This window comes from Papaver somniferum, chromosome 8 (assembly GCF_003573695.1).
Source record: "Papaver somniferum cultivar HN1 chromosome 8, ASM357369v1, whole genome shotgun sequence".
Classification (NCBI taxonomy): domain Eukaryota; kingdom Viridiplantae; phylum Streptophyta; class Magnoliopsida; order Ranunculales; family Papaveraceae; genus Papaver; species Papaver somniferum.
In genome coordinates this window covers 101,797,570-101,869,658 of record NC_039365.1, presented here as the reverse complement: position 1 = coordinate 101,869,658, position 72,089 = coordinate 101,797,570, and the positions used below count along the sequence as shown (strand labels likewise).

The 72,089-nt window shown below is 36.3% G+C and overlaps 4 protein-coding genes, 1 long non-coding RNA gene and 1 other non-coding gene across 7 annotated transcripts; 3 read left to right on the top strand and 3 right to left on the bottom strand.

Annotated features, from left to right (window-relative positions):
* The first annotated feature begins 16,992 nt into the window (after positions 1 to 16,992).
* On the top strand, positions 16,993 to 19,928 carry LOC113302339 (protein POLLEN DEFECTIVE IN GUIDANCE 1-like). Its single transcript, XM_026551245.1, has one exon. The coding sequence runs from the start codon at positions 17,424 to 17,426 to the stop codon at positions 19,203 to 19,205; it is 1,782 nt and encodes a 593-aa protein (XP_026407030.1). The 5' UTR covers positions 16,993 to 17,423; the 3' UTR covers positions 19,206 to 19,928.
* On the bottom strand, positions 19,900 to 25,347 carry LOC113302338 (DEAD-box ATP-dependent RNA helicase 50-like). Its single transcript, XM_026551244.1, has 8 exons — positions 24,816 to 25,347; positions 24,018 to 24,700; positions 23,254 to 23,448; positions 22,096 to 22,283; positions 21,763 to 21,976; positions 21,118 to 21,249; positions 20,835 to 21,010; positions 19,900 to 20,483 (listed from the first exon to the last, which is right to left on the bottom strand). Exons 1-8 carry the CDS (start codon positions 25,195 to 25,197, stop codon positions 20,240 to 20,242), a joined length of 2,214 nt encoding a protein of 737 aa, XP_026407029.1. The 5' UTR covers positions 25,198 to 25,347; the 3' UTR covers positions 19,900 to 20,239.
* Positions 25,348 to 25,429: 82 nt separating this feature from the next.
* TRNAL-UAG lies at positions 25,430 to 25,509 on the top strand. Its single transcript has one exon. It is a non-coding gene; the product is annotated as a tRNA-Leu (tRNA).
* Positions 25,510 to 26,459: 950 nt separating this feature from the next.
* Positions 26,460 to 28,555, bottom strand: LOC113302336 (zinc finger BED domain-containing protein RICESLEEPER 2-like). The gene is made up of 4 exons (XM_026551243.1): positions 28,422 to 28,555; positions 27,430 to 28,321; positions 26,884 to 27,330; positions 26,460 to 26,765 (listed from the first exon to the last, which is right to left on the bottom strand). The coding sequence occupies exons 1-4, from the start codon at positions 28,425 to 28,427 to the stop codon at positions 26,740 to 26,742; spliced, it is 1,371 nt and encodes a 456-aa protein (XP_026407028.1). The 5' UTR covers positions 28,428 to 28,555; the 3' UTR covers positions 26,460 to 26,739.
* Positions 28,556 to 31,576: 3,021 nt separating this feature from the next.
* On the bottom strand, positions 31,577 to 34,185 carry LOC113302337. Of its 2 annotated transcripts, XR_003336790.1 has the most exons (5): positions 33,763 to 34,185; positions 32,571 to 33,565; positions 32,263 to 32,411; positions 31,930 to 32,061; positions 31,577 to 31,728 (listed from the first exon to the last, which is right to left on the bottom strand). It is a non-coding gene; the product is annotated as an uncharacterized LOC113302337 (long non-coding RNA). The 2 variants fall into 2 exon arrangements; XR_003336789.1 differs by having other exon boundaries at positions 31,577 to 32,061.
* A 30,514-nt stretch (positions 34,186 to 64,699) lies between these two features.
* Positions 64,700 to 69,962, top strand: LOC113302331 (probable methyltransferase PMT13). Its single transcript, XM_026551240.1, has 7 exons — positions 64,700 to 65,331; positions 66,197 to 66,400; positions 66,871 to 67,081; positions 67,333 to 67,594; positions 68,381 to 68,752; positions 68,967 to 69,044; positions 69,551 to 69,962. Exons 1-7 carry the CDS (start codon positions 64,909 to 64,911, stop codon positions 69,762 to 69,764), a joined length of 1,764 nt encoding a protein of 587 aa, XP_026407025.1. The 5' UTR covers positions 64,700 to 64,908; the 3' UTR covers positions 69,765 to 69,962.
* The last annotated feature ends 2,127 nt before the right edge of the window (positions 69,963 to 72,089 follow it).

The following is a 72,089-nucleotide window of genomic DNA, read 5'->3' as shown; positions in this document are numbered from 1 at the left end:
CTTGAGAAGGTTATATATCTGAAGATGATTTATGAACTTAAACTTAAAAAGACTAAGGAATGCAGTTTGCAAACCGTGGCTATAAAAGTTCATGAACCGATTTGAGTGAATCAAATCATCTTTGCTTCAATTGTGTCTTGTGTAGTACATGAGATTTCTTTGTAATTGAACAACTCTCTAACTAGTTCATTTGAAGTCATTTGAACTAGTTATGGTGAAGAAGAACATGGTTGATGTGGAATGCTCATATGGCTAACCATTTAGTTAAATACTGTTGACCCAACAAGTGCATACGTTCGGGTTCGGTTAACAAACCTAGAAGCGTGCATTGTCAAGTGTGTATAACAAGCTAAGTTTTCGATCTAACAGTTGAGAAATATTAGCTTGAATCTAAATCGGGTTTTCATCTAACGGTGGATATTGACTGCTTTATTACCAAGGTAACTTAATTGCAAACCCTGATTTGAAAGACTATATAAGGGGAACTCTAGAATCTGTGCAAAACTAATCCCTACACCTCACGTGTGATACAAGTTTGCATACTAGAGTCGGTTCTCCTTTAACCTTTGGTTTTCTTCTTCTAAAACCAGGTTAACGACTTAAAGACTTCATTGGGATTGTGAAGCCATACCGATACTACTTTTATCGTAGTTGTGTGATTTGATCTTGCATCTTCTATCGTACGAGTACAATCAGATTGATTGGCTTGATATTGATATCTCCGATAGGAAAGATATAAAAAGTAATCACAAACATCTTCGTTTCATTGTTTGTGATTCCGAAACATCTTGTTTCCCTACCATACGATTAAGATTGTTGTGAGGTGATTGATAACTCTAGGCTGTTCTTCGGGAATATAAGACCGGATTATCAATTGGTTCCTATTCACCTTGATTATTATCAAAAGACGGAAAAAAAAATTTAGGGTTTATTTGTGGGAGACAGATTGACCCTTTGATAGACTTTTCTGTGTGAGACAGATTTGTTTATTGTCAAAGCCTGCGATTTTGGGTCGTAGCAACTCTTAGTTGTGGGTGAGATCAGATAAGGGAATCAAGTGCGCAGTATCCTGCTGGGATCAGAGCCGTAGGGAGTACAACTGTACCTTGGATCAGTGGGAGACTGATCGGGGTTCAACTACAGTCCAGTCCGAAGTTAGCTTGGAGTAGGCTAGTGTCTGTAGCGGCTTAATACAGTGTGTGTTCAGTCTGGAATAGGTCCCGGGGTTTTTCTGCGTTTGCGGTTTCCTCGTTAACAAAATTTCTGGTATCTGTGTTATTTCTATTTCCGCATTATATTTGTTTATATAATTTAAATAATGCAGGTTGTGCGTTTAGATCATCAATTAGAGTAATCCAACCTTTGGTTGTTGATTGTCATTGATTGATCCTTGGATATTGGTCTTTTGTACCATCCAAGTTATTACTTGCATTTGATTAGAACTTGCAGTTCCTGCTTGAGTAAATCAAATCAAGAGAGAGATATAAACTCGTTGATATACTTTTAATTGATTGAGTCTTGTTGATTCTCTTAAAAGTGTATTCGAGTTTGTCCATACAGATTGCTAAGCGAAATATTGGGTGGTGTTGTTAAACCCCCGCTTTTTCACAAACCTTACACTCCCAAGGGCAATTTTCTTTATAGCATTTTGCATAGAACCTGCTAGGTTCATTCTTAGTATATAGAAGAACATACCCAGACTTTACCTCGTATTTCTTCACTGCAATACGTACCTCTGCTACACCTCCAAAAAATACTTTACCAACTTCACCAAGTAATTTATCCCAACCTTCAGTCCTAAGAACCTTGTTAACAGGCACAGAATAATCTTCAAGGAAATTCACCATAGCTTCTTCGGTTTCTGATTCTATTACACGACTACTTGAAGCTCTACTACGACTTCTGGAAGAATTGCATCCAACTTCGACAAGTAAATCAAAGCTGTTCTGACCTTTACAATAGCAACGAGATACAAAACACTGAAGCAGAACACCAGAATCAACTCGCACAAACTTGCTTCCATCATTAAAGGAAAATCTGACATGATGAGGTAATAAACGAGTCCACTTCTAGCAAACGACTGTCTTCAAAGACTCCAGAGTTGTGTTGACATCAACAGGATGTGCTAAGAATTCACTGAAGTAGTGAATTACAGCTAGTGCACTAACAACATGCATTTCACCCTGCAAAACACAAAGAGAAAAATCAAACATATCTATCCTGCATATTGCTTCACAAAAATTCTTACTCAAAATTAAAAGATCAAATCAACAACAACAAATACAATCTACATTAAGCATAATCAGATCGGAAATCAACTAGATATCAAAATCAATAACATCTACATTAACGTAACAGAAAACAAATCAAAAATAGGTGTGGAAAAACAAATCAAACAAAAAATCGAATGGAACAGAAGCAAAACCTAGAAAATTGGTATATCAACATCCGAACATGAAATCGAAACAAAAAAATTGAATCGAAAAGATCTATATTGATCGTAACAATTTCAAAACCTAGAAAATAAACAATGATTCAAAAACAAGCTTAAAAGATCTAAAAAAATATTCGAAAACCTAAAATAATAGATCCTAATCTTACAGAAACTAAAACCTAGAATCGAATCAAAATTAAACAAAAATAAGAATCAAGATTGGAATGAAAACGAACGAACCTGAAGCTTGAATTTCAGATTATCTTTGCTGAGTAAATTCAATCTCTCAATCAGCTCCTTCTCAGCTCTCGCTCCTATTCTATCTCCTTCTCAATCTCTCAGCTACCAATCTCTCGAAACTGAATCTCAGAAAAAGTGAGGCTAAAGCTTGAATTATCTTTGCTGATTAAATTCAATCTCTCAATCATCTCCTTCTCAGCTCTCGAGAATTCAATCTCCCAGCTCTCGCTCCTTCTCAATCTTTCAAGCTATCAATCTCTCAGAAACGTCATTTTGAAAGAATCTCTCGAAACTGAAACTGAAAGTTAGACTAAATTGGGAATAAAATAAAAAGAAACATAATTTTGAAAACTCTGGGTGACGGAATAATTTGCACGGTGATTTTGGGAGCGCGCGTGATTGTTTCCACATGTGGGTTTCACAGTAGGGAAAAGTGAAAAAATGGGGTGTGGCTGTAGTTTTCACTTTGTATAATTAGGTTTATTTAGCACTTGCAGGCCCGCTGCTTCAAAGAGGAAATCCTTGTGCGACTTAAAATTTGGAATCCAAACCTTTTTTTATTTTTATTTTCAATCTCCCACCGGCACCGACCATCACCCGCACCTCCTTCTTCCTCGTCGATGACCTCCATCAATAGCTACCACCACCGCTGGCCCGTCACTGGTCGGTCATCGTGGGCGATATTCTGGACCGATTCCTATGCAAAGAGTTTTATCTTGATTTTTTTTGCGGACGACTGTCCAGCAGTATTAGAAAAAGGATTGTAGTATGTGATTTAATCAAGCTTTTAGGGCAATCAAGCTAATTTTCCTCTTTGATCGTCGTCATATGTACTTCAATTGTGCATTATTATCGAGGCTATAAAAGCGTCTAATGAACTTTTCGTTTACCACGATATACAAGGTATTGTTTGTGGCTTTGCTCGCTCGATGGTGCATTCCTACTCATACATTTATATGTAAATGGGGAGAATTTACCATCACTTTCGAAGACATGGCAGTTCTGTCGCATTTTTCAGTTACAGGGAATCTTCCTGATAAGTTTTCTGTAGAAGAGATTAAGATGTCTTCAACCTTAATAGCTAAGATGAATGAAATCAATGAAGCATCGGGCAATTGTTACGCTCAGTGGATGAAATATTGGTGGTCGGTGAAGAAGGACCCTAATAGGGATGATGACAATACATTAACTATTGTCACTTTGTTATCCTTGTGGTTGTCCAGAGAGGTATTTGAAGACGATGACTCTTGGTTGAAGCCGTTTGTAGCTCCTCTTGCCATCAAAATGGCTAAAGGTGAGAAACTTCACATTAATTGACAGCTTGTTTATGGATTCGTTATACTATAACTTGGACTCCTTAGTTATTTATACCAGCATTTCTAATGGCTATATGAAAATCGAATCATATGTTAATTCAATGTTCCTATACAAGCGTGGTTGTGGGACCATTTTATTAGTAACGCGGCTGTTCCTCGTAATGCCTTGCAATGGAAAGGTGTTGATTCACGTCATGCTTCCAAAGTGCATCTTGTTCATTTGTTGGACAATGAATATGAAATTGATTTTCGGCCATGGGCACCAATTCTTCCTTATATTTCTCAATTGACTTTTTTTTTCTGTTGAAGCTGGCATTATTTTGAAACCTGGTACAAACCTAAATAATGGTGAAATAACTTTTATGCGAAGTTGTACACCTGGACACATAGTGTCTATGATACAAAAAACATATCTTGTAGAGGAGTATAACATTGAAACGACATCTCGACAAATGGGTCTTGACCAATGCCCTTTCCGTTTGAGTTGCTAAACTACCTATTCAATAACTCGGGACTTATTTGGATCGTACACATATGAGGGGAAATAACTTCTTCCTCATTCAGACCGAACGACATATGTAACTCCGGGTTATATAACTTTCCGGATTCAGCAGCACGAACGTCTCAAGAATTTCGTGTTAGCAGTTCCACCACCAGCATGAGGGGATCCCACCGCTGAGATGATAGTTAATCGACCGAGATTGAAGCCACTTCCTGGTAATAAGCGGAAAATACTTTCAGGATCCTCGCAAGTAAGTATTTTTCCTTATCATCTTTGAAAAAATATGATAGTTGTAGTCTCATCATTCCGTTGATCTTTATTGTAGGAAGAGCGCGTCATAAGGCCTCGAAATAATGGATAATTTATGGACGCTGAAGAAAGTTCATAGGGTGGTGGGAGAAGAAGCAAAAGTCATAGGATGCTATCAAACAACGTGGACTCTGCCTCTTTGGTTAGTCATGGATACTTGTCTCATGACAGTATCTCTTTCAACATGGTCAATATTGTAAAATAAATATTTTTGTTACCTTATCTTAGGGTTTTGCTCCGTCAAGCATTGACGGACTTCGATTCACCACAACTGGGCAACCAATCTCCATTGATGGACCGTATGATGATAATGAAGATGAGGATGTCGATGTAAGTATCCATTTGACGATTATTTGTGATGTTCTTGAAAAAAATACTTATGTTTCTTGTTGTTGTTTAATCAAGGTAATAACTATGCTCAGTCGTCTTCGTAGGAGGATGAATAAGGAAATTATCACGAAGGAAACCCATTATAATCCGTTTTCAGAAAATCTATTATATAAGTTTTTTATTAAAAATACTGTAAAATCTTTATTCGACATCCATTTTCAATGATCTACCCCAATTTCATACCCAGAACTTTTTTTATATGTTTAACCGAAGCTTTTTGAGTAATGAGCTCGTTTAGGGGACAAAATTAGCGAAACAAGAGATTTCCAGGAGAATTTCATGGATTTTTCAGCAGTGACGAAGTCCAGTATTTTGGAATACATCTATTAGATCGCTTGTCCGGTTGATGTGAAATTTTGATATGTTGTAGAGGACATAATACGAATAATATTGGTATATAACCTATCTTTATATTCTTCATCAATTGCTCCCAGATTGCTATTTTGCATAGAGCAGTGTAAAATTGTCTTAGACGAGCTTGTTGGAAAATCGCCTTTTTAGGTCTTTAGACTATTTGAATGTATTTTGAATAATTGATGAATGACCTTGATGCTATTGGATTAATTATACTCTTATTTTTATGGTTAATGCTCTAATATCATGCTTGGAGCACTCTAACTCATATATTTGTTATATTAGGTCCAAAACGGAGAAATAGAGGAGAACGGAGCTGATGATGATGATTTGAGACTTCTCGTGGACCAAGTTGGTGATTATACCATCTCTGCACCTCGGGGTTATGAAGATGTTTCTTTTGAGTCTGTAGTTGAGACTGAAATCAATACATACTACTACGAAGATAATACAAGTTGATGTTGCTCAAGAGACCAAAGAGAATGCTTCAATCACTGAAACGCGCATGGTATTATATGAATATCCTAATGGGGGCATCTCTTTAATTCTCCATTCAATGAACCGATTGAATATCATGAACTAGTTTGTGGGTTTAGCGTCCCCGTTGGATATGTTGGCTTGTATCGTGAAATATGACAGAAAAATGGCCATATTGTCATTATTAGGAAGTCTGAGCATGCTCACTTTATGGTGATGTGAGTAGAAGCAGTATTGCATGTCGTCCATGATATGCGTACCAAAGCCAGAGGCACCATCATTGAGGTATACTCTTTGATTGTTAGCATAATTTGAAGGTTTTTGAAGAATATGACTTCAACGTGAAGTGGCTTCGTCAAGGAATTGACGCCATCAAGAATATGCGAACAGAAAGTGTGTCTCCCTCCAATGATGCTATAGTGAAGGCGGAAGTGAAGATTGCCAGATTGACCGAAGAGCTGGAGTTGGAGAAGAATGCTCTGCAAAGCATGAAAATAGCACTCTCCAGTGATCAGAGATCGTATTTAGCAAATTTTCCTTAGTTTCGCCTATATCCTTATCGTGAACTCTGTTATTGAACCTTAGACATATGAGAGGTTTTTATTTGATTTTGACTTTCGATTGTTTTTGAATCAGTAGGCAATTGATAGTTTCAAAGATTTTCTTTTGGTTCGATAAAGATTTTGATTTGAATAAATCAACTGAGATTGATTGCTGAAAATGAATTCAGTTACTAAATGCAAGTATTACATAAGATTTAGAGGAATTAAAAATACAAACAAATTAAGAAAATCCTAAATGCTTTAAACTTCAGATGCTTTGAGAATCAGATGGTTTGAATACCAAATCCTTTGAGTGTAAAATCCTTCAGCGTCAAATGCCTTGAGTCACTTGTCTTGTATTTCTTGATCTATTGTCTTGTCGTCCGAAGCAACCAACTTGTATTATGAACCAATGGTAGCATTGGTAATCATAAATGGTCTCCCATTTGGAGCTCGTCATAGTGATGAGGTTGCGCCTAATTGTCCTGAGGACCAAATCTTTTATATGAAATTTGTTAGAGTTGATTATTTTGGCCCTGAATATATTTTGTCGGTTCAGACTTTCCTTCATATCTGCACCATTATTAGCGTTCCATGTGTGTGCACGTATTGGTGTCTTCTTGTAATATTTGTAGCACATGTGGACACTCCTATAGGTTTATGGGGAAATATCCAAGGTAATCATTTCCATACTTGAACATCATCTCAGTAATGAATGTTCCAGTGTAATGCTCTATTTGGAGAGGAACTGGATTTAACCACTTGGTAAAATATCATAGCGGCGAAGCTATCCATTCATAACGTCTTGCAAAAACAGAGGTGTTTTTCTAGCAAAATTGAGTCCCCATGCTAGGAAAGCACATGGGAAACTCAATGATAGAGATGTGAATGGATGATACTTACCTGAGTATGAAACCTCTTAATGTATAATGTCGCATCTTCTCCAGGTTCTTGCTTTAACTCTATCAGAATTCGAAACTCCTCCAAGTAGCATGATGATGGATCGTCCACCAAGTCTTCTGGATTAGGATTTTCTTCTTCATAGAGGTATGCTGATGGAGGTGCTTTGTCAGCGTGTAACCATGCTCATCCTAGGATAATATCATATCATGGATCTTTTGATTATGTAAAACTTGATTTCTTTCCATGTAGAACCCATATTCATCTTCAGAGTGATGTGGCCATAAGCATCCCTAGACCTTCCTTCACAGCTTCTGATCGATATATGAGCATGAATAGCTTTTTGTCGACTAATCCATGAAACTTTGAGGGTCTTGAGAGGGACAATATTGATGGTAGTGTCGGTATCGATCAACATTCTCCCAAATTCATTTCCTTTGAGACTGACTGTAGCAAGCAACTTTCATTCATATATCTCTTTGTATATGACTGGAAGTTCATGAGGTATTTCCTAGAAAGATGGACACTTCCCGGACACGATGTGATTAAGAGCAGTAAATATATTTTTTCTTTGTAACTTTGATAGGCAGAGAAACTCACATACATGCTCCATTAATGATACTTCAGACTATTGAAGTCGCTCGTGGATTGATTGACAATATCGATGAAAGTGGAATTATTTAGGATTATCCATTTCCTCTTCTGACATTTGGTAATTTGATTGCGCCTTCTTGAATACATTCCTCAAGTAACTCAATTACTTATTCCATGTGACGATGGAAGTTTGAGTCTCTATGATCATCCTTTGCTTGTTGTTGGCGTCGTTGAGCCGGAGCCGATGCATCTTGGGATTGATTTGACCTTCGTGGCATCCGTGCTTACGGTGCTAAATCTGGTATTGGTGCTGGAGCTACATGCTTGGGTTGTTGTACTTCTGGAGAGGTATCTTTCTTTTTGCTTCCTTCCGCAAAAGCGTTCATGGAGGGTTGAAGATTGTATTGTTTTTTGACGAGGCGCATGTTGTCTCGAGTATGATTATGAGACTCCTTGGTCTTTGTAGGCTTTTCCCTTTTCGGAAAATCAAGTGCAATGGTCGACGATCGCTTGGCTGCTTCATTAAACTACGAGGAGGTTTGAAAATGAAGATTTTATAATAATGCTCTGTATACGGGGATACATTGATACACAAGTCTATGATTTGTTGTTCAAAGACATTTGGATCATTGCAATCCAAGGCTTGAACTTTGAACCTCTTCACATAGTCGTCGGGATGCTCGTTGTTCTTCTGGAACATCCTCCGTAAATCAGATAAGGTGATTTGTTCTGACACGAAAAAGTATCCAGTAAAAGGCATTAACCATTTCACACAAACTGATAATGCTCCTTGGTGCAATGTTTTTTGTACCATGTAAACTATCTATCTGTCAAAGACTTCAAAAAATCTTTGAAACTGATGACATGATTGTATTCATGCTCCCAAATGGTTCCAGGAATCCTGAAATGAGCTCCCGAGCGTTTCCGGTTCTATCATAAAATATGAATGTTGTAAAAGTGTATCCATTGGAAATGGGGACCCTATGTATATCAAGAATGTATGAAGTCTGGTGACGCTGGATAGATGTTGATCCTTCTTTTCCACGACTTTCCAAGAAGCGCTCCAAATTTTCACGAGTGATGAAGCTTGATTAATCCTTTGCTGGTGGGTTGTATGTAACACTGCGGGCTTCGTCATTTTCTAGGACATGAATTGTGGAGGTTTCAGGGTCATCAGTTGTAGATGTTTTTTTTTTTCCTTTATGATGTTGTTGACGTTGGTCAAATGACAATTGCTTTGTCAAAGTCTTTAGATAACTGAGAAGTTCCTCCTGTGTTGCAGCCATGTCTCCTTAAGTTTTTGGCAAGGATTTCTTGTGTCTGCATAAGGTCATGCATGGTAGGTAGATCACTTCTGATTTCCACAAGTGGTCGAAGATAAGATTGTTGACAATATCGGTAGTGATACTGGTATTATTGGCTGAGGGGGTAGTATCAGTAGCACCATTGTTGGAAATTAATGAGTATGGGAGTACTACCATTATTGCTGGTGCTAACAGTATTTGGGTTAGGGTTAGGATTGATAATTGAGCCTGACCTAAGATCAACCATCTTTGACGAATTCAGTTTGAAACCACCCCCACTGTGGTTGCGAATCTGTTGATGGTAAAACCGATTTACTGGTTAAAGTTTAAAGTGGTGGAGTAGGCAGATGCTTGATTAAGCAAATCGTCTAAAACCTTTAAAAGATACACTGCACGGAAGTGCTTTGAGTTCGAGAGATCAATCTGTAAGATTCTGGCCTAAACTAATAAATGGTCGTTCCAGGTTCAATTCGATCACAAAAGAATGCGAAGGGTTGATCTGTAGGGAGATAAGCTGAGAATATGAGATCAAAGGTAATTAATAGATTGTGGATGTTGAACTGCTTTCAAGATGATTTCTTTGTGTTAAACCGAGAGAAAGATTTCATGTGTGATAGTCATAGAGTATCGTAAGTTGAAGTTAAGTTACATTTAGTTTGGTTATCAAATCATAGGTTTTGAACCTATTTGTAGCAGAGATAGTTAGCACATTGATTTCCAGTAAGTGATGACGGTTGAAGAGGAGTAGGGAATTGGGAAATTGTGGTTGAACCAGTTCTGCTTTGTTATGGAGACTTGGTTGATTTTCATACCATTGCTTCATTTACTCCTTCAACTGCCATCATGACTTACTCACTTTATCATCGTGGATGTACTGCTATATCGCACGTGTTTTAGGCATCTAGACCCAAACCCTAGTGAATATCCCCCATGTGACATGATTGATGTCTCACGTGAAGTCTGCTTTGCAGACAGGTATTTATTTGGACAATCGTTAACTCAGCTAGACTGTGAGTCTTAGCTTTATGAGTCGAGCATGATTCTCAATGATGAATGTAACATGCACTATGGCTCATTATTACAATGGATGAAGCATAAGGTGCCTGCTGAAAAAGAAACGATTATTTGCGGACTATAAACGTTGAGTTCGATGGATTATTGACGATTGTTACATATCGTTGTATCAATCGAGGAAACAATGATATTATAACAATTTGGATTGATGTACATAGGTCTGATGAGATTGCTGGATTGATCATGGACCAATATGTATTTTGGCGTCGAGCATTTGACAAAAAATCAGATGAAGATGAATAATGCTAAGTTACTATAGAATATTCATCATCGATCCACCATGTCATGAGTAGTTTTAGTTACAAAGCATAGATTATGATATTAAGATATTGGTAGACAAACCAATGAAACTTGAGCGACCAGTGAAATATTGAATGATCGACCAATGAAATATTGGATGATCGACCAGTGAAATATTGGATGATCGATGAAATGTTACTTCTCAGAGCAATTAAACATTGATAGTTGAATCAATAAAATATTTCTTTGTCGAGCACTTAAAATATTGATAACAAGACCGACTATTAAATATTTAATTAAAATATTAATAGCTGGATCAATATAAAAGTTATTGATGCTCAACCTAATTAGAATTATGCTCTACAGAGCATCAAGTATAAAACCCTAAGTTGGCAAGTGATGGACCAATGAGTAATTAATGGAAGACTGACCAATGGGTAGATGGATCGAGCGACCAATGGATATGAGGACCGACCAGTGGTGGTAGTGGGACCAACTAGGCGGTGTATGGATGATTGTCCAATTGGTGTAAAGAGGATAGACTGAAAAGACGATGGTACCCAAATATACCTCAATCTAAAACTTTTCCACCTATAAGTCCTTTCTCCGAAAGTGATTGTCTATGGACTGATTCGAGACAATACAACAATTCGGTATTCACACTTTGTGTGATCGTCTATGGATACGGGATCGAGACAATACAACAACCAAAGTGTGATTACTTGATAATAAGTTCGGACTTAACCAAATACTATATGATTGTTATCAAGTAATAAGGAATTGACGTTTGTGTATTTTACTTCTAATTATAATAAAACAATTATAATTGCGGAAATAGAAAAGTAAAAGACATGGCAAGATTTTGTTAACGAGGAAACCGAAAATGCATAAAAACCCCGGGACCTTGTCCAGAATTGAATACTCTCAGAATTAAGCCGTTATACAAAATATAAACCAAATTTGTATAGTTGAGACCAAGCAACTAAACCTATAGTTCACCTAGTTCCCTCGGTATCCCTGCGCCTCCAATTTGTAATAAGTCATGCACTTGGAACAATTCCTTTGGTTCTTATTCCAAACAGTAAAGGAACAAGAAATCTGTTCGGTAATAACTCTTCCATTTATCCCAATAAACTCCTTTGTCGGGTTCTTAGATCTATCTAATAATACAACTACCAAAGTAATTGGGTTTAGATTTTGCAATAAATACTCTTAGTCACAAAGACAATATATTAATGCTGATCTACTCAACTAATCAATCAAGGTTATCACAAAGATAAACCGATTATAGTTGGATTCCCAACCGATCAAGTTTTGTGCACACCAAAGATTATGAACTCAAATAAGAAATCTTCTTTGTCTTCAAATCTTCTTAGATCTTCAATAAACACCTGCATACAAATAACTTGAATCTCTTGTGATCAATTATGCACTGAACAGAGTCTGTTAACGATGGATTATCACAAGACGTCTTTAAATCCACATACAGTTCTAAAGATCCCTGTCAATACTTTGATCTATTTTGAGTGAATCTTATATCATAATAGAAGATTCTCAAGCATAAACAAACTAGGTGCAATCAAAGTTCAACAACCGTTAGTCAATCAAATCAATCGAAAACTAATAATAAACTGCAATTATCTAATTTCCCACCAATGGTACTCGTAGAGATTCTTAATCCCAAATAAGTCTTTAAAACGAGCGGTCGTAAGAGATTTCGCCTAATTAGGGTACTTTCCTCTACGAATAAACGGCTCCACCAGTAACAACACAACTAGGTTTTTTTGCTGGCTCTGAGGATTAGTTTCCTAAAAATTCAAACTTAAATATTTATAGACCAAGGAATTTTGGACACCAAGGAATTTCCAAAACCGAATATTCTCAAAGATATGCAATAAAGCCAAAATCGGTTTTCATAATTCCTGGAAATGCTTTGTCCAAATATTGACCGAAATATCAGTAGAAAATCTACAATTAGTAAATGCACATTACCAATTTTTTATTTTCCAAAGATATGCATTTAATTGCTGGAAATTAAAAGCATATAAAACTAAAAACCTTAATGAAAAGATTCTCAATTTATTTCGAACCGGGATTCTCCTTTAGTTATTAAGAAATATCTTTGAACAATAAAAGATAAGAGTTACTGCACATGTTCAAAGTATCTCGCCATCTTTACTTTGTAAATCCTTTTTCATATTTACAATCTTGGAACCGATTTGCCACACTTCCAAACGAGTTTAGAATTGGTTCATCTGACTTCCAAGAACTATGTGATTGATTATCCTATCAAATCACCATTAATGAGTTTCACGGTTCTACCAAAACACAAAGCTTCGGTTCTACCTCCATGTGGGTACTAGGATCGGTCACACTAGCTTTCCAAAAATTGGTTGACTAGGTACTAGGATCGGTTACCACATAATTATGGTATTTTACTTGTGATCGGTTGCACAAGTCATAGGATCGGTTACCAATTACTAAGACTTGTTGTACCTCTTACAATGATCGATTCCACATACTTGTGATCGGTTTCACCTCTTACTAGGATCGGTTCCCCAATATCTAGAGTTGGTCATACCAATTACAACATATCGATCATACCATCTCAGGTGATTAATTAAGATCGGTTTCACTAATAAAAGTCATACCAATATAAAAGTCAGGCATTGTGAATAGCTTTACCAAGATACATAAACAAGTTACGAGCGGTTATGCTAAACACACATATTGGTAATCCAAAGATTTGCAATGAATAACAACACGAATAAGCCTAGCGATTTCTCTTTCGATTCACAAAACAAGTTTATGAATTGTATTTCCTTTAAACGAATGTAAAACATTGTTTCCTAAGACGAAATCTTCACCCATACCCATACATAATCACAATAACATTCATATGATTATGTCGATGTCTTGTATACGAAGTTCAAAAGATAGACGTTATAATTCGTATTGTAATTCCTTAATACTATGTCTAACTAGAGTATAATCATTCACAACTTCACAGTTATATTTTCAATGTGCACGACTTGAAATATACGTTAGGAATGAAACAGTTTAAGTCAAATATTACTAACCTCAAGAGGAAGGATGATGTCGTCGATGTAGCTCTTTACTTCTTCACATTCTTCAAGTCTTCACGTAATACTTGTAAGTCTCATATACTGGTAACTTTCCAGATAACCTATACGAAGTTGACTCTAGTAAATAATCAAGCGACTCTTTAAATGAGTTTTGATTCACTAAAATATGACAACCAAACTTGACATACTAACGGTTAGTGGGTTCAACGAGCTATGCTCTAACATAGACCAAAATGGATTGCAGAGGATTAATTGGATGATTAATCAACATATGTGATATACCGTCCATGGTGACAAAAAGGGACCGACCAGGGTCGTGCATGGTGATGCACGGGCCACCATGTCGACGACTGACCATTCTTGAGAATTTTGGTATTTTTTGGTAGTCATTCAAGCATTATTTTGTATTTTCATAAGAGTTTGATCTTGACTGAAACACTCAATTTTCGCTTGGAATACGTAGGATTTTGCTCTAAAGACCAATATTCGAAAATACTTAAATATATCACATGGTGTGAAGACCTAATGGTTACGGGACCACTTGCTATGTAAACCATATGGTCAATGGAGCAATATTTGATAAGATATGAAAAATCAAGGAAGTTGATCTAATGAGGAAGTCTTTGATTAAGGAAACAAGATAAAAAAAAAAAAAAAGGGACCAGCCCGGTCCTGTGCATCTTTTTTTCTTCTTCTATTTTATGAATTTTCTCTTTCCTCCTTTCCTCATTTGATGAGTATTCCATATCCTCATTTGTCCATATTTCTTGTGCTTTTTGGAGCATTATTTCTAAATATACCCGCGCCATTTTTCGGGGCTTACTCGGTGGTGGTCACTATGCCCAAAAGGCGAATATTCGTCATTAATTCTTAGGATTCAACTTAGAAAAGGTATGAACTGAAGTTATGAAATATTTTCAAAAAATAAAATCTTTTCTAGGAATTCGGTAGATGAATGTAGCGCTAGAATTTATTTATAAGTCACTCTACACTAGTAGGCAATCTAGTGATGGCAGTAGTATGTACCGTATTGGTTCTGAATATTTATTTTATATAGTCAAAAAACACCTGGAGGGGAATAATATGACCAACGCCAATAATATTCTGGAGACATTATTGCTCTATACTAGTGGTCAATCTATCTAGGAGTTGTCCAGTCATTCTCGATTCTATAAGAAGTGGATATTGAATTGCACAACATAAATGATGAAATAATACCGTTGTTACTCATTTATGCTCTGGAGAGGTTACATGATCAATCAGAGATCACCGTATATCTAAATAATAATATATGAATTTCATATATTTGTCTGAAGCCGGGACAGAGATATACAAAACTATGATTTTAGAATTTTGTCCTTGTCAAAAATCCACCATCAACAAAGCTTTCATCTCATTTTGGCTTGTTGATTGATTGATTTATGTATTTTTTTTTTGCAGTTGAATAACTTGGAGGGTATTATGTCTAAACTGCATTCAATCTGAAATCTGTTAGGAGACTAGTGTTTGTAGCGGCGTAATACACTAAATGTTCAAACTAGATGAGGTTTGAGTGTTTTTTTTTTTGTTAGCTTGCAGTTTTCCTCGTTAACCAAAATATTGTGTAAGTATGTGTGTTTTACTTTTCTGCGTTGAAACTTTTAGTTCTTTTAATTTCTAAAAGTACAACACATGTTCATTCTCCTATCAAGAGAAAGTGAACCCTTTCAATTCTATCTAAGTCTCATTTACATGACACGGGACTTAGATGGAATTGAAATGTGATGTTGCGGTAGCTTGGAAACATAACAGTTACATGACATATTACGTGTCGGTGTATTCATGATATATTTGTACATTGGGCATACATCAGATGCAGACACGACTATTTTCAAAGAGTTATTTCTTGTCAGTTTCTTTTATTTCTATAATTTTATTTTTATGTTAGGTTTGATGTTCAGTTATAGTGGTTCGAAACCAATATAATGGTTTCTTAATTTGTTCACTTAATTGCATAACTTTTTTTTTAAAAGAAAGTGTTTGTTGTTGAGGGTATAAACAACTAACATCCTATTATTTTTCTGTCTTAGCTTTAGCTTGCCAAGAAAATTTATTTTTCTCCCCTCTTGTGTTTAATAAAGTTGTTGTAAATTGTTTCGCATCGGATGATTGGTATATATCCCTACCGCGTATATATCCCAACCGCGGCTCTCTAACTGCTTCATTTGTTGCAACCTCCATGCACGTTATCACTCGTTGTTGATATGCAACCCAAACATATACAGAGAAAGGATACACACACATACAATATTTAAATTGTGTTTGGATGCTACATAAAAAATAACTTTTTATCTTAAACTTAAATTGAAAATTCAAAAGTTTGTTTGAGATTTACTTTTAAAAGCGGGAAAAAAAGAACACATGCATTTGCTTCTACTTCTAGTTGTTAAACACGCCCTTGATTGTTAAATCTTAAATCTTTAACTTGGTTGTATAAGTCACAAACAGTGTATTTATAGAGAGTGCTTGGATACACTATCAAAAGTTGCTTTTCAACTTCTAAAAGCAAAATAACTCAGAAATTAAATTGACAACAAAATCTAATATTGAATTTCGGATCAGAAAGCTAACTTCTGGGATCAAAATTCTGGACATTGACCATCCAAAAACTGCACCGGCACAAACAACCACGAAAGCGACACCTCCTAGTTTCCACGAGGGCGCGGGACCCACCTATTATGTGTCTGTGCAGTTTAAATGGACGGTCTACTAAGAGCTAGCATTATGGTGCTGGTTATCCCTTCCCTATCCCTCAAATGTAGGGAAGGGATGGCACATGGAAGGCAAGCTTGCTATGGTGCCCTCTCATCCCTTCCCTACACAAAATGGATATTCAGTACGCGTATGAATAGTGCCAAACGGGTACTGAGTAGCCTTTTTTTTTTCGTTTTTTTCAATGGGAAAATATTTATCTAGGTGAAAAAGATTTTTTAGAGTAAAAAAAAGATACCAAATATATGAAAAAAAAAGTTTTAGTAAAAAAAGGGATTGAAAAAGGAAAGTTTTAAGATAAAAGTTTAAAAACCAGAAAAAAAATATGGATACTCAGTATCCGTAAAGTGCAAAAAAATACGGGTACTGAGTACACGTGTGATTTCCCTTCCCTATAAGGATGATCAGATCTGATCAGGCAAGTAGAGAAAGGGATTGATATCCCTATTCATATACGAATATGAGAGATCATAAAAGATAGAAATTTGGTGTTTTGAGGAATAGAGAGGGATAAGGAAAGGATACCCCTCTCCATACTGCTAGCTCGAAAAACCATAGCTTTTGAAGTAAATTCTTCGTTGCTTTTAACTTGCGAGACTGACTTCTAATTATTCCTGCTCATGTTTCTGGTGGACAAACAGACCGTGGATCCAAAAGGCATATCCTGCTTCCCAGCTTAAAATCGAGCGCACAAGGCGGAATTAGTGTCTTGAGGAAGCAATAGGGTTGGGTTGACTTAGTAAAATGTTGAGCTGAAATATCAATTTTCCTTTCTCATCTTTAGAATCGAATGGCATGAGTATCAATCTCATAGTTATTCTTCTCGGTAAAACCCTAGCAAATCTCTGATTCCTCGTTTCAAATTTTATTTTTATTTCTGTATTTTTTATTTTCTTCTTTTTCCTGATCTATGGCGTTGAAATCTGGTGGGAGAAAACTTTCGTTTGATATTCTTAGTGGAGATGTTTTTATGGAGGACGAGTTTGTACTGTACAGATCACTTTCAGATCCTGAAAATGGAGAAACTCGAAAAAAACATAAGAAGAAAAAGAAGAAGAAGAAAAAGAATGTTAATTTAACGGCAATTGATGAAGATCTAATTACTGATAAGATTGTCGATGACCATCGTCATAATGAATTGGAATCAGATGATCAGAGTTATAAAGTTGAAACAAGTCTAAGTACGGTACATCAAATTCCAGAGCAGGAATTTCAAAATTTCAATCAAGATCTTCAACCATTAGTTGAATTGAGGCAGAGAACTGTCAAGTTGAATGTGCCAAGTACTCATTTAGATGAGTTCTCAGCTAAGGAAGAAAATGATAATAATAATATCGTTGGAATTGGATTGATTTCATCATCTGCTCAAAAAACCCAACTCAATGGAGGCGTTGTTTCAAAATTAGGTACCGCGGAATCATTGGATTGGAAGCGTCTAATTGCTGAAGATCCAACTTATCTTGCTTCTTTGGAGAAGTCACCCGTGAACTTCTTTGTTGGAGAGATGCGGAGTGGAAATACGTTGCGGAGCACAACTATTCTAGGAAATGACAAAGAGAGGGAGAGAGTTTATGATACTATCTTTCGATTGCCATGGAGGTGCGAACTGCTCATCAACGTGGGCTTCTTTGTTTGCTTTGATTCGTTTTTGTCATTGCTAACTATTATGCCAGCCAGAATTCTGATGACCTTTTGGACCTCACTGAGAACAAGGCAGTTCCAAAGACCATCTGCAGCAGATTTATCAGACTGGAGCTGTTTAATGGTATTGATCAGTGGAGTTGCTCTTTTACAACAAATAGATATCAGCTTAATATATCACATGATTCGGGGTCAAGGAACCATCAAACTCTATGTGGTGTACAATGTGTTAGAGATATTTGACAAGCTCTGTCAAAATTTTGGGGGAGATATTTTCCAAACTCTATTCCGTTCAGCTCAAGGACTTGCAACTTCTTCATCAGAAGACATGTCATGTTGCATTTGGAGATTTGTTTCTGATCTAGCATTAGCTGCTGTTTCATCTATAGTTCATTCATTTGTCTTGTTAGCCCAGGCAATCACTTTGTCAACCTGTATTGTCGCTCACAACAATGCGCTGCTTGCTTTGCTGGTGTCAAACAACTTTGGGGAGATAAAAAGCAATGTGTTCAAACGGTTTAGCAAGGAAAACATTCACAGTCTAGTATACTATGATTCGGTGGAGAGGTTCCACATTTCATCTTTTCTCTTATTTGTGCTGGCTCAAAATATTTTAGAGGCGGAGGGTGCGTGGTTTGGGAATTTTGTGTTCAATGCACTCCTGGTTTATGTTTGTGAAATGGTTATTGATATCACCAAACATTCGTTCGTAGCAAAATTCAATGAAATAAAGCCCATCACATACTCCGAGTTTCTTGAAGACCTCTGCAAACAGACTCTGGACATTCAGCCGGAAGACGGAAGGAAAAAACTGACTTTTATTCCCTTGGCACCAGCATGTGTGGTTATCCGTGTACTTGCACCAGTATATGCAGCTCATCTTCCTTACGGGCCTCTGCCATGGCGACTATTTTGGATCCTGCTCTTGTTAGCAATGACCTACGTAATGCTGGCAAGTTTGAAGGTGATGGTTGGCATGGGTCTGCAGAAATATGCTACTTGGTATATTAATAGGTGCAGAAAGAGAAAACACCACCTTCACTCAGACTAACTTACTAAGCGAATTCAGGTAAAGAAAACGATGGCGTCCGTCGGTTTGGCTATTTTGCCTCACTTCGGTGAATCAATCTCTTATCATCTAGGGATATGACTCGGACTAGTTTTGTGATGTAAACTTCGGTCAAGTGGTGAAGTGAGAAGCAGATTCTGTTTTGTACCAGTTTCTGGATGAGCATGAGAGGCATTTGATTATGTGGATTTGGTCCTCAATGGTGCCTTACTCCCATGGGAAACAAGAGAAAGAAAACAAAATGCTTATATGGATGTCTCATACAGGAGGTTAGTTTATAAATTTATAAATTATAATGTGTCAGATAGTTGGTTGTCCCAGACATGCGCCAGGCTCTTTCAAGCCTAGTTCACTCCAGGATTCATTGTCATTACCTCGACAAAGAAGAAACTGAGAGAAAAAAACAGCTGGGATGTTGAAATGCAAAGGCTGATTTTTGGGGAGTCCAAGGAGCTCACTCTCCTAACAGCTTATCAAGGAAGAGTGAAACACAGGATAAGTGAAACACTTTGGTTTAATTGATTATCAAGAGTGAAACACTTTGGTTTAATTGGTTATCAAGAGTGAAACACTTTGGTTTGATTAGTGAAGGCACAACTTACCAGACCTGATTTTTTGCCAGCAAAAACTGTTTTCCCTCTTACAATTTTGAATTTATATCTTGAATACAACAGTCTAATACAAAAATATTCTATTTTAACTTCCATTTCACTGAATTTCAATCTTGCATGATATGATAAAACCTATGTTATTGTACAATGTTTGTTCTGTTGTGTAAGAACTGAATAAGCCCCAAAATCATTGCCTAATACGCTGGTTCCAGATTTTCATACTGATTGTCCCGCTACAAGAGAGCTTTTGCTGGCTTTTGGTGGCATGAGGCGAGATCACCCTAACACAAATCACACAGAAAGAGCACAATGGGCAGCAAAACGCAGAAAACGTTTTGGTATTCTTTTTCTTTTTCCGTATCACAGATGATACACCACAGCGCAAGATTTGGGAGGATTAGCTTCTCACCAGTCTGGACTATATGCATTAGGAACATCATGTAATGGATGCCCTTTCAAGTTTCTTTCAACTATTCTTTGTGCAAGAGAAACCTGTTTTCCAACAACGAAAACGAAAGCTTTTCCCCTGCCTCCTCCAGCACCCCTTGCAGTTCTCCCAACACGACGTACATATTCGCTAGGATCCCGTGGGAAGTCGAACAGTATAACGTGATCTACTCCTCCCATGAAATCAATACCCCGTGAAGCTCTGTTGCGAAAAGGTCATCAGCCCCAAGTTAAAACAAAAATGTAAAAAGTAATTGCAAACAAGCAAGCAGTCACTCATCTAACTACTTCTAGTCTTCGAGAAAACCCAGTAGCCAGTCCGTTAAAACTGTTCTGATTTTGTAGAGGGACTTGTAACATGAATCAACATATCCTCACTATGCGAGGAGTGGTGTCATCATTTACTGTCACTTAAATCAGATATAGTTTCACATGTAATAAGGCATTGGAAATTCAAACTGTTGCAACTCAAATTAGATGGAGCAACAACAGTTACTCAAATCAATACCGGGTTGTGAGACAAATGACGACAGTAGGTTGTTTAGCGTGGTACCTGTCTGTGCAAATCAGAAACAAAGAATCTTCAGGAGACTGAGGATTGAGAAATTCTTTCATATTAGCGAGACGTGCCTCTTGAGTTAAAGCAGAGTGGAATGGCAAACCCCTGATACGAACTCCTTTTCTATCATATCGATTTAAAATATTCTCAACTTTTCTGCACGTTTCAATCTGAAGAGGTTGATAAAAGGATTAAGAATAAAAAAATATAACAACAAAGAAAAATTAGCAAGAAAATATCAAGTGAAAAAATCATTTGGAATTTGAAACCAACTAACCTTGTTGCAAAAAATAATAGTCCTGAAAACCAGATTTCCCTCTAAAAGCCGCAAAAGAGCAGATTTCTTGTTCTCAAATGCTGTTTCTGGAGTTTTCTCCATTCGATCATCTCCACTGCAATCTAGAAGTACCTACATTTATGACTGTAAACAAATGAGTAAACAGTTCCAAATCACATCAAAGGTTCACTACCAAAGTGGTTAGTTTAGTAATTATGTATGATTTATTTCTTAATTTCCTCTATTACCTCAAATACATTTCCTTTCTAAAAGACTGAAAACATTTAGCATTTCCCAATCAGAAAACTATCGTACAGAACAGAAACTGGGATTTAGAAATGGGACCATTTTGGCTGAACACTTAAATCATCATAGTGAGGAGAATTCCTGCTTAACTTTCATGTGAAAGGACGATGATAAGTAATTGGATGATAACTTTATTTCAGCGGTGGTCCCTCTAACCCCAGCTGTCTGATAAAAAAAACTATATTCTAGCAACTTCAGCCTAGTTTTCTTCCCTATTTTTGATCTTTTCAAAAATATACAAATTTTACGGAACAGAGGTGAATGAAAAGTACGAAGTGATATATAGGATTTTTCATGTAGCTGGGCGGGAGGCCTTCAAGTTCAAGCACAAGTTCCTACCTCTTCAAGTCTAGAGCTTGTCCGGTGGATGCCAGGTCCCATGATCACTTCAGCATCAGGAAAACTTTCAACAAGTTTGTTGTATATTTCGACTGGTAAAGTTGCAGTGACAAAGAGATACTGCGTAGTAACGGGTGCAAAATTGAGAAAGCTATGCAACACTTGCTGAAAGTGTTCATCAGCGAATAGTATATCGACCTCATCTAATACAGCACTTGTAGCAGATCAGGCACAAATGAAACAATACAAATATATTAGAACACAATTTATTCTTCATTTGAGAAAATGTATGTATATGCAAGCACTAGCACTCAAGCAACTTGGAAGCTTTACCATTTAAGGTTTGTTAGCTGCAAGAAACCTTCTTTAAGCAGGTAAAGGAAACGACCAGGTGTTGCTATGAGAACATCCATATCTTGTTGAAGGCTTTCTAACTGTGTTTTCTGTCGAAAACCACCTGTTGCTACCATAGACCTGAAAGGAACCCCAAATTTCGACATGGATCGGCAAGCACTTAGTACCTGCAAAACTTAAGGGCATACAAAATCACCCACATGAATGTTGGTGCACACACCCAAATTCAATCAAAATACTAGCATGGTCAATTATGGAAGTTGGTGGTACATGGATGGAGCTGAGCAGCTCTCAATTTGGTTTTGCCTTCATGTTCTTTCCACTAATAGACAAACACTAGCAAGCTTGTGAACTAGCAGCAGTTTTCATTCAAGAACACAATGAATGTCAAATACAACACGAGAAATCTTTTGAATGCCAGTTTTAGAAGACAGAAATTACTCTCGAACATCTTATCAGAAAATAACTGCTTAACAATAACAAAAAAACTCAACTAATTGACAGCAATGGAACCCTGATCAATTTGACTATAGGATTACGGATATGACATTGAACCTATTAGCTTATAATGAACCAGCCATTTTTTTCTTTGCTACATGAGCTTACGGCAATCCAGTTGGTTTACTCCTTTAAGAAGCTTATTAAAATCGTGTACTATTGCTGAATATGCATCGGTCTCCATTCTCTCGGGAAACTAGATGTGATACGAAGTAATACACCAAGCAACTGAAACTTTTGTTTTACGTTTCAGCGACTTCTCTCAAATTAAATTAAGGGAACACAAAAAGAAACTTATTCAAACAATAAGATGCTTTGAAACACGAATACAATTCCCACTATCTAATAACTCAAAATATCCTTGTAAGAGAAGTGTAAAAACTGGCATAATAATGCACTTATTTTTGTAATTCTGGGAAGGACATATCCATCTAAGTTGCACTTGCAACGTTTCAGTACGAGTCTCTGTTGTCCAACACTATTTAACATGCTCATACAGCTATTATAAATTATTGTCCAACACTATTCAACAGGCTCATACAGCTATTATGTGATGCAATATCCATAAGAGGGGAGGATATCAATTATTTGCTACCAAGGAATGAAAACAAAGATGGAGAAAGTAAACTGAGGACTTACTTGAGAACCCAACTCAGCAGTTGGTACCAATATTACTACCCACGGACTTCCAGGAGAGGATTTACCAAGTCCTTGTAGCTCCTCTTGTCGGAGCTGCTGTAAGACTGGTGCCAGATACGCAAGCGTCTTTCCTGACCCACTTTGATCAGCTATGATGCAAGTTTTTCCCTCACTAACAGGCGCAAAAGCCATGGCCTGCAATTATGTGAAATACGTTGCAGGTGGTCAGAAGTCGGAACCATTAACAGGAACAAAATACTACGAAGTAGTTTCATTTAGACTGTAAAAGAGAAAAATCAGAAAGTATGAAATTATTCCATCAACCGTAAGACCTAACAACTGATTTTATAAAACCAATGGACACAAAGGAGAAACCAATTTAGATTTTAGACCACTATCATCGTGGTTCCAGGCAAATTTCAGTTAATCAAATAAGATAATCAAACTACTTTGGTGTGACAATAATGAGTACGAAAGTGAAAATCAGAAAATGTACAGAGGACGAGGTTGCTCAAGAGGACTGGGAAGACGTTTCTCTCAAATCATGATGACCTCTACGGACAATTTAAAGTAAGAAGTTTCAACCTGATGAAGCAGTAATGTTTTGAAGCTACCAGTAAATTCTAAAGTTAGACACTGTTATTCTTAAAAAAAAAGCAGACAGCATGGCATTTTTTGCAGCATTGTGTTTGGTCAGCTTAAAGGTTTACGCTGAGTATCAGTTTTTATGGCAGAAGTAGCAGAAAGAATATCGTATCGTGTACCTGAATATGTGAAGGGCGAGAGTAATTCTGACCCCTCAAAGATTCAATGACATCATCGCTGCACCCAAGATCTTGAAAAGTTTTACGGCTGAAAAAACCATGTCCAACGGAAATCTTCTTAGGATGCTTCAAATAGTGTCTCGTCGTATCATATGCAGCATCATAGACAGACACACTGCCACCCCATCCTCTTAAGGAGGCATCAGAAGCACGCCTCGGAACTGATACAGCTGATTCATCCACTTCATTGTAATCATCATCATGAGGTTCTGACATTGTACCTTTATCCCTCATAATATTTCTCATAATGCGTTTGGGATTAAATTCCTGCTCTCTCGCACTTACCGCAGTCTCAGCATCTGGCACTCTATCATCCATTTCCCTTTGCCGCGATACCCTTGATATGCTACTTCTTTGTTGAGTCGCACCAACACTCGTCTCTCTTTTTACAAATCGACGCTCAGAATCATCAAAACGCGACCCATCATAAGGCGTATCACGTCTTAGAACTTCTTTCCCATGACCAACTTTCGCATTTGTTTCCTTAGTAAGTGATGATTTTCTTATTAACGCACTTACTCTCTGTGCCTTCAACTTACCAAAGCTTCCTGCAATGTTCCTCCGAACTGCTGGCGAATCATCACTTTGGGTACTGATATCTCGAGCAGTAGCAGTCTTAACATCTGTTACATCAGCAAAACCCTAAGCAGTCTTAGTAAAATACTATAACTCAGTGCAGCACAATAACTAGTTATATTTAATAAATTAGATATAAATTAGGGTTTAAGAGAGACTCACACCCTCCATTTTCACCAGTAATATTTTTCATACTCTTCTTTTTGTTCTTGAAAACTTCTTCTTGATTGGAAGTAGGTTTGGCTCTAGTCTGATTAGGCTTCCATTTGAGAGTTTCTTTAGAAGGAACAGGAGAATCATCATCACCCCAAACAATAACTTTTTCTCCAGTTTCATCGTCAATTAATTGATAAGCACCTGGTGTGTCTAAATCCTTTCGAATATAACCAGATGACCTAACTATAACCCCTCTGGGTTTTTTATTATGAAATTGAAATCCAACATTTTCGAATTTACATGAACAGATAATGTTGAAATTGGGTGAAGATGTTGCGGTGCTTGTTTTGATAGAAAAAGGTAAGTTTAATGGAGCTGTAGCTAACATTGCATTAGGGTTTGTTGGATGGTATGAATTCTCTTTCTCTTCTTGTCTAGTTTGCCCTGATTACTAGGTCTCTCAGTTCTGTATGCAATTCAGGTAGGAGGAGTAAGAGGAGACTGAAGCGGGAAGAAATGCGGAAAACTGGAAAAATAAATGGGAACTAAAGTAGTAAGTGATAAGATTTTTTACAGTAGCTGAGGATAATTTTATTAAATGGTGATAAAACAATCAACAAGACAGTTTGGCCGAGTGGTCTAAGGCGCCAGATTTAGGCTCTGGTCAAAAAGGGCGTGTGTTCAAATCCCACAGCTGTCAAAAGTTTTTTTCTCTTTTTTGTGGCCTTTCTGCTGTTGTGCGTTTTTTTTTTTTTTTTCTTGTCCACAACTTTAGGAGTCTCCTCTGCATTGTTTAGTCAGACAATTATGTTAGAAACATGCTTCATTGTTTAGGGTAATCACTTTGTTTATCCTTCTTTCTTTATTTTTAAGATTTTGATTGACCGAGAAGTTAGATAAACCTACATACAATAAACCCAAGTACATGAAAATTCTTTGAAACAGTTGCCACACCTCTTTGATTCTTCCCCGATTTTAATTTTAGTATATTCCAGAATTGAATAAGGGTTGGGTTTGTAATTGTAAGTTTACTAGGTTATGACCCGTGTCGTAACGGCACGGGAATGTATTTGCTCCTATCAGTATATGTTATTTTCTCTTCGTTTTTTGACGTATGTGCTATTAATTAAGATCAATGTAAAGAGATTTTGGTGCTATTAAGATCAATCTAAAGAGATTTTGGTATAGCCCTTAGTTTGGAATTCGTATGAAATTGTATCCTTTGTGTTTGACCTTGTTATCTCCAAGCCATAACTGCTACTCGTATACATTTCATTTTTTTTCACATATGTAATATAATATTTGTTACCAAAAATATGGTAAATTTTTCTAACTTTTACCGACATAAAACTTTACTTTTGAAATTAAGGTGATTTGTTTCCTTGGTCTGTCACGTCGTATATGTTTTATTCGAGTCCTAAATAAGGTCAGGTGTAGGCCTGCACACGGTTCGGTTCGGTGCGGTTATAGCTAAAACCGTTCACCAAACTGTGTTCGGTGTGGTTATCACAATTAAAACCGCAGCCGAACTGTTTAGTATTCGGTTCGGTTTTTAACCGCACCGATACTATTCGGTTACGGTTCGGTTCGGTTCGGTTTTCACCTATACCCTGCACCTGTACATAAATACATTCTGAATTTCTGAATTTCTGACTTTCTAATAAACTGATACTACATTCCATACTTAAGTCTTGACAAGATAACCATAGTCTACAGATTAAAAACAGAGTTGAAGTTCACAAACAAGTTGACCAAAGATTAAGTCTAAAGATTAACCAAAAAGTCTGATGAAAGTGAAACCAAAGTTAAAAAAAAAGTAGCATAAAGAGTTGCCAGTAAAAGAAAAAGAGCCATCCATTTGATCTTTATTTCTCAAGTAGAAGACCAGTAAAAGATTGCAGTCCATCCATCTCTCAAGCCAATCATCCCCTTAATCTTCATCCTTTCCCAAAATGTCTGCAACAAGAATGCAAAGAAGAAATACTCAAATATATTCAATGAAGTCTGCATCTAACAGATAAAAGAAGATAACATTCATTCAAATTTCAAGTCAAAAGAGAAGAGATTCTATTACCATCTTCAATGTTGGAATTGTCATCTGGTACATAGTCACACAGAAAATCAAGAGAGATAGGTTTCTGCAACCAGCTTTGCGTACAGAGAAGTGCTTCAACTGTCCTGGCAGATAGCGAGCTTCTCCATGGGGTAAGAATGCGCTTTCCGGTACTGAATGCAGATTCTGATGCAACAGAAGACACTGGTATTGCCAAAATATCCTTCGCCATAAGTGATAGCACCTTGTACTTGGTACTATTAGCCTGCCACCATGCCAGAATATCAAACTCCCTGGTAGACGCTTCACAGTCATCAAGCAAATACCTTTCAAGTTCTGACTTTGGATGAGTACTATGAACATTCATTCTTCGCCTTTTCTTCCTTGATTCAAGCATATCCTCAATGTTCTCTTCTTGCACAGAAACAACCATGTCATCAACACCAGCAGCAGCTGTTGACCCAATACCTAAGACATCAGAAAAATCAATAGTAAGTAATGATAAAAAGCAGATAAGCAATATTAAGTAATGAACTAATGATGATCAATAGTAAGTAATGATTTCACCTTCCTCTGCATTGGCATTTGAATACATGCTGGTGTACTCATCATAAAGTCTTCCCATATCTTGTTTCACAGCCTTCAAAACAGTTGTAACCCTGAAATCATCTTGCTCATACAAACATTCCAGATCAAATTTCAAACCAGATTCTTTCTCCCGAGGATCAAGCAACTTAGCAAAATACATAACAGAGTTCATATCTTCATAATCCCCCCAATATGCGTTATACTTCCGAAACATTATTTCTGCCATCCTAGAAATATGAGGATCTCGGTTTCCTATAGCTCTAAGACGAACCAACTGTTCATGGATCAATGCCAACTGCCATAGAAATTCATGTGAAGTAACCTGAACTGAAGCCGAGAACTTAACAGTAACATCAAAGAATATTTTTAAACACTTAACAAGACACCTAGCATATGACCAGTCTGCAGCATAAGGAGCATGATGACGGGGCTTGTTCTTTTTCTTAATATTATTCTTTCTAGATACATCTACCTCACAATCAGATTCACTAGATGAACTAAGATAATAATCTTCATTATCAATTACAACAGTATCATCATCGGTATTAGGTAAAGCTTCACTTTCAGATTCTTTGAAAATATACTTAGAACGAAAGCTCTTGTCATCCCTTTCTAACCTCTTAAATACCTTTTCATATGGAATGGCAGCTTCAAGCATCAGATACGTAGCATTCCACCTGGTCTTCACATCAAGAAAAACCATCTTCTTACAATCAATCTTCTCGAGAGCAGCACATTCTTTGAATTTGGCCAACCTAGAGGGAGAACCGGTAACAAACTTGATAACTGATCTGATCCTTCCAACTGACTTGTGATACAACAACACAGCATCTTTGACAACAAGCGCAAGAACATGCGCAACACACCTTACCTGATAAGAATGGAACAAGGAAATATCATCAAAAAATCAGTAACAAGCACAAAGAAGTATAGAATAAGCATAGCAATAGAGCTAAGAAAAGTAATCATACCTGCATGTATTGAGCTCTCACTACTGCTCCTGTCCAATTGATGACACTGGTTTGAAGATACTCAATTGCGACAGTATTTGCACTGACATTGTCCAAAGTCACACCAAAAAGATCTTCTAGACCCCAATCCAGCAAACATTCTCAGCATTTCCCAATCTCCTCTCCAGTATGACCCTTGATCAAGCAAACATGATTCCTCTTTTGAAGTTTCCAATGGATATCAATAAAGTGCACTGTCAACACATATAATTGAAGTTGTTTGGAGAGGTCCATGTATCAGTTGTAAGAGAGACTCTTTGTTTACTTTCCTTGAAGTATTCTTCAACTTCTCTTTCTCATCTTTGTACATAATTAAAAGATCTTTGTAAATGGTCATCCTGCTTGGCACCTTGAATCTAGGTTCAAGCTGTTCACTATATCTTCTAAACCCTTCTCCTTCTACAATTCTAAATGGCAGTTCATCTATGACGACAAACTCAGTCAATTTTCTACACATATCCTTCACAACTTACAGCAACCACTGTGATGACTGTCCAGGCCTTGGTGGTGGAAACACCAAACTCTTTGTCCCTTGAGCTTCTTGTTGGGATTCTCTGGACATGTGGCTAAATGTGTTTTCATGCTGGAAGTTCCATTTCCTCTACTATGTGCTTGCAATTTCTTGTGACAATGCTTACACTGTGCTTTTTCTTCGCTGATCCTTGTAAAGTCATTCCAAACTTTTGATCTAGTTTTCCCCTTCTTCTTAGGTACAACTTCAGGTGCAGGGTCCTGTGTAGGTGTAGCATGCTGTGTAGCTTGTGTTTCTTGAGTAACATCAACTTGAGGTGTTATAGATAGTGTCACATCAGTAGAACCAGCTGCAGTGGATGGAAAGGGAGATGCATTTGCCATCTTGCAGCTTGATAATGAAGCTGAACTTGATCCAATCATTGCCCTGCCAAAGGTAAACAAGTTAGTTCTTACTTCTTAATACAAGCACACATATTTCTTAAAACAAGAAAGTTAGTTCTGATTCTGAACTTTAAAACAGTTCATATGCTCTAAGGAATTTTCTTAAAACAATTCATATACAAGCACACTTATTTCTTAAAACAAGCAAGTTAGTTCTGCCAAAGGTAAACAAGTTAGTCATTTGCTACCTAACTAAATAAAACAGTTCATATGCTCTAAGGAGTAAGGAATTTTCTATGTAAAACTTGAAAACAAAAATAAAGTTGTGGCACAGGGTAGGCTTTAAATAAACCTAAACAGTTATCCTAACTCCTAAGATACACTCCACTTAGAGCTAGAAATTCCCCTAATAAGGGTTTAATGGAGTTATACCCAAATTCAAAAAGAAACACAAATCAGAAGCCTACCTAATAAACTCATCAGTTTTATTTGAAGTGTCAAGTATGAACAGACCTTATAGAGTATGTTTAGATACATCTTTATCTTTAAACACAAAAAATTACACAAGCAAAATCTTAAGCAAAAATTAAACCCTTTTCACACAGTCACAGATCATTAATCAACAAACCTTTTTCAAAACATTTTACATCAAAACCAGAACAAGTCAAAATGAAGATTGAACAAGAGAGATAGGTTACCTGTAATCAGACTCCTTCCTTAAGAAATCTTTCAGACTCCTTCCTTGAGTTCCTCTCCTTAACTCAACCAAAACCTAAAATAAAAACCCATGACTGTAATCAGAAAAAAGATTTGACAAAAGAAATTGATTGATAAACACAAAACAACAAGCAAACGATTTCGATAAAACAAACCCTAAGTCCTAACAGAAGAATAATTAAAAAAAAAACCCTAGAAATTGAAAAAAACAAATCAATCGAGACCCGTGACCTATTTACTTACTAGATAGAGCCATAGAGGCGGTGGGCTCTTGATGGAGGTTGTGGTGGTTTGCTGTCTACTGGTGGTGGAGGCGACTGAGGTGATTCAGGTGAAGGCTGAAGAGAAAAAGAGGGGAGAGGAAAGAAAGAGAAACGAAGAAGAGAAATGCCGTAGAGATTAGGGTTTCAAAATATATATGGTGGAGGCTTTAATCTAGACGGCTAGGATTAATCAGGATAAAAACTAATCGACGGTCCCTATTAATCGGTTGTTCGGTGCGGTTAGTGTGCGGTTATGGGTGGAACCGTTCACCGAACCGTAAATCTAACGGTTATTAAAATGAAAACCGTGACCGACCGTTGGATCATCGGTTCGGTGCGGTTTCGGTGCGGTTTGCGGTTTCGGTGCGGTTTGTGTGCAGCCCTAGTCAGGTGTCTCCGTATAATGAATGTAATGTTTCGATGATCATATTATGTGCGGCAGCGTATGATCACATGGAGATCGAAGTTTGAATTTTTGAACCTGACTTGAAACTCCAACTTTGTCAGGCAACTTTGATTACATACAATATCCTACTCTTACCGATTCAATGTTTTGTTGATTTGAATGCATATAAGTCTAATACTGGACAATTCGATCAGTGTTGAAGTTGATCATATATATGCTATGCAATTGTTGGCCAACGTTTTTTTGTGGATTTAGGATATGTGGCAGCTCCCATCTAAGGTCTGTGAAGGGAATGCCTTTTGTCCGTCAATTAGGGTTGGGAAAACCCCTATTTTTAGCATCTTCAGTGAAATTCATCCGCTCTTTTGTAATCACGGCCCTCCTTAGCACCTTTATTATTCATTTTCTGTGAATTGAGTAATTCCAACATTGATGCATATTGGGAAGTCTGGTGTTACATTCTATCGACTGGCGTAGGAAAAAGTAACTTATGAGGCCGAATGTTCATTCCTGAAATGTCTCAGAGCTACGGTCTGAAGGTAACATTATTGTTGTGAGTGACAAATTAAGGCAAAAATATTGTAAATCAAATTTTAAATCACTGTACTTCAAATTGTGGCACGGTACTCATTGTTTTCTCTTTATTTAGTAATCCCTACAGCTGTCTTAAGAGCACCTGTATCGCTGTCTTAACAGCATCCGTATCGCTCACAAACAATGTTTAGGTTAACTCCAGTTTTGGGATTTCTAAAAGTTTAGTATGGTTAATTGGCTCTTAATAGCCTAAAGCAACAAATAGTGATTTAGCCTAATCATTCGTGTTTTCAAGGAATTCGAGTACTGTATACAGTCTCATATAAACTCATTAATGGGCGCAGTATTATTTAATTTATCAAGTGACAACAACAAATACAATGTTAAGAGTCAGACAAAAGATAGTGCTTATACTAACAGCATGTGGTCAGAAAGTTGAAACCAACAGCATGTGGTCAGAAAGTTGAAACCTCTCCGATCCTTTATAAAAATTCTGTTCCAGCAACAAAAAAGAAAAAAGTAAGGGAAAAAAAAATTTGTCCCAGCAACAAAAAAGCAGATTTTTTTTTTTGTATTTAGTGTAGTATGGTAAAACCTAAACCCCAATGCTGCACTCATATTTTGGAAATAGTTATTCATCCAATGCATATTGCTATAAATTCCAACACTCTCTTAGTAGTAACCTGCATTGTACCTTAAACTGGGATAGTTATTCATTCAGCTGCAAATCCTGAAAAATTCACCTGCCACCTAATCCCATCTTCCATTTGGGATTCAATTGACCTTCCCATGCGGGTATGGTGCAATGTTTAACCCGTAAGTTGAACTGCATAAAGGGAAACACACCTAAACATTTTTTTTCTAATAAAAAGAAAAGAACCACCAAGTATTATTCATTTGTTGCACGGTGCCATTATAGTCGTGTTGATTTCGCCTTCTTTGGACTGCATCAATGCAGACCACAGCACAGTTGCACATAGAGCGTAAACTAAATTAAATATTTCCTCCAAGATCATCATGGACTTACCTCGTTGCCGAGTATGTATTCGGTCCACTGTTATCTTGTTTTTCCCATACCGCTCTATGGTCATTATATACCTTTTATCTCGGCCTTCGACCTAGTCTTGTGGACATTTTGGTTCAGTAGCATATCCAAAACACTAAGCCTAAAGTAATCTGGTCATACAAATTGAGCAATTCCAAGATAATTAAAACAAAAATATACTTATAATTGGATTATGTTGATCCTCAATGAAAAAGTTAAATAGGCACGTTGAAAAACAAACCATATATGATGCAATAATTGTCCGAGACAGGTAGGGTTTGAAAACTAACCTTTGTGGACTTGAACCATCGTTGGAGTTACGATCTCCCTCTTGCAACATCTTGTGCATAGATATGAGCCTTTTCGAGGTAACTATATATGAACACCCCACAAAAGAAAAAAGAATACTTAAAAGAGGAACCTGAATAGTGGTGTAACCCAAAAAAAGGGAATTGACGTATTAGTGGTCGTAACCACTAAGCATTGATGTTTACTGTCATGAATTCGAAGGTACCGAACAAATGGTAAGACTATACCACCAAACATAGTTGTTAACCCCACAAAATTAAGCATTTTTCACAATTGGGCTAGAAATATTTGATGGGATACTAAGCACAGTCGTGCAAATATAAAAGATACATGATAACAAATCAATATGATCATCTGAAATTGAAGGACTTAAGCTTTTTCTCACTGCATATTTGCGGATCCTGTCTTTCTTAATAGTGCATCCTGCAAAGGAGGAGAACTAAATCACAAATAGTGTTAAATTAAATACTGTCTTTCTTAATAGTGCAGACCCTTTAATCGATCCTCAACTCCCTCCCTGCTTCTACTCATCAACTTCTTGTAACTTCTCCTCAACATTAATTAGGAATATAGTTGCAATATTCATCTAGATACGTGTACATCTGTACAAAGTCTGCTTCTCAGAAAAACAGTATTGGTTCTTCATCTGATTCAACATAGTTTAGGGGTTTATGATCACTGTTTAGGAAAGATATAAAGGATTCAACACTATGTTACAAATTTGTACAACATTCACAACATACTATGTACAGGGCATTTTTCGATGATTCATACAAAAAAAAGAATCATTAGGTGGAAAAATTTTTACACCCTTGCTTCGGAAATTCAAAATCTGGAAAATTTTACCTATATTGAAGTGAGCAAAATTTCAAATCCATAAATAGTAGAATTTTAAGTATTTACTTGATTTAGTGTATCCGTAGTGGAAGAACACAAAGATGTTATCTCGAATCATGGTTCATGTTATTTCGAAGCCCTTTTTTCCATCAAAAAAAAAAAGAAAAGAAAGAAAGTCAGGAATAAAGAGTAATGAGAATGAAGAGAAACGTCTGAAATCATCAGATAAACACAATCGAACATAAGATACTAATCATTTAGCAACTAATCAAAATTCGTATATGAAAATCAATTCAAATATAGAATTTCACAACTATTCATATAGAAATCTATTACCGTATCAAATTCGACAATGCGCAACCCGAAATCCTTGACTCCATCTTATCATTCGAAAAAAATGTTTCATGTGAGGAATACCTTTTCCTTTTCAGAAATCAAATTTAATTTGACATCGAATCAACCTTAACCCCGGTTTACTCACTCGTTGTTGGTCGCTTCATAAATTAAATTTAAGTTGAGATTGAATACGGAAGAGAACATAATGTTTTCACTCCTTAAGAATTGAGCGTTGTTATAAATCACAAATCTAGCAGAGAACATTAAGAAGTAGAGAAACCCAAGAAGGTGTACTGATTTCAACGGAGAGACATAGCCAGAGTCATATTTATACTATTTGTTTTCCGATCCATAAATGAAATTTAATTTTTCAATTGATTAGCTAAGCGTAACGCCTGGGAAAGAAACTTGAAACGCCAAGAGTTCTTTTGAGACTTGAGTGTGAGAATAAGTTGGACCTGGGACGTCCTTTATTCCGCTAAAATATAGATTTATCTATATTATAATGTAGACGATCTGGACCGTCCTTTATTTGTTCGAACGAGCCGTCAATGTAGAAAAACACCATTGTCCCTTATCGATGCCATCATTAATTGGGATCAATTTATGGGTGGAATCCACGGGAAATTAGAGCAGCATATCCAACAGTTTACGAACGGAGATCAATTTATGAATTCCTACTAGTATATTAAGTGATAAAGACAGGTAATAAATAGTTATTTTTAGATTTGTTTCTTGTTACAAATTAATGTAAATTACGACTGTGAATAAATAGAAAGTTAAGTCGACGATACATAAATTCATTGAGATTGCATTGTTTCGTCTACTTTTGATTTATATATGTAGCTCGCTGGTGATGCATAAAGCTACAACTAAGTCCTTTATAATATCAATTTACCTCAAAATCCGTCACCGTATAACTCTAAAATTGTGAAAATTTGAAATAGCCTGTCAAGATAACATAGGTGACATTTTATGAAAGAAAGTGCTACCTGAAACAATGAACATGACGGTTTTTGAAAAAGCGGGGTCTAACAATCACACCCAATATTTCGCTTAGCAATCTGTATGGACAAACTCCAATATACTTTTTAGAGAATCAACTAGACAGTCAGACTCAATCTAGACAAAAAGTATATCAAAGAGTTTATATCTCAATCTGTCAATTTAAATCTTACTTAAGAAAACTGCGAGTCTCAATTTAAATACAAGAGAGATAAACTTAGATGGTACTAAAGACCAATATTCAAGTGTCAATCAATTTAAATCAACAACTCTAATTGATTGAACAACGCACAACCTGTATTATTTCAATTATATAAACAAATATAATGCAGAAAAGAAATAACACAGACACCGGAAATTTTGTTAACGAGGAAACCGCAAATGCAGAAAAACCCCGGGACCTAGTCCAGATTGAACACACACTATATTAAGCCGCTACAGATACTAGCCTACTCCAAAGTAACTTTGGTCTGGACTGTAGTTGAACCCCGACCAATATCACACTGATCCAAGGTACAGTTATGCTCCTACGTCTCTGATCCCAGCAGGATACTACGTACTTGATTCCCTTAGCTGATCTCACCCACAACTAAGAGTTGCTACGACCCAAAGTCGAAGACTTTAATAAACAAATTTGTATCACACAGAAAAGTCTACGATAATAGATATATTCGTCTCCCACGAATATATCTACAAGTTTTGTTCCGTATTTTGATAAATCAAGGTGAACAAGAACCAATTGATAAACCGGACTTATATTCCCGAAGAACAACCTAGTATTATCAATCACCTCACAATAGTCTTAATCGACGCAGCGAAAAAAGATATTGTGGAATCACAAACGATGAGACGAAGATGTTTGTGATTACTTTTTATCTTGCCTATCGGAGATAGAAATCTCAAGCCAATTATTACAATTGTACTCGTACGATAGAAAAAGCAAGATCATATCACACAACTACAAGAAAAGTAGTATCGGTCTGGATTCACAATCCCAATGAAGTCTTAAGTCGTTAACCTGGATTAGAATAAGAAACCAAAGGTTAAAGGAGAATCGACTCTAGATTAACACAACTAGTATCACATGGAATGTGAGGGGATTAGTTTTCGCAGTTGCTAGAGTTCTCCCTTATACAGTCTTTCAAATCAGGGTTTGCAATCAATGTTAGCTTGGTAACAAAGCATTCAATATTCATCGTTAGATGAAAACCTGATTTAGATTCAAGCTAATATTTATCAACTGTTAGATCGAAAACATAGCTTGTTATACACAAATGAAATGCACGTTCCTGGGCTTGTGTAACTGTACCCAAACTTGTACATTAGTTGGTTCAACAATAGTTAACCAAGTGGTTAGCCATATGATCACTTTCATATCAACCATATTCTTCTTCACCCTAACTAGTTCAAATGACTCAAATGAACTAGTTAGAGAGTTGTTCAATTGCAAGGAAATCTCATGTACTACACAAGACACAATTGAAGCAAAAACGATTTGATTCACATGAATCGATTCATGAATTCTATAGCTACGGTTTGCAATTGCATTCCTTAGTTTATAAAGATAAGTTCACCAAACATCGTTTTTAGACATAAACTACTAAAGTTCGCATACTGGGTTCGCAGACTTAAGTTCCCGGATGGATTTTACAAACTCCGGCAGAAATTCTCGGGTTTGAGAACTTCGCCAGTTCGTGGATTGGGTTCGCGGCGCGTACTTAGCTTACGCATTTCTCCGGTTCACTTGATCAACAAAGTTCGCAACCTTCGGTTCAAGCAATAAGGACTTATACATATATGTGTTTCCACAACAACGCTTATATCCTCCAAATGGTTATATAGTCTAAACTCTCATTTCAATCATTGAAACATTCTCAGAGGACGTTATATAGTTGTTATTCACAAACCATTTTTCGTCAGAGCAATTTTCAAAGTGATTGAAACATAACATGAATTTCGTCACTAGGTAAAGATGAACTTGTCTAAAGTGAAAGTTTTATCAACACATATTTCGAGAAATAGATAGGCGAGGTAAACTCGGCTCGAAATACCAAATGTGTATAATCTAAGTCTATATAGCAAAACGATGATAGACGCATTTATGTGTCTATATTCATCTCGATTTTGTATAATGTTAGTACCCATTTTTGTACTTATTATGGTATTTTATGTGTTTGTAGGTATTTTTAGAGAAATAATCATGTGCAGAGAAATTGGCTCGAAAAGCGGTATTTACGCGTGTGGGAGAAAAGTACTAAAGGCACCCAAGAGAAATTGATAAAGGCACACACACTCTGGATAAGGGCCACATAGGGCATCCCTAAGTACCAGTTATCGACACCCCTACTCTTGATAGGGGCAACCATCTTCAAATTCCAAATCTTGAAAATTGGCGGGAAATGTTGTTGCAGTGAAGAACAGCGAAGAGTTCGAATCATTGGGCTGTTTTTAGGGAGATTAAATCGTGGGAATCAACTGGGATGGACTTCATAGAGGATAAAAGACCATGTACATGTGTTTGGACCCAGCCAATTGGGCTGGAATAGCCGGAGAAACAAAACAGAACCCAAACAGGTCACGCACGCTGCTGTTCAAGTTTCAAAGATTTGTGAGAGATATTTGGGAGAGTTTGACGCTGGAAATTCATGTATTTAGTCTTTTTCACGTCTTAAGAAGAGTTTGCTACCTATTTAATAGCTAACAGAGCGTGAAAAAGCAAAACAGAACAAATTATCGTTCCAACTGGCAGATAAGAGAAATCAGAGATTTGATCGAATTTAAGGGACTCTGTTGAGCTATAAATAGGTGGTTTTCGAGTCTTAGAAAGGCTAGCAAGTTTATGGAGAGTTTGGGAGAAGTATAGAGCATTAACAGAGCGAGAAAATCAAGTTACAGGAAAGTTTCTGTTGCTGCTGCTGCCATTGAAGAACACGAAGAACGGACAGACCAGGGCAGTCGTTCTTCAACAGTGATAACGACTAACACGTGAGGGTCTTAGAGTTACCGTCAGCAACAGTTTATTTCTATCGTTTCTGTAACAGTGTTCTGCAACAATTATAAGTGTTGCAAACACCCGATTTACTCAATTATTTTCCTTTTCATCATTTGTAAAACACTTGTGAGCATCAATGAAATATTTTGAGAGGTTTTTCAACATGATGAGCGGCTAAAATACCTGGTGACTGAGGCGACGGAGGAGCTATTCACTCATGTTTGATTGGTAAATTCTTTTTATAATTTCTTAATTATCTATTTTATTTAATTCACTTGGATCAATAAAAAACAGATAAAAATGGTTTTCTTAATTAGTTGTAAATCAGTTTGATGTTTTATGCTTAGAATTAATTCTTTGATAAATCATGCTTAAGGATTACAATTTAATATTTGGACAGCTTATAGATTAATAAGTGATTTAATGGAAAAAGAGCTAGATAATAATTATGAAATATTTTTGTAACCAATCAACTTGAAGTAATAGTGAATCCGGAGCCTTAGTCCATTTTAAATCTTGACATCACTCTTTGAAAATTAATTTGCTTTATTTTTATTAAATCTAAAAATTATTTCCTTCATAAGTCTGAAAAGAACCTATTATTTACCACTATTACAACAACTTTTGGAAAAACATCAAATTTTTGGCGCCGCCGACGCGGATTTGTGTTTAGGTAGCATTTTTAGATTATTTTTTTTTTATTATTATTTTCATTTGTTCCTTTTTACGTTTCTTTGGGTGTGTCTTTGATTTGCAGGTTTGAAGTTGGATACTAATGACTTGGAACAAAGCTCAAAGCTAAAAGAAAAGAAAAAAAGAAGACAAATAATTTTTAGGATTTAGTTTTATTATTATTTTTTTTAATTTTTAATTTTTTTTAGAATTTTATTATGAAATTTTTGTAATATTTTTGCACTTTACTTTGGACTCTGGACTTTAGACAATTTATTTAATTTTAAACCCTACAGAAGGGTATCCTTAAATACAAACTGTTTGCAGGGAAGGACGACGATTACGATATCGTCTCGGCCCCTCGGATTCGTACATGACATAGGAGTCGTGGCCCGAGTCGACTTCAACGGTTCATCCCCCGTCTGGTACGGGAGGTAAGTCCATCGAAACACTCGCGAATCTCCTGTAAGAGAGTTACTGTATTCCTTAAGGTGATTCATTGATTGAGGACGAATTTGGAATGTTTTTAAATTCCTAGTAAAGGGCAAGGACTTGCCATACAAGATAAGGGTTCGGATTTCATCACCGTTCTCTTCTTGCCCGCCTTAGGAAAACCAAACGCGAACCTAAGCCTAAAATTTTGAATAGAACGAGACCTATAGGGTAACGAGCTTAATAGGACAGTCATTCGAAAAATATTGGTTACTCTTTTGAGCATACTTCGAAGTTCAGGATGGTTTCTGTGAGTTGAATGCGTGACTGCGCCGCCTTGAATACCGGTGAGGCCTTGGGTATCAAAGCTCCACTGAGCTTCCCTCGCCTCTATTCAACTCACTTTGACTCGTACTGATTCCAGAGAATTTGCTCAGATTGTAACGAATTCCTTTTCGAAGGATTAGAATCTGGTCTAGAAACAATCTAAGTGGAGCCATCATGCTTTTTGTTTGCTAGAAATTTTTAGGTTGGATTTGGTGGAGTCGGCCTGCTGTGTGTTTGCTTAGAACCTCCCTTCCTTAGGATTTTTGTTTGTGTATGCCAAAAGCGCTCGAGTCCTTTACAGAGCGTGCTTGGAAAAGAGATAATTTTGGCCATTTGATTAGTGACGAGCCTAAAAGATCTTCTTGTGGAAGCAGGGTGCTCGAAGACTCTTCTTTTGAGAGCCCCGTTTTTGGAAACTTCAGTTTTGAGAACCTATCTCTTCGTGAGGAAAGTACCCCTAGTACTTCTGCTGTGCCACTGATGGCAACTTTGAAAGATTACATGTTCCCAACTAGGTCCAACCGAGCTTCGTGCATTAAATTTCCAGGCACTACGGCTAATTTCGAGATAAAACCTAGTATTCTTCAGATGATCCCTATATACTTAGGAAAGGATGATGAGAACCCTTATTTTCATATTAGGGACTTTGAGGAAATTTGTGGAACAATTAGAATAAAGGACCTTACCGATGAAGTCTTGAAACTTAAGATGTTTCCCTTTTCTTGAGAGAAAAGCCAAGACCTGGCTGAACAACCTACCGTCTGAATCCATAGAAACATGGCAGGAACTTATCGCTGCCTTCTATATGAAGTTCTACCCTAAGCATAAAACTGCAGCTGTTAGGCAGAACATTAGTACTAGTGTGCAACAAGAGGGAGAGTCTCTTTATAGATTTTTAGAGAGATTCAATGATCTTCTATCCCAGTGTCCTCACCATGGATTTGATAAGATGAAACTTGTAGAGATTATTTATAATGGTTTGGACTATTCGACCAAAGCTATGGTCGATCTATGTGCGCTGGTGAGTTCACTAGTAAAAATGCTGAGATGCTTTTACCTTCTTAGGAGCTATCGCTGAAAAATCCCAACAGTGGGAGTCTTGTGTTGAACCCCCTAAAAGACTCTTGGTCAATAGAAGTAGCACCAATTGGTAGATACAAGTTTTGGTTCAGATGCTAAGTTTGCTGCTTTATCTAGAAGGTTAGAAGCTTTGGAATGAATCAGCCTAAAAATAGGTCCCTTGTTGAACCTAATAGAGCGCCCAAGTCTCTAGTTGTGGAATAGAGCCCGATAACTCATTCTGGGAAGGTCAGGTTAGTGAAGAGCAAGCTCATGTGTCTATAACAATGCTAGGTTTGAAAACCGTCAGAAGTTTGACCCCTACTCAGAGACCTACAACCCTGGTTGGAGAAACCATCCTAATTTCTCTTGGTCTAAGGGCCAGAATCAAGGCCAGTCTAGTAATTCTCAGCCTCCCCCAGGTTTTGGTTATACTAAGAACTCTTCAGGTCAGACCCAGAACCCATCTGAGAATAGAATAACAGCTTAGAGGAAACCCTTAGTATATTAAGGAAGAGCCAGGAGATGCTATCACAAAGCCAGGAAATGTTAGTAAAAAGCCAGGGTAATTTTCAAGAGGAAACCAAACAGAATTTTAAGAATAGTGCCCAGTCTTTTGCTAAATTAGAGCTTCAAGTCGGCCAAATAGCTAAGTTTATCAATGAGAGAGAAGAAGGAAGGTTCCCTAGTCATACTGATCCTAACCCTAGAGGAGAGAAATCGTACAATCATGTGAACTCTGTTACAACCCTTAGGAGTGGAAAGAAAGTTGATAATAAGGTCGACATACCTGAAAGTGAACATGCTGTAGTTCACCCTTATGAGCCAGAAAATGAGGAGACTGATAGAGTCTCCAAAGAGACCAATGAGGGTCCTGATGAGCCCGGCTTTGTTCCCAGAGCCCCGTTTCCCCAGCTGCTAGTTCCGACTAAGAGGGAGTCCAACTTTAATGATATATTGGAGGTTTTTAAGCAGGTTAATATCAACCTTCCATTATTAGATGCAATTAGGCAGATTCCCTCTTATGCCAAGTTCCTTAAGGACTTGTGTACGCGAAAGCGTAAGCTCAGTGTCCAGAAGAAAGCCTTCATAGCTAGTCATGTGAGTTCTATTATTCAGAATACCACTACTCCTAAGTATAAAGACCCAGGGTCCCCTACCATTGCTTGTACAATAGGTAAGTACCGTGTTGAGAAAGCTTTGCTTGACTTAGGAGCCAGTGTGAATTTACTTCCATATCATGTGTACCTTAAGCTAGGACTTGGTGAGATGAAACCTACCAGATGACACTTCAGTTAGCTGATAGGTCCGTTAAAATTCCTCGTGGTGTGATCGAGGATGTTCTCATAGAGGTTGACAAGTTTATTTATCCAGTGGATTTTGTTATCCTAGATACCCAACCTGTCCCTGACCCAGAGAACCAAATACCAGTGATTTTAGGTCCGTTTTTAGCTACATCCAATGCGATCATTAACTGTCGAAATGGTATTATGAATTTGTCTTTTGGTAATATGACTATTGAGCTGAACATTTTTAATATTAGTAAGCTACCCTCTGAACTAGATGACTCGAATATAGAAGAGGTGAACATGATAGGAACATTAGTCGAGTAGTCATTACCAAACACTTTGTTAGAAGATCCATTAGAGAAATGCCTAGCTCACTTTGGGATTGATTTTGATGATGATAAGGTGTAATGAGGTGAATGCTTTGTTAGATTCAACCCCTTTGTTAGATACTAGTAATGGATGGAAACCTAAGTTCGAACCACTACCAGTTTCTAAGTCTACCCTAGTTCCTTCTTTAGAAGAGCCTCCTAAGTTGGACCTAAAACCATTGCCAGATACCCTGAAGTATGTGTTTTTAGGCCCGTCTGAGACTTTACCTGTGATTGTTTCTTCCGACTTGGATAGAGATCAGGAAAGTAGGCTAGTAACCGTCCTTCAAAACAACAAGGAAGCTTTAGGGTGGACCATAGCAGACATTAAGGGTATAAGTCCTACTGTTTGTATGCATCAGATCTATTTAGAGGAAGACACCAAACCTTCTAGGGAGATGCAACGTCGACTAAACCCCAATATGAAAGAAGTAGTTCGAACTGAGGTTCTTAAGCTATTAGATGCAGGCATTATCTACCCTATTTCAGACAGTAAGTGGGTCAGCCCCGTTCAGGTTGTTCCCAAGAAATCTGGTATTTGTAGTCCAGAATGATAACAATGAGTTAATCCCGACCCGAGTGACCACGGGTTGGCGTGTTTGTATTGACTATAGGAAATTGAACAAGGTCACTAGGAAGGACCACTTTCCCCTTCCCTTCATCGACCAGATGCTAGAGAGATTAGCTGGACATAGTCACTACTGCTTTTTAGATGGCTACTCTGGATATAATCAGATCGTTATTGCCCCAGAAGACCAGAGAAAACCACTTTTACCTGTCCCTTTGGTACCTTTGCGTATAGACGCATGCCTTTCGGGCTATGTAATGCCCCTGCGACTTTTCAGCGTTGCATGATGAGCATATTTTCTGACATGGTAGAACGATTCTTAGAGGTCTTTATGGATGATTTTTCATTGTTTGGTTCGTCATTCGATGAGTGCTTGCATCATTTGTCATTAGTTTTGACTAGGTGTAAGGAAAAGAATTTAGTGCTTAATTGGGAGAAATGTCACTTTATGGTTCGTTCAGGAATTGTTCTAGGGCATATTGTATCTTCAAAGGGTATAGAGGTGGATAGATCCAAAGTTGACCTTATTAAAAGTTTACCGGTCCCAAAAACCGTAAGAGATATTAGGTCATTCTTAGGGCATGCTGGTTTTTATCGTCGTTTCATTAAGGATTTTAGCTTGATGTCTAGACCTCTTTGTAATTTGCTTGCAAAAGATGTTAAGTTTGTCTTTGATGATGCTTGTTTAGAGGCTTTTGAGAAGCTTAAGTCATTACTCACTACCGCCCCCATAGTCCAGGCACCCAACTGGAACCTACCCTTTGAGATCATGTGTGATGCTTCAAATTATGCTATTGGTGTTGTGCTAGGTCAGCGAGAAAATAAGTTACTTCATGTGATTTACTATGCTAGCAAAACTCTTAATGATGCACAGTTGAACTATACCACTACCGAGAAGGAACTATTGGCCATTGTGTTTGCCTTAGACAAGTTTAGACCCTATCTCTTAGGTTCTAAGATCATCATATATACTGATCATGATGCTTTAAAATATCTTTTGTCTAAGAAGGATACTAAACCTAGATTGATTAGGTGGATTCTGTTGTTGCAAGAGTTTTCTCCAGACATTAGAGATAAAAAGGGTGCCGAAAATGTTGTAGCAGATCACTTGTCTAGGCTAGTTGTTAGTTCCCCAGATGATTCCCTTCCTATAAGGGATAACTTTCCTGATGAACAATTGTTCTTTGTTACCCAATTACCTTGGTATGCGAATATAGTGAACTATCTTGTCACTGGTCGAATGCCCCAACATTGGGGTAAACAAGATCGTTCTAGATTTTTAGCTGAGGTTAAGCACTTCTTTTGGGATGATCCTTATTTGTTTAAGTATTGTCCAGACCAGATTATTAGGAGATGTATACCTGAGAGTGACCAGTCCAGTATTATTTCCTTTTGTCAGGATCATGCTTGTGGGGGTCACTTTAGTGCTAAGAAAACTGCTGCTTAGATATTGCAGTGTGGATTCTATTGGCCTTCGTTGTTTAAAGACTCCCACAGTTACTGCGTTACTTGTGAACGATGCCAGAAATTAGGAACCATTTCCCGTAGGAACATGATGCCCTTGAACCCTATTTTAATTGTTGAGGTCTTTGATGTGTGGGGTATTGACTTTATGGGTCCGTTTCCTAATTCTTTTGGTAACCTATACATCTTTGTCGCCGTAGACTATGTCTCTAAGTGGATTGAGGCGGTTGCGTGTAAAACCAATGACCATAGGGTTGTGGTTGAGTTATTGAAAGATAATATACTTACAGTTTTGGTACACCGCGTGCTATAATTAGTGATGGAGGGTCGCACTTTTTTAATGGACCTTTTAGGCTTTTGATGAAGAAATATGGTATTACACATAAGGTAGCTACCCCGTATCATCCACAGACTAGTGGTCAAGTAGAGGTTTCAAATAGGGAGATAAAACACATATTAGAGAAAACAGTTAATCTTAATCGAAAAGACTGGTCGTCTAGGCTTACTGATGCCTTATGGGCTTACCGTACTGCGTTTAAGACCCCCATTGGAATGTCACCTTACCGACTTGTGTATGGAAAGGCATGTCACTTACCTGTTGAGTTAGAACATAAAGCTTATTGGGCTGTTAAGCAGCTAAATTTTTCACTTGACGAGGCAGGAGCCCATAGGAAACTCCATCTCAATGAGTTGGACGAGATTCGTATAGATGCTTACGATAGTGCGAAGGAGTATAAGCAAAAAATGAAACTTGTGCATGATAGAAACATATTACGGAAGTCATTTTCTCCAGGTCAAAAATTTCTTCTGCATGACACTCGTTTGCATCTATTTCCCGGGAAACTGCGCTCTCGGTGGACCGGTCCTTTTGTGGTCCGTACTGTTTTTCCTCATGGCGCTATTGAGATTGAGACATCAGATGGTACTAGTTCTTCAAAGGTTAATGGTCAGAGATTTAAGCCCTTTTTAGAGCCTTTTCCTACAGGTGATGTTGAGGAGGTCCCTCTGGAGGACCCTGTTTACCCTTGATTGACCATCGAGGCGATTTGTATGTTGTATAATTTTTTTGTCAGTTTTTGGTTTCACTTCACTCAGGTACTATCTTTCTGAACTCTCTCTTTACTATTTCCTCATGTTACTTATATTTTTGGTACTGTTCTTTCATGTGAAACATTGAGGACAATGTTAGATTTAAGTTTGGGGGTGGGGTAGAAACTTTTTGTTTTAAATAAACTCCAGAGCCTAGAAATTTATGCCTATTAAGGATAGCACTAATCAACCTAAGTGGATGGAAGCATTTTGGTTGTAGGAGTTGAGGAACCAATCTGATTAGATGGAAACATCTAGAAGAGTCTATTCATAAAAGCACAGAGCTCAGGTGTTAGAAATAACATGATAGTTTCACCATATCTCGTTGAGTCCTTTTCACTTCTATTTTTATTTTATTTTGTTTTTAAACTATGTTACTCTAAGTGATTAGGTGGGGCTCACGATTCAAGTTGTTACCAATGCTAGGGTGAATTAGAGTGATTGAGATACCAAAAAAAAAAAAGTTGAAAAAAAAGAGATGAAAAGAAAATAAAAAAAAATTGAGACCAGACCATATGACCAAAAGGAATAAATTCAATGAAGTCGACCACTGGTACCCTTGTATATGCCAGCTGTGTTGACCTAGAGTTAGGATTATCAATCACTGGTTCTCTTGTATATGCCAGTTGTGTTGATATTAGTCAGACTAGTATCTCAATCCATTAGGATAGGTTCATTTTGGCGGAGGCTTTCAGACAGATATGGGAAACGCCGTTCACTTAGTAAACATCAGAACCATCTATGTTTTTCTCTATATCCATTTTCTTGATCTATCCGTGTGATTAGTTTTGACTTCGGATATTGATGTCCATAGTGCGACTATCTGAGTAGAGCTCTGTCACTTTATATGAATTTTAGTATGCTTGAGTGCAAACTCGTGTACATCAATTGGAATTTCGCATCAGGGTACTTCCTCTTGTAGTCAATAAGTATGCCAACCAAGGAGATTCTTTAGTGCCTTCCAAGGTTCGTTGTAGATAGCTAGGATCTGGAGTATTAAGGTTTTGTGGGTATATCTCTTGTAAGCCCTCCCGAGACTATAACTCGGCCACTAGGGACACCTAGGGGTTTAAAGGCTTATTGCATAAGCTAAATGCAATCGACGATGCCTGCGAAAGTGAGTTAGGATTTTATTTTGTAGTTTTGATTTGCTCGGGACTAGCAAATAATAAGTTTGGGGGTATTTGATAGACGCATTTATGTGTCTATATTCATCTCGATTTTGTATAATGTTAGTACCCATTTTTGTACTTATTATGGTATTTTATGTGTTTGTAGGTATTTTTAGAGAAATAATCATGTGCAGAGAAATTGGCTCGAAAAGCGGTATTTACGCGCGTGGGAGAAAAGTACTAAAGGCACCCAAGAGAAATTGATAAAGGCACACACACTTTGGATAAGGGCCACCTAGGGCATCCCTAAGTACCTGTTATCGACACCCCTACTCTTGATAGGGGCAACCATCGTCAAATTCCAAATCTTGAAAATTGGCGGGAAATGTTGCTGCAGTGAAGAACAGCGAAGAGTTCGAATCATTGGGCTGTTTTTAGGGAGATTAAATCGTGGGAATCAACTGGGCTGGACTTCATAGAGGATAAAAGACCATGTACATGTGTTTGGACCCAGCCAATTGGGATGGAATAGCCGGAGAAACAAAACAGAACCCAAACAGGTCACGCACGCTGCTGTTCAAGTTTCAAAGATTTGTGAGAGATATTTGTGAGAGTTTGACGCTGGAAATTCATGTATTTAGTATTTTTCACGTCTTAAGAAGAGTTTGGTTCCTATTTAATAGCTAACAGAGCGTGAAAAAGCAAAACAAAACGGATTATCGTTCCAACTGGCAGATAAGAGAAATCAGAGATTTGATCGAATTTAAGGGACTCTGTTGAGCTATAAATAGGTGGTTTTCGAGTCTTAGAAAGGCTAGAAAGTTTATGGAGAGTTTGGGAGAAGTATAGAGCATTAACAGAGCGAGAAAATCAAGTTACAGGAAAGTTTCTTCTGCTGCTGCTGCCATTGAAGAACACGAAGAACGGACAGACCAGGGCAGTCGTTCTTCAACAGTGATAACGACTAACACGTGAGGGTCTTAGAGTTACCGTCAGCGGCAGTTTATTTATATCGTTTCTTTAACAGTGTTCTGCAACAATTATAAGTGTTGCAAACACCCGATTTACTCAATTATTTTCCTTTTCATCATTTGTAAAACACTTGTGAGCATCAATGAAAATTTTTGAGAGGTTTTCCAACATGATGAGCGGATAAATACTTGGTGACTGAGGCGACGGAGGAGCTATTCACTCATGTTTGATTGGTAAATTCTTTTTATAATTTCTTAATTATTTATTTTATTTAATTCACTTGGATCAATAAAAAAACAGATAAAAGTGATTTTCTTAATTAGTTGTAAATCAGTTTGATGTTTTATGCTTAGAATTAATTCTTTGATAAATCATGCTTAAGGATTACAATTTAATATTTGGACACCTTATAGATTAATAAGTGATTTAATGGAAAAAGAGCTAGATAATAATTATGAAATATTTTTGTAACCAATCAACTTGAAGTAATAGTGAATCCGGAGCCTTAGTCCATTTTAAATCTTGACATCACTCTTTGAAAATTAATTTGCTTTATTTTTATTAAATCTAAAAATTATTTCCTTCATAAGTCTGAAAAGAACCTATTATTTACCACTATTACAACAACTTTTGGAAAAACATCAAACGACTTTTGTCTCAATATAGGAGATAAATAGACTTTTGAGTGATATATAAGTTCAAGTCTCCATGCATCTTTTAGTCGATGAAGGTCCACCAGTTCCTTGAGTAGTCATTCGTCTTGTATGATGATTACCATGGAGTTCTTGAGATCAACTACATTTTCTATCCTAGTCCGAGACCTTAGCTATAGTAGACTAGAAATCAAGACTTATAGTTTTGATCACTAACATTGAAAAACATGATTTAGATAGCAACGCATGCGAGTTCTACCGAGCAATGCTCTAACTATCTCCCCCTTTGTCAATTTTAGTGACAAAACTATCAATACATATGAAATACAAAAAAAATATAAATAAACTTTTGTAGCTCTTATTCCACATTCCTAATCTTCAACATTACTTGAAATCTTCGTCACTTCCAAGAACTCCAATGATCCTAAAGGTTGTAAGTTTAGCATCATCGTTGTTGAAAATCCGTAGCTATAACAACGAGAAAACAAGAGTTCTCAATCATTGTTATACAGTGTCATAGTATCATTACACAACGTCAAAGTTCAATTGTATCACAACTTTAACAACAATACTATGGTGATATGTCGCTCCCCCTTAGTCAATACTCCATCTCACATGGAAACCATTCCCCCTTAAATAATGATCCGAAAACCATATGTATCTGTAGTGTGAAATACGTATTAATTCTCCCCCTTTTTGTCAATAAAATTGGCAAAGGTACAAGAACGGGATCCTAATGAAATTTCCAAAAGAGACATTTCATGACCCAAAGAAAGCATATATCATCTTATTTAGATGCAATCATAAAACCGAATCTTTCATCAAGGAGTCTATAAAGATACAAGATAACCCTTATAATATTCCACAGCCGCACTCCCCACAAATATTTGGCAATTAAGCACAAGTTCAAAAGAACTCTCCCCCGTAAAATGTCATTCCCGAAAGAACAACAAGAGCGACCTTAATTTCAAAAAGAAAAGAAGGATTTCTTTGGACATAACAAATCACATACAAGTATGATTTTGAATCCAAAATATTCAATTAAGTTAACCATAAGAGAACCCATGATTAATTTAATCAAACATGCTCAATATAAGTAAACTTATGGAGACTTAAAAACACTCAATTAGATTAATCACAAGAAATCCCATAATTAATCTAATTGAAATATACAACCAAACAAATCATAAAAGTGATCAATTTAATTGGTCATGCTCGACACAAAGTATCTCATGGAACAAAAACTATGCCAAGACAATGACTCAGTCGATAGAGCTCAACATAATACACCTTAAGGAACAACACAGTATGTACACAAAAATATGGATCAGGGAAGATCAATACTGCGGAATACACAAGGATTCATTCTATTTTCCATCACTATTTGCATAACGACATCCAATAAACATAATCCTTGAACACAAAAGATTTTAACCTATCTCCCATCAATAATTGACATAATAGGCTTAACTTTTGTATTTGTCAAAAGTCCATTCATTCTTTCATCAATACATGCATATCAACTCATGAACGACTTTACTTTTGACAAAGTATGGGACAATCAAGTTCACGGACGTAAACACACATATCCCATAACAATATTGCAATATATAAAACCATAAAGATTAATACTGCAAAAATCATCTTCCAAACACTTTTAGAAGTTAAACCAATAAATCTAAAAACATGAAGATGAAGACGTTGGACATAGCTATGTGTAATCACAATAAAGGCTATTCCGAACTCTAGTTATTCTTCTAAGAAAAACAAGAAAAATAGAAGAATTACTAGGCAATAAGAACACAAATTACTCATCTTCTTCCTCATCGGAGATACTCCAAGATGCTTGAATTGTGTTCAATTCTTCCTTGATCTCGGGAAACTTCGTTGCAACCAAAGACAATTGTTCTTGGACACACTTCACCCTTGAATCGACCTTACACACTCCCTTATGAATTTTTTGAAGAAGACTCAAAGTGGTAGGGACACAATTGTTAAGTGAAGCATCTCTTTTCCTTTTGCATACATTCTCCCTTATTTGTCTGAAGGTACACGGACAAACCGGTTTGGGAACCCCCGGAGAGTTGCCAATCGAATCAAGACCACTGTCACTGCAAATTTTTCCAATCAAGCAAGGATAACCTAACATCTTGATGGGTGAAGTCATCGAAATCATTTGATAAATGATAAATCCAAAAATATCGAGACTTTGAACACCCGAATCAAGGAAATAGACTAATTCCGCGAAATCATGACTCCACCAAGAATTCTCAATTTTGGAGGGACAAAGATTGGGAATACCAAGTTTTCCAAATGCCATTAACGGGATACTAAGATCATTAGTAAGAAATTTTCCTTGATTCCAAGCAACCTTCTTGCCACAAAGCCCAAAAGAGATTTCATCATATGATGGACGTTCTTCAATTGGTCAAGGAAGACGCACGTTTCCCAACTGAATGTTGGTAATCCTTGATATTAATTCTCTATCAACAAGAAATCTTTCTCTATTTATCATGGATTTGAATTCCATATTATTAAGATCAACATCATGAATGTTGGCATAGAAAATTCTTGTAAGAGAATCAACACCTTGACCAAGACCATCAAAAATGTTTCCAAGCTTGAATTTTTTGAAGCAAATTAAATCCTCTCCATGCCCACTAGAAGGATACAGTTTCTTTTCTAAGATAAAACCTTTAGATGAAATCTTTTCAAAAATTCTAGCACAAGAATCATCCACAAACCTAATTCTAAGAGAGTTTTGGTAACAAGGAAAATCCATGCTAGAGGTATTTGAGCTTTTGGAACTCCTTTTTGAGCCCTAGATTTCATCATGAGATCTAAGAAATTGAATGGAACAAGAGAAATTTACTTACTTGGAGTGAATTTTGAACACCCTTTTTTTAAATTTCTCCAAGGAGGCTTCAATTGAGGAAACACACAAAACCCTAAAGGTTCACGTACGATGACCGGTGATGAAGAAGAGAGTGTGCGAACTTCTTCTTTGTAAGACCAATAATGGGCTTGGACCCGTTTACGTACCGCGATCCACAAACGAAAAGTGGGGTTTTCTTAGACCCTTGCACATCAAAGGTTATACATCCCGTAACAACACACTTTGTGAGAGACAATGGATGCAGTAGAAAGATATCCGTGATACTCTAAAAGAATAACAAAACTGTACACAAGTCAAACCATTTTTCTTGCCCCATTTCAAGATATATACAAACGGGGTAGCGCTAGGATTGTTACCAAGAGGCATAATATGCAGAGGAATTCTCATGCAACATTTATGGTTGATATGTGTGAACAGTTCCCATGACATAATCAAAGTAATGATGAAAGTCAGGGCAGTCAGAGCTTCTTATCCTTCGATTGAAGTGTCTAGAAGGAAGATCCTTCTGATTTCTAGGTTGTACAATATTATTCGGTGTTTTAATATGTACAGATCCTTTTTCGGAGTGATTCTTAGACTTAACAATATTAAGTTTTTCTAAGAATTTAAAAACACCTTCGAAAGCTATGAATAGATCTTTATCAATTGATTCATTACGATAGTATTCCTCAAAGAGATCAAGAGTTAATCTAGTGAGGTTCCATATCTTTGAGCGTGATGAACGTTTCCTCAACCTTTTTTTCTTTTTATTTTTTCCTTTAGATTGATACTTATCATCTATATCTTCCTGTTTAGATGAATAAAGACTATCTTGACAAACCATAGGTTTTGACCATAATAATCTTTGAGCAATCTTTAGGGACTTCTGGCGTACGTTACAGATGCCAAGAGCAAGTTTTCCAAAGAAATTTCCCATGAGACAATTTTCAAGGAACGAACAAACACAAACTTATAAGGTTTAGAGTGTTTTCCATCTCTGATACCAATTGAAAAAACGAGGGTCTAACAACCATACCCAATATTTCGCTTAGCAATCTGTATGGACAAACTCCAATATACTTTCTAGAGAATCAACTAGACAGTCAGCTCAATCTAGACAAAAAATATATCAAAGAGTTTATATCTCAATCTCTCAATTTAAATCTTACTCAAGCAAACTGCGAGTCTCAATTTAAATACAAGAGAGATAAACTTGGACGGTACCAAAGACCAATATCCAAGTGTCAATCAATTTAAATAAACAACCAAAGGTCGGATAATCTAATTGATTGAACAACTCACAACCTGTATTATTTCAATTATATAAACAAATATAATGCGGAAAAGAAATAACACAAACACCATAAATTTTGTTAATGAGGAAACCGCAAATGCAGAAAAACCCCGGGACCTAGTCCGGATTGAACACACGCTGTATTAAGCCGCTACAGACCCTAGCCTACTCCAAAGTAACTTCGGTCAGGACTGTAGTTGAACCCCAACCAATATCAAACTGATCCAAGGTACAGTTATGCTCCTACGTCTCTGATCCCAGCAGAATACTACGTACTTGATTCTCTTAGCTGATCTCACCCACAACTAAGAGTTGCTACGACCGAAAGTCGAAGAATTTAATAAACAAATTTGTATCACACAGAAAAGTCTACGATAATAGATAAATCCGTCTCCCACGAATATACCTACGAGTTTTGTTCCGTCTTTTGATAAATCAAGGTGAACAAGAACCAATTGATAAACCGGACTTATATTCCCGAAGAACAACCTAGTATTATCAATCACCTCACAATAGTCTTAATCGACGCAGCGAAAAAAAATATTGTGGAATCACAAACGATGAGACGAAGATGTTTGTGATTACTTTTTATCTTGCCTATCGGAGATAGAAATCTCAAGCCAATTATAATAATTGTACTCATACAATAGAAACAACAAGATCATATCACACAACTACAATAAAAGTAGTATCGTTCTGGCTTCACAATCCCAATGAAGTCTTTAAGTCGTTAACCTGGTTTAGAATAAGAAATCAAAGGTTAAAGGAGAATCGACTCTAGATTAGCACAACTAGTATCACACAGAATGTGTGGGGATTAGTTTTCCCAGTTGCTAGAGTTTTCCCTTATACAGTCTTTCAAATCAGGGTTTGCAATCAATGTTAGCTTGGTAACAGAGCATTCAATATTCATCGTTAGATGAAAACCTGATTTAGATTCAAGCTAATATTTATCAACCATTAGATAGAAAACATAGCTTGTTATACACAAATGAAATGCACGTTCCTGGGCTTGTGTAACCATACCCAAACTTGTACATTGGTTCAACAATAGTTAACCATATGGTCAGCCATGTGATCACTTTCATATCAACCATATTATTCTTCACCATAACTAGTTCAAATGACTCAAATGAACTAGTTAGAGAGTTGTTCAATTTCAAGGAAATCTCATGTACTACACAAGACACAATTGAAGCAAAAACGATTTGATTCACATGAATCGGTTCATGAACTCTATAGACACGGTTTGCAATTGCATTCCTTAGTTTATAAAGATAAGTTCACTAAACATCGTTTTTAGACATAACCTACTCAAGTTCGCGGACTGGGTTCACGGACTTAAGTTCCCGGATGGAGTTTACAAACTCCAGCAAAAATTCTCGGGTTTGAGAACTTCGCCAGTTTGCGGACTGGGTTCGCGGACTTAGCTCACGCACTTCTTCGATTCACTTGATCAACAAAGTTCGCAACCTTCTGTTCAAGCAATAAGTACTTATACATATATGTGTTTCCACAATAATGCTTATATCCTCCAAATGGTTATATAGTCTAAGCTCTCATTTCAGTCATTGAAACATTCTCAGAGGACGTTATATAGTTGTTGTTCACAAACCATCTTTCGTGAGAGCAATTTTCAAAGTAATTGAAACATAACATGACTTTCGTCACTAGGTAAATATGAACTTGGCTAAAGCGAAAGCTTTACCAACACATATTTAGAGAAATTGATGGGCGAGGTAAACTCGGCTCGAAATACCAAATGTGTATAATCTAAGTCTATATAGCAAAACGACTTTTGTCTCAAGATAGGAGATAAATAGACTTTTGAGTGATAGATAAGTTCAAGTCTCCACATACCTTTTAGTCGATGAAGATCCACCAGTTCCTTGAGTAGTCCTTCGTCTTGTATAATGATTTCCATGGAGTTCTTGAGCTCAACTACACTTTCTATCCTAGTCCGAGACCTTAGCTATAGTAGACTATAAATCAAGACTTATAGTTTTGATCACTAACATTGACAAACATGTTTGAGATAACAACGCATGCGAGTTCGACCGAGCAATGCTCTAACAGTTTTGATTCAAATACCGTCTCTAATGTTTATTACTGTGACACTTATGTATACTAGATAACATTTTCCATAGATATTATGCGACGGTTATGTGATAGTTCACAACTGTAATTATAAAATGTCCCCTACGGTGACACTGACTTTGGTGACGCTTATAGATTTCAGTAAGCCGTCATAAAGCACATACCATGACGGTTCTGAAATATCACAAATGTTGATTTTTGTACTAGTGCTTAGAAAAGATTTCGCTTGTCTCACAGTTGGTAAACTCATATATTATGCCAACATCAAAAAAAATCTCTCGCTAATGGTGGGGTTATGATATCCTTAAACTTGAAAACATGTGGCAAAGTGTAGTAAAATAAGTTTAATTTAACCTTCATAAACTAATGGTAGTGCACATTTCATAGACGGAAGATTATTTTTCAACTAATGTTGTTGTTCATTTTCTCGAACATATGATGTTAAAAGGAATCGAGAAAAGATTTGTTTAAAATTAAATATGGGAGAGCATCGAAAAAACGTATGAAAGTGTCAAAATATCATGTCATTATGTCATGTCATAATTCATAAATGAATAACCTTATTCTTATATAAAGATGTTGCAACATCAATTATATTCCATGTTTATAGAATACAACAGAATGCTTCGTGATGCAAAAAATAGCTCATTTCAGCTTCAAAACAAAAGAAAAACCCTTTAAGCAAGACTCTTTGAAGTGTAACGCTATCTTATATATGTAGATGGAGTGTACTTCTTTCATCTTTAAATTCATAATACTTCAATAATGAACCTTAATCGTAGAAATTTATACTACAAAATGTAAAAGATGAAACGTTAAATTTATACATTAACAACTATAATTTGGGGCGATTAATCTTACCACCAGTCTATAAACGGATTTTTTAAAGAAATGCAAAACAAATAACATACTGACGCATCAATGTTCATAGACGAGAAACATAATTTGCAGTCATGGATACTAAAAAACATTCCCAATAAATTTATTTCAATTGAATATTGTATATGGAAGATATTCAGTTATCATGGGCATGACAAACATTCATGTCAAACATTTTTTTAATTTTATCCACTACAACTCAGACCTAAACACCCTAGTATTACTTTAACTTGAAAAGACTTATCTTTAAAATAAGGAAACTGGACATAGACTCGGCTTTTTCCAACCTGCATAATAGTTGTAACTCCATATTACATTTTGCTACTACAACAAAAGGAGTACACAGACTGAGCTTTTTTATACCCTTACAATAATGTATGATAGTCACATAAGAAATTATATGGTTTCCTCTCTAGAGAGCGACACAGACATGAGAAAAAAAACTTGACGTATGTTCAATATGAGAATACCGTATATAACAACATTAAGCAAAGGTTGTTATATATATATTCTTATTCTAATTATAGAATTAGCAAAACAATTAAGTCACTGACTTTGTCTAGGGGTATCAGTCTCCTTTACCCAACCTAAAGTCGTATTTATGTCTTCGACTGAAATAATATTTATATCTATTGAGTTTGTTTTCATCGGAGTGACATAAATAAGGTTTAACTTATTTGTTCTCTAACAACCTCATAAACATAGGTGAGTGAATAATATTTAAAAAAATAAACAATTCATACATGTAGCGAATCAAACATATAGTTTATAAGGAGAGAGTCTAAATAAGAAAACTATTTCACGAACTGGCTTACAATTCAAGCAACCTAACCTTAGTCATTCATTATAAATAGAAGATTCGTGTAACTACATAAACCATCCATTGGAAAATTGTGTATGCTACATAAGGTTATTTCCTACCACTTTTGTTATTCAATAACAATAGTGAGACTTTGACGACTTCACTTGGAGATCATAAATCATAGTTGGTTATTTTCTTTTTAGATAGTTTTGCAACTTGTATCTAGTTGATTACAATAATTCTTGTCTATTCAAGGTTATTATCTTCTGCTATATGACCATTCAAGGATTATTGATCATAAACACTAAATTTAATAGATTTAAATCTAAGATTATATACTGAAACTTATCTTGATTAGAAAGAAAACTTCATATAAGGTGTCTCACAATTCCTTAAAAAGTTTTACAAGGCATCTCTAGAATAATTCTAGTTAATCTTGTTGTAGAATAAATTAGGTATCTCTATAAATTTTGAAGAGTATAAACCCAAATTATACAAGTTCGTTTTGAATATTTACTTTTTACCTAGTAGTTCTTCAAAACAACACAAGATTTTCCCGATGGGTTTTTACTGTGTTTGGAATGTTCCTCGGGTACTGATATTTGAAATGATGTTATTGGAGCTTCAAGTCTGGCTGATAGGGATAAGTTTAAATATCTTTTTACCATCTATGACTAAACATACCGAGGCACTGAATTTTGGTCAAGATGCAACTGCTGAGACAGAATCATTGGACGCAGTCACTATGCACCTTGCAATTGAACATATTTATTTGCTTGGTACAAATATTAACAAGGAGAAGCGTAAAGATGATGGTAAGCAGGTACATTCTAATTTTTAACTTTGCCAATGTCATTATCCTAATTTTATGGCCTTCATCTTAAACACGTTTCTCATTATGTTGTTTATATAACCACTATACTCTATATTCATTTAGGAAATCATATTTTGTTTTTCATGGTATTATATTATCGTTATACATAAGGAAATTGAAGTTGCTCAAGGAATGAAAAAGTTTTTGATTAATGATCAAAGGGTCTTCAAACATGAAAAACATATCAAAGTGAACCTGCACGGACTGTCAAAAGACAGGAAGAGGTCAAACATGGGACTATTATTACGAACGTACGATGCCCTAATGAAGTCATTATGTATGGTGACTTACACTAAATAGTGGGCCATCATATAAGTAAGCATTTGACCTTATAATATTTTTTGTTGAATATATAATATTTTTCATAATCGTTGTTTATTGGCATAAGAAAACTTATGAGGTTTTATTAGGCGAAGTTAATATGTCCAAAGTCCACAAAACATGCTCAGAATGATAGAATTATAATAGAGTTAAAAGTGTTTGTAGCAGTAAGAAAGCTACATAATGGCAGAATATTGCTTGAGGAAGTTGCCAAAGAGGCAAGCAAGATTTACCAGTGAATTCCTTCAAATGGGCGTTAAAGTTATAGTCGAATCATAATACACCTGGATCTTTTTCGGAAAATAAATGAATCCGGTTATTGGCCTGAGAAGGATGGGGCCTGTATAGGAAGCGACGGGCGTCACGCAGAAGTATATACGACATCTTTTGACCCTTCATTGTCGGAGTATTTAGTTTACGAAGCTATTAAAAAATCTAAGTTCACAACTGCAATTAATAATTTTTGCACTAGGGATATGATCACAGGTATTATTTTTAATTATATCAAAAAGTTATTTAACTCTTACCTAGTAGTTTCGACAATCGGAAAACAAACACTATTTCATAATTGATGCATAAATATGGCTTATGCTTTGAGTAAGATTCATAGAAAATGACTCAAACCATTTTTTTGCATGATCCTCAACCTATAAGCAGTTTACACTTTAAAATATATTAAAGATTATTTGGAGCAGCGCATAAGTTTTTCTTTTCACGTTCTAGCTTTTGACATAGGTTGTATTTAACTTTATTATGGGTTGTATTTAGTCACTGCATATCTAGCACATACGGCTTTGGTTTGATTGCATGAATGATAACAATCGTCGTAACACAAACCCCGATTCAATCTACTAGCCTAAAACCACCATATTAATTTTACAACCCTAAAACCACCATAATATACCTTATTTTCACCATTTGTCGAGTTTTTCCTTTTATTTGCAATGACATAAATACGTATTAACTATTGTTTTGTCCTTATTTTCATATTTTTTTTGTATTTCGTTGTTAACTCGTTCCTCAAACTCTATTCTTCATTTTATTTATATTTATTTTTTAAAAATTTATGGTGACATTAGATGACTTAAATACCCTTAAATTATGTACTCAGAGCGGTTCAACTAACCACAAAAGTTAGGCTCCACACGTCACACCTCTGGTACAACCAAAATCAACAACATATATTTCATCATAAAACGAATGGTCAAGATCTCGTATTGGTGTATACCACGTGTAACATATCGTACTCGCCAATGATCGTCTTCACAGTTTTTTCTTTTACACCTATAACATAAAAAGTTTTTTAAAATAAAGTTTTTGGCGTTAAATATTAACAGTGAGACAAATTTATATATTTATTTAAAAAAAAACAAGTGGCTAAACTGGCCCATTTTCTTGGGACATATTTTATTACTTCCCTGAGTACAATAACATCTAAGAATGTCGTAAACACCTGGTTTGGTGTTATGTGCAAACTATAATTATTATGTGTAGACATTAGTTTCTTCTAAAAAATAATAAGTCGGTATGTGGTTTATTATTATATTCTTGTTATATTATTCGTATACAACAATTCATTATTTTTTTAATTTTTTAATGAACTGTTTTGGGCTTTTACTTTGTTATGTTTTGATTTACTAACTATCTAATGTAGATGAAAGGCCTGAGGCGCCACTCCCATCGCCTCACACTTCCGATATATATATATATATATATATATATATATATATATATATATATATATATATATTTATTACTATACTAAAGACCCTTTGAAATTCATATTATTTAAACAGTCACCATTGAAATCATGAGGTTTCTGAACTAAGAAGTAATCAACTAAAGGGAAAAATTACAAATCAAAAAAACGTTGCTAAATCTCGTATTGGTGGTTAAAAATTTATGTCAATTGCGACCTTATTGTAAAAAACCTACTAGATTCTTCCTAAAACTAAAATAAACAAAAATTCACTTTAGAAAGAAAGCCGCTTACTTGTCCAACATTTCCATGTCCAACGTCAGGAAGCACGTCTACCAACATTTCATGTTAAATTTTCGTGGTCTTGATATGAGCCGAGCCATCAGTCAATTTCAAGAAACGGTTATTTTGAGGTAGTTCACAAGGAAGTTAATAAGTGTGCTTTTCCTTTCATCCGTCCACTAATTGCACATGATTGAGCAATCATAGTTCTTCAAATGTACTTTGAAACCATCAATCCACTCACGAATTTCCAACACATTTTTGCTTTAAAAATAAAACCTTTTAATTCATGATATGTTAGACCCATGAAGTTTGGGACAAAATTTTCCAACTACAACAAGTATCTTAGTAAACTTTGGACTATTCGCAACATTAAAGGAAAGACCAATTTATCGTAAACTTTGGACTATTCTCATAGAAAAAATCACTGGAAAATTCATAAGTAACCCCCTTGTCTTTTTCTGGTAAACATTGTTCATGGGCTTTTAGACCAGTTTATCGTGATTTGGAAGAAACATATTATCTAAAGGGCCTTTAACTTTAGGTAGCAAATGCGAATTACTAACACTAGAACCTGGAGTATACAGAGATGGACTCATCACGTCTTCAAAAAAAATCCTGTTAGATCTGCATTACTACCACTTTCAAATACATTGATCTTTCCAATATTAAGGTTATTCTCTTTCAATCTCAGTTTTTTTCGCTTCTAAATTCACGTATATTCTTGTTATGTCCTGAATATCTCCAGTAACCTTTCTGCAGATAGTGACGTATATGAACTACCAAGAACACATGCAACTTGCGCCTATAAATTCCATTTCTAATTACATTGCATATGTCACATCAAATTGAGTTCATATCACCCGTAATTGATCACCCATAATCCCCACATGGATCTGGTGATAGTTTTCTACAAGCACTGGGTACTTCATGATTAAACGACATTCTTCTATCATTAAAAACAAAGAAGTATAAGTAACATATTCTATAATGTGACAAGTACAATTCATACATGATACAAAACATATGGGTTTACGAGTATATGACATGACATACTAACACTATTTTTAATTTGAACATGAACAATGCTTATGGATGAAGATGCTAACTGCATCCATCAAAGAGACACATCAAGTCTCACCATAAAACCTGAAGAAGCATAACGTATAATATGTAAGAAGTTATTAGACGAGCTTTAAGTTTAAGGGAAACTTTAACATTTTCATAGTGGGTGACTTTTTGGCTGATTTACAAATTATTTTCCTCATTTTCTTATGAGAGACCATATTGGAGTAGTTGATATCTTAGCAACGACGATTCTGATTTCACTAGTTAGAGAAAAATATTTAACATGTAAGAGAATCTGACGATTAGGATTTTATTAGTTAGAGGAAACAATCTAACATGTAAGAAACTTCGACAATTAAGATTTCACTGGTTAGAGGAAACTATGTAACATGTAAGAGAATCCGAGGTATACACTCTAGGAAGGTGAAGAGATGAAAAAAAAGACTTTACAAATCCAAGGTGCTACAAAATTTTGCTTCACGCAATGTTACATGAAACGAAGTGGTATTAAAAGACTCGAGAAGGTTGGGTTTTATATCTTCGAGGAGTTCGACAAGTGGGGATATAGCTGATTATCGTAAACAACAATTGAATAACGCATGTTTTTCTTAACATAGACATCCTAAAAAAAAATACATTGCGTACGATGGTTGCTTTAACAAGTATACAAAATACACTTCTTTACTGCACTTAAAGATCGAATTAACAAGTGTAGTGAAATTATATCGTCTGTGGTGTATTTTCCGTTTATTTAGACTAAAATCATTCTTTTTATATTTAAAACATGAAACAAGTCACCGATCTCTAAAAACTCCCGCCTCTGATAAAATCACAAGTATATAACACGTGCTTTGCACATTTTTTGACATTCGTAATATGTAAAATGTGATCATACCTCTAAGTATTGGTATTCTTTGTTGGTCTATTGTTGTGTAATGTGATAGTTACAAAAAGCACGATACAATACGATCACATATCATGCACTCTTGCATAATGTACAAGGATTTCCAAATATTATCTTATTTTACACAAATCTACGAAGATTTAAAAATGATATAACTCCAAAAGTATAATGGTTATTAAATTTCCCAATGAGACATGCAATAATAAGCTGGTTGAAATCGAAACAAATAACTAGAATCATGACAATGTTGATTCAAAGGTTTGGAAGAAAACTAGAAGCCTGATTTTTTTTGAAGGATAAGATTATTTCTTAGAAGTGTCTTGTTGAAATGAAAACAAATAATTAAAATCATGATTATGTTAATTCAAAAGGTTGGAGTAAAACTTGAAATCTTAAAACTCATTCGAAAATTTCTTCTTTTTTAATTACAAAGAATGTTTTCATTAAACTTAATGAGGAAGACATTGTTAATCCGAGAATTCTTGTATAAGTATCTCACTGATAGTTTACAATCAAGTGAATCTGTGAATGACTTATGATGAAAATAGGCGGAAATGTCTCGTTGGGGAAAAAAATTTATTCAAAAGTTTGTTATAAATTTATTATAAAGTTCTTTATTAAAAAATAAATATAAATAAGATACAAATGGGACTTTATTGACAGTGATGGCAATCGTCATACATTCTCTCGTACAAGAAGAATCTTGTCGGGTGCTTGCTAATTGCACACGATTATTATGATATTATGGCATCTACATAGTCAAACCACTTGAATGGTGCACCTTTTGGAGTAATATCTTTATCTGAGGGTGCATTACTATCCACCAGCAACAATGCATTATCTTTTTGAATAAGTTCCTTCACCTTTTGGAAACTATCAAATTTAACTTCTGTTGGTTAACTATATGCGCTATAAAGGTAAGAACCTGTTTTGACAAGATGATAGGACTTCAAAAACCATTGAACCTGCTATGAATGCTTATAAATCCCATGCGTATACATTTTTTAGTGAATTATTCTTCCATAATGCAAGGCAATGAAATTTTAATTTAATTCAAAATTTGTTTTCTACTGATACCACAAACAAAAATATTGGTTATGTATGTTCATAAGATGGGTGAAGACACCTTAAGTTGGAAGCCTAATAATAAGGGTTACTTTTCTGTAAAAAAAAATGCATACAAAACTCTAATGAATTCCAAACATCATAGTCAAGTTTACATTATCCTGTTTCTACTAGTGTTTGGAAAGCTCTATGGAAAACTAAACTTCCTCATAGATAAACACTATTTATTTGGAAATGCCTTAGAGACATTATTCCTACTAGAGATAAACTAGAAAGATATAAGACTGACATTGGTCTTTATTGTAGTCTTTGTAATGCTGAAGTGGAAACTATAAATCATTTATTTTTTGAATGCCCTTTTGCCAGATCAATGTGGTCAGGTATTAGTGTAATGGTTTCAAATGTTATCCCTAACCTTTTTTTTTTTTTGCTTAATTGGGTTATAAGTTGGTTTAATGCATGTACTTCTTATGCTACTGGATCATCTCATCAAACCGAGTATAACATCTGTCTGGTAATGATATCTATTTGGATGATCTGGAAAGACAGATGTGCTCTCATTTCCCAAAAATCTAAACCTAACAGATAAGAACTATCGATATAATTAAAATACTTACTAATAAGTTATTCAGATACATCTCCTCAAATGTCATAACATAATAACTTATTAAGTATGTTGTCTCACTCAAACTTGGATGCTAGTTATAAAAAGGAAACTGCTAAAGCTGGAATTGGTCTAATTATTCGAGATTTTGCAGCAAGATGCTTTGGAGTCAAGGGACAATATGTGAGGACCACCTGCTTAGAAATACATCAATACATAGCGTATTCATAGATATTTCCTAAATTATATAGGTAAGATGACACATGATTTAGAAATTCGTGGGATTTATTTTAAAGGAATCTTGATTCAATGTCTTGCCTTCGTATATTTTGTTTCATAGAATCATGGCGTGATTTAATTTTACTGCAAAGCTTGTTTCCATTAGAAAACCAACTTAAGTATGAACAAAATTAACATCAATTTTTCAACAGCAGCAGCAACAAAAACAAAAACAACATCAACAACAACAAAACAAAAACAACAACATCATCAACACCAACCACATCAGCTCAGATTCTGACTCAGGTCGTCCAAACCGTTTTAGATCACTACAAACCTATTCAGACCGATCTTGTTGCCCTTGCTACTTTAGTTGTAGTTTTAGTTTGCTACGTTAGTTACTTTATTATAGAAAATCTTGAGAAATTGATGGATTATTTGTTGATCCTAACTTCTTTGCTTTGTGCAGTGTTGTTTAATAACCCAACATGATCATTTAACTTAGTTATGAAAAACTTAGAGAAATAGATGGATCAGTTGTTGATCACGACATCTTTGCCTTGTGCAGTAATATTAAATTATTTTCCTCTATTTATAACTCCCCAAGCATGGACATTTAACCCAGTTCTCTTGTCTATCTGTTTCCGGCATTTGAGAACGATTATAAAGGTACTTAGATTCTATATTTACTGTGATGATCGTAATCTTAATAGACAATCGATTCAGTCCTTAACATAGACTGATCATATTAATGTATAAAGCTCACCTCATTTTTTAAGAAAAAAATAAATGAATCAACCATGTTACCTTTTTTTTGTTTTTGCAAATATGAAATATATTAAAGAAGACTAAGAGCATCCACAGTCATGGAGTCGACCAAATGCCAAATAGCAGACCAAAAGCTAAAAAAAATTGGCATTTTACACTGAGCAACCACAGTCGTGGAAGACTATTTTTAGTCAGGCGGAAGTATAACAAACGCCCCAGTTCAGGCGCACTTTTAATGACCGTCCCAGTTCAGGCGCGCTTTTAATGACCGTCTCATTCAGGCGCATTTTTAATGTCCGCCTCATTCAGGCGCACTTTTAATGACCGTCTGATATCAGGCGCATTTTTAATGTGCGCCTGATTCAGGCGCCCTTTTAATGTCCGTCTAATTCAGGCGCACTTTTAATGATCGCCTGATTTCAGGCGCACTTTCAATGACCGCCTGATTCAGGCGCACTTTTAATGACCGCCTGATTAGTGAATTTACATAAATATTAGCCACTAATCTTCTTCTAATAACGTATTAGCCCACTAATCTTCTTCTAATAACGTATTAGCCCACTAAACAAGTGAATATACCAACGTCCCATTGGGGCGTACATTAAAGCAACGTCCCATTGGGACGTAAAATATACCAACGTCCCATTGGGGCGTACAATATAACTACGTCTGTGTTGGGGCGTATGTATTACATGCGTTTGGTTAGGCGGAGTTTATAGATGCGCCTGATTCATACGTTAATTATACTTCCGTCTGATTTCATACGGTCACTAAAATCTCGTCTGCTTTCATACGCTATTAATACTTCCGTCCCACTATATTTCGTTTAGTCTGGGTTAACGACCACATTTGGTCTCAAACCCTAATTTTGGCGATCAAATTTGGGTTTGGTCCCTTCCGTTGCGGCATATTTTGAGACCAAATTTGAGTTTAGTCCCCAAATTTGGCCGTGACTGTGGTTGCTCTAACAACAGGGGTTAACAACTCTCTTTACACAAAAGGTAGAGCCATCTAACGGGAAGTAGTGAGTGTCTTCCAATGGAAGAGGGGGCAAGAGGGGGAATAAGATCCCAAATTCCCAATCTACCGTGTTGGGGGAAGACCCACACAATAGTAAACCATGGGTTAAAGGGTATATACCCGATAAATTATTCGGGCCTATGTGATAAACCACCACGAATCTCCAGCTTTCAGATACGCGGATTCAAGATTGTTTTCTCTTTTCTCCACTTCACTTCACACAGGAGTGTCTGTGTGCTTTGTTACTCAAATTGATTTCCGAAACCCATCTCTTTCTCCACCGACAAATCATTTTCTTTTGGTAGACTTCACTTCCGATTAATCTCTTTATAGTCAATGTGGATCTAATCAAGATCTCAGTTTGAAGCCAGAAATGGCACAAATAAATCTCCCATTCTCAAAAAGAAACCCTAGACAATGGAAATTACTTGATCTAATAACATTTGCATTATTTGCAGCAGTATTTGTATTCTTTGTTCTTGTTTTTACATCACTTGGTGATTCGCTTGCTGCTTCAGGTCGTGAAACACTTGTACTCTCATCAACATCTGATCCTAAACAAAGACATAAATTATTAAATTTAGTTGAATCAGGTAAACATTCAATCGAATCATGTCCATATGAAGCTGTTGATCATATGCCATGTGAAGATCCCAGAAGGAATAGTAAACTTAGTCATGAAATGAATTTTTACCGTGAAAGACATTGTCCATTGCCTGAAGAATCTCCTTTGTGTTTGATTCCTCCTCCTAAGGGTTACAAGATTTCTGTTCGTTGGCCTGATAGCTTACAAAAGGTATTATATTTTTTACTACTTCAATTTTAGGTTATGGTATTAGTGTGCAATTGTCTGGATCTAGCAATAGAGGCAGAACATAGATTCCATTGTGTCCTTTGTATGGGAATTTTGTTAGCTTGAACAGCAATGCTGTATCTCATGTCATATAGACTGGATTCTTCCTAGAGCTAGAAGGCTTGAGGTCAAACCAGTGTACAAAATCTTAAAATGCTTTACAGAGAATGTAAAGTTTTGTTAAACAATTTTGTAGGAGGGGTGATTAAATCTTTGAATTTAGTTTTACTCGTTGGGGAATTGTTGTGGATTTTCTGTTGCTGCTAATGTGTGGCCAACTATGGGTAAGTTAAATGGACAATTTAAAACCTGGTGGGTAGGCTAAAGTTTGATTGTATTATAAACTTTTTTGAAGTGGTCTTCAAGCGAACTTGTGCACTCGCTTCAAGTGGTAGGCTAGAGAAGCTGTATGTTGAGATTAACTTTGTCCGAAATCCTGACAATTTAGGAACTCAGATATATGGGTTAGATCAACCTTAAATAAAAATATGTGATGAGGAGCTTGATTTTTTCGTCTTGGGGTGTTCTACGTCCCATCCCTTTCATAAAAGGTTTGGCAGTAGACCTAATTTAGTCTCTATGCTCCTCCATCTGTTGAACCCAATTCCTCAGTTCAGCTTAAAAGCTATATGTTTCAAACTACATGTTTTGACCGTACAGGTTTTTAATGAAAAACTTGATATCGATTTCTGAATGGGAATCTTGGAATATATCTATCAGCGTGAAATGACTATTTTTTTTTTAATGTCTTCTCCATTGTGAATACCGATTATGTATTTCCAGTATTTAAACATAGTCTTGCTTGCAGATATGGCACAACAATGTACCTTTCAATAAAATTGCAGACAGGAAGGGTCACCAAGGCTGGATGAAGGAAGACGGTCAATATTTTATTTTCCCAGGTGGTGGTACAATGTTCCCAGATGGAGCCATATCATATATTGAAAGACTTGGACAGTACATTCCTATAAGCGGAGGAGTGCTGAGGACAGCTTTGGATATGGGATGTGGGGTAGGAAATTTCTTTCTGCGGAGCTTCTCTCTTTTCAGGTTTTGAATAATAATAGTAAAGGATTCAGCAGCAAACCCATCGCTCTCTTTATTTTCAATTCAATACATGTATATGCAAGGATTCACCTTTACTCTCTTCATTTTTCTTTTGTGAGTTTGACATATAGATTGTTACATAGATTAACTGTATCACGAAGGTGTGAGAAAATACATTAACTGTTTATCAACCACTAATAACACCCACACATGAGCAGTCGATAAATTAATATGAAGCAGAAACTCAAACGTAAGATCTCACTAGCCTGGGTATAAAAGGCCACACAAGAACTTTTCTAACAACCATCTATATAGGCAGATTTTCACCTATAAATTAGTATGGGATAATTGTGGGAAGATCATACTGCACAAGGCTAAGTATACTTAATCATTTTTTGAAGATGCAAATATTCATTAAATTTGAATTCCATGCAGGTAGCCAGTTTTGGAGCCTGCCTACTGAAGGAAGACATTTTAACCCTCTCATTTGCTCCAAGAGATTCACATAAGGCTCAGATACAGTTTGCTCTGGAGAGGGGAATACCTGCTATCGTTGCCATGCTTGGTACCCGGAGGTTGCCACTTCCTGCATACTCCCTTGATCTAGTGCACTGTTCACGATGTTTGATCCCTTATACTGCGTACAGTGAGTTTTCTTTCTTTTCTTTCCTACTGGTACATAGTCCACAGACTACAAGAATAAGAGAACTTCCAAGGTAAAGAATATGATTGATATTATTAATGACCATTTAGAACCACGAAGAAAGAAAATAACAATTTCTGGGAGCCTGATACCCTAGTCTTTAAGTTGAGATTTCAGAGGGGTCGATGCTCTTTTCTGCTAATTTGACATCCATGTATGTTTGATTTCTGATCACGGCGTTCTTACAATTGTAGATGCAACATACTTCGTTGAAGTTGACCGATTACTTCGGCCTGGGGGATACTTTGTTGTTTCGGGGCCCCCGGTACAGTGGGCGAAATTAGATAAGGAATGGGCTGATCTCCAGGCAGTAGCTAGAGCTTTGTGCTATGAATTGATTGTTGTGGATGGAAACACTGTAATCTGGAAAAAACCTTCAGCGGACTCATGCTTTCCCAATGAAAATGAGTTTGGTCTTGAACTGTGCAGTGAATCAGACAACCCAAATCATGCATGGTAAGCTTCTTCTGATTTGTTTCTTAATTGGGCCTAGACTATGTGTTCAGATGAATATAATATTACCTCACAGTTACAACTTATTTTAAACCAAAATCACAACGAAACAAAGAAATACTTTATGAAGTTTTATTAGCTTCGGTGTTCGCAAAAATGTCTCCAGCCTTACCCACGCTAAAACAGACAGCCATCCTCACCACCACCACCATTACGGTTACCCCGTTGATTGGTTGAACTTTGACTTATATTTTTCAGGAGTAAGAATAAATAATTGATTATAATGTTTTTAGCTTGCACTCAAACAACTTATCAACATGTGGAGTATTTGTTTTCTTTAAAATCATTTTCTTAGCTGTTTGCATCATAATAAGATGGAATTGCATGCTAATTTTTTTGGACTTGAGAAGAATTCTCGCACTACTATGTCTTTACCTAACTGCCCCTTGGGGTGGTGTTGATTCACTGTTCTACCTTTGGTACTTAAGCAAAAATTTCTGGATTACTGAGTTTTACTAGGCATGTGAAGCTACAAATGTTTCATGCGTTGACCAAGAATGCAAGTCCATTAAGCATGGCTGGTTGATTGCAGATCATTGTAATGCAAACTTTTGTGAAGAATGTGTAATTTGCTTTATCAAGAATCAAGAGTTTTATCATGAAATCTCAACATTATAGCGACTTCCACTTTGGCTAGATTAACTGAAATGCAAGATTTCTTTACTATGTGGCAAGTTCAAGCCTCATACAAAACTTAGAACTGCATCATTAAAGTGGACTTTTGTGTAGGTACCACAAATTGAAGAACTGTATCAGTAAAATACCTTCTTCTGCTGGAGAATATTCTGTCGGTACTATTCCAAACTGGCCAGAGCGTCTGTCGAAACCACCTTCAAGGGCAGCACTTTTGAAAAATGGGATTAATGTGTTTGAAGCTGATACTCGCCGTTGGCAAAGAAGGGTTTCATATTACAAGTCTCTCAACTTGAAGCTAGGGACTCCTGCTGTACGAAACGTCATGGACATGAATGCATTTTTTGGAGGATTTGCAGCTTCTCTCTCATCAGATCCTGTCTGGGTGATGAACGTTGTTCCTGCTAGAAAGTCATCAACACTGGGTGTGATTTATGACAGAGGGCTCATTGGAGTCTACCATGATTGGTAAGTGTTGTTTCTGGTGTCTCGATCCATAAATGTCATCAGTTTTGGGGTTTTTAGATGAATATTTGAAAGTAGGATAATTGTAAATTAATATGCTCAATTCTTCATGTTTATGACAGTAAGTACAAGTAGCTTCAGAACTCCTTATGTAGTTAACAATAGCAAGTTGGCCTTTTGTTAAGTAACACTGTGTTTATGATTATTTGATGAATAGGTGTGAGCCTTTCTCTACCTACCCTCGGACTTACGACTTCCTACATGTTTCCAGCATTGACTCACTGATCAAGAACAGGTATTTAATCGTTTTAATTGTTTCAGCAATTCGACAATTCTGTTGTATGTTGCTTTGTTCGTTTGCTTTAGTATTTAACTCGAACTAGTGTTACATGCGGTTGCACACCCAACTGCAACCTGACACCTGATATGCATAGATCTGCCTGGTACTTTGTAGTCTATAATTAGCTAAATATAATTGCCGAATGGCCATATTATGTGAATTCCCATATTTTTTTCACCATAGTTCTAAATTTCTAATGCCCCACAAAGTCCTTGCCTTAAATGGTCAGTGCCTTTTCGTTGTATAACATTACTTGATCTTCTTAGGCGTTGGTACAGTTACAATCCTATTAGTTGGCTTTGGGTTTCTTCCCTGATCCCCGCCTTTGATATTTCTGGTTGTGATACCTGATACACTAGATGGAATTTTAAACATGCTCAAATGAGTAATGTTTATTCCGCCAAAGTTGCAAATAGTGTAACTGTTTCGGTTGAGATTTAATGAATGTAACTCTATTGCAGATGTAATCTGGTAGATCTGATGGTAGAGATGGATAGGATTTTGCGTCCAGAGGGAACGGTGGTAATTCGAGATTCAGCTGAAGTGATAGATAGAGTGAGTCGTATCGCGGGTGCCATTAAGTGGACATCTGTTGTACATGACAGTGAGCCTGACTCCAGGAGTAGCGAGAAGATTCTTGTAGCTACCAAGAAACTGTGGAGGCTCTCCTCATAATTCCCACTAATTAATTCTTTGTATTTCATTAATTAGCTTTTTCTTTTCTTTTCTCTATTTATTTTTCTCCATGTAAGGTTGTAACATTCATATACTTCCCGCTGAAGAAATCAAGGCATTATAGTTTATTATCAGTCCAGAAAGGGGAAAAAAAGGTTAATTTTTTGTTATCGATCTCTCTAAATGACTAATTTGTTAGTTACGGCACGGGCGTAATTTTTATTTAGTTATGCATTTTCTAACATATGCGTATTAAATATAATATGTATTAATATCAAGTTTACCCTTCTTATCGTTGTAAAAGTAAAGGGAAACTCGATAGATATTTTTATTCTTCACTTCACAAATCCTTTCTAGCATTTTCCGCCTTGACATCCTCCCATACCATGTCTCACCTTTTTCGAGTTGTATTCTCAAGCCAGCAATGAATCATATCGAAATTATTTTTTACATATTTTGTCCCAAAAATAAATAAATATTTGATATGTTTTTTAGTTTAAAAAGATATCTTATCGATTTTTTGAAATAATATTATCTTTCTGCATCTTCCTTATTTTAGTGAACGATGTTAGGATCTTCAGTGAAAATAGGAACCTACTATGGGCGCGACAAAATAGCACCGATGATGTCCCTATTTGGCCACCTTGGGATAAGAGGTGTGCGGTTTTAATCTTAAAGGCCTCAGTGCTACGTAAGGAGATGCCCAAACTTATTAAGCTCCACATGTACATTTCTTCCATGTGATACTATCCCTAGCTATACTTAAGTGGTTTATCGCGCCACATACTCCAACAATCTCCAACTTGGCGATATTAAACCACTTCACCAGTCCAATCAGACTTCACCACATGATTACCATATGTATATCCTACTCATCGATCATGATTATTATCACTATGCGCCCTATAATCCTACTCCACCTCGAGTTAATGAGAAGGCAAGCACAAACTCCATCTTGAGCATTTCCTCGCCCACATATAACCCTGCTACTTGAGAGTTAATGTGTGAGACACTAACTCCACCTTAAGCATCAGTTCAACCTCGAGCATTGCATTGACGATCTAGAACCCTGCTCCACCTGAGTTAATGGGTGAGACACTAACTCGACCTTGAGCACCAGTTCAACTTTGGGCCTTGCCTTCTTCACCTTGAGTCTGATTGCACTTGCGCCCTAAACCGGGTGACATCCACAACCACTTCTACGTTCGGACATTAGCCCCAACCACGGGCTCTGATACCAATTGTTAGGATATTCATGGACCATATACACTACTCAAGGCCCGACCACATAACACCAAACCCCACTTGACCACCTTGGGATAAGAGGTGTGGGGTTTTAACTAAAAATCCTCGGTACTATCTATGTAGATGCCCAAGCTTATTGTATGTTCTTAATATTTCAATGACATAATTAAAAGATAATTCATTCACTTAAGATATTATATTTTAAAATGTTAAGTCATTTCCGATGGTAACCATTTTACTCATATACGATGTAGTTCTAGTTTTTCAAAATTCCCATATATATTATGTACGTAATTTAATTCGGCATGAAGAGTTCACCAAATGGAATATAGGTAATGGCTCGTCCTTCCGTAACATTGTGGTCTTTTCAACATAGTTGGATCCAGAGTTAGTAAAAATCACTGAATTTATGCATTCTTGGGCGAGAGTAATCTAGGGATGGGCTACCTCCCAGAAAACTGTTGATGGATGACCACACCAGTTTTAGTTGAAAATCTCACACTGTCGGATAACCACAGTGACAGTATTGGCGGAGGATCAGGTCCCTACAAATGGTATTAGAGTCGACCACGGGTTACATGTCGAGGGAAAAAAAGTATGCTTGACGGATTGTCTCGGGAAAGGGTCTCATGAGTGAGAAAAAATGCCAAAGTCTAGATTGAACATATTTCGTACCTAGGATGGCTCCAAATTAAGTTGGAATATAGGTAATGGTTTGTCTTTTCCTAGCACCGAGACCTTTTCAGCATAATTGGCGAAAAATTTCTATAGTTAAGCATGCTCGATATTGAGTAATCTCGGGATGGGTGACCTCCTAAGAAGCTGCTGCTAGAAGACCGAAACATTGACCATTGAAAAACCAATAATATCAGATGACCGCAGTTGCTTAGTGAGGGCAATATCAGTAGAGGGTCAGGCCATTACATTCTACGACATTATGCTTCCAAATGTGAGGTTATTCGTTGCATAAAAATAATAAAACCATGATTAGTTAGCAAGTCAAATCATTAAGTAATTAACCTAATAACAATAAGCTCTACTAACAATAAACTCTGCTATCCATCATCATTGAATAAAAAT

Bases quoted from the DNA above. Each gene is read 5' to 3' on its own strand.
- LOC113302339 (XM_026551245.1), top strand. From the start codon at position 17,424: ATGGCGTTGAAATCTGGTGGGAGAAAACTTTCGTTTGATATTCTTAGT.
- LOC113302338 (XM_026551244.1), bottom strand. From the start codon at position 25,197: ATGTTAGCTACAGCTCCATTAAACTTACCTTTTTCTATCAAAACAAGC. The intron at 22,284-23,253 runs GTAAGTCCTCAG...TAAGTTTTGCAG, and splicing joins CTGCTGAGTTGGGTTCTCAA to GTACTAAGTGCTTGCCGATC. The intron at 21,011-21,117 runs GTTAGTTGGTTT...CAACCTCTTCAG, and splicing joins CTATTATTTTTTGCAACAAG to ATTGAAACGTGCAGAAAAGT.
- LOC113302336 (XM_026551243.1), bottom strand. The intron at 27,331-27,429 runs GTGAAATCATTA...CTGATGTCTTAG, and splicing joins AAATGCCAATGCAGAGGAAG to GTATTGGGTCAACAGCTGCT. The intron at 26,766-26,883 runs GTAATAGAATCT...TTCTTGTTGCAG, and splicing joins CAATTCCAACATTGAAGATG to ACATTTTGGGAAAGGATGAA.
- LOC113302331 (XM_026551240.1), top strand. From the start codon at position 64,909: ATGGCACAAATAAATCTCCCATTCTCAAAAAGAAACCCTAGACAATGG. The intron at 67,082-67,332 runs GTGAGTTTTCTT...TTACAATTGTAG, and splicing joins GATCCCTTATACTGCGTACA to ATGCAACATACTTCGTTGAA. The intron at 67,595-68,380 runs GTAAGCTTCTTC...ACTTTTGTGTAG, and splicing joins GACAACCCAAATCATGCATG to GTACCACAAATTGAAGAACT.